At 46.7% G+C, this 71,219-nt stretch overlaps 2 protein-coding genes across 2 annotated transcripts; both read right to left on the bottom strand.

The window, feature by feature from the left end:
- Positions 1 to 15,453: 15,453 nt before the first annotated feature.
- KLF10 (KLF transcription factor 10) lies at positions 15,454 to 20,695 on the bottom strand. Its single transcript, XM_063389893.1, has 4 exons — positions 20,579 to 20,695; positions 18,793 to 19,029; positions 17,819 to 18,692; positions 15,454 to 16,936 (listed from the first exon to the last, which is right to left on the bottom strand). The coding sequence occupies exons 2-4, from the start codon at positions 19,018 to 19,020 to the stop codon at positions 16,677 to 16,679; spliced, it is 1,362 nt and encodes a 453-aa protein (XP_063245963.1). The 5' UTR covers positions 19,021 to 19,029; positions 20,579 to 20,695; the 3' UTR covers positions 15,454 to 16,676.
- A 24,155-nt stretch (positions 20,696 to 44,850) lies between these two features.
- On the bottom strand, positions 44,851 to 70,801 carry AZIN1 (antizyme inhibitor 1). The gene is made up of 12 exons (XM_063389880.1): positions 70,496 to 70,801; positions 64,767 to 64,904; positions 57,850 to 58,047; positions 55,649 to 55,822; positions 55,215 to 55,387; positions 51,598 to 51,732; positions 50,044 to 50,125; positions 49,160 to 49,234; positions 47,933 to 48,098; positions 47,291 to 47,409; positions 46,900 to 47,114; positions 44,851 to 45,455 (listed from the first exon to the last, which is right to left on the bottom strand). Exons 3-12 carry the CDS (start codon positions 57,949 to 57,951, stop codon positions 45,344 to 45,346), a joined length of 1,353 nt encoding a protein of 450 aa, XP_063245950.1. The 5' UTR covers positions 57,952 to 58,047; positions 64,767 to 64,904; positions 70,496 to 70,801; the 3' UTR covers positions 44,851 to 45,343.
- Between the last annotated feature and the right edge of the window lie 418 nt (positions 70,802 to 71,219).

The following is a 71,219-nucleotide window of genomic DNA, read 5'->3' as shown; positions in this document are numbered from 1 at the left end:
CAATGACAGCAGTACCTTGAATCCCAGCACATTTTGTATTCTATAAGGGAAATTTTGTCTTTCAAATCAGAAATAAATGAAATTACCAGTTAAACACTCACACTCTTGCTCAACAGGTAGCTGCATACAAGAAAGCTTAATCAGTTCTTTATTTGCAAATCACCCCAATACATCTTGTAGTGCTCCAAGAAAGTCCTTGGTTTCTCCAGGACTTGAATTTTGGTCCTCAAGCTCTTTTATTCCAGCAGTATTGGGTCAATCCTGGCCCATCCATGTTTTGAAGAGATGTAAACCTGAGATTTGGGATCTGTGCAGGAGTGTCTCCTGATAGCCCTCCAGAGACCTGACCTCATCTACCCTATTGTGGGGGCTCCCTTGGAAGGGAAACATTCTGCAGCACCCCTCCTTCTCATCCACTTTGTTTCACCTCAGGGAGACCCAGACTTTCCACTTAAACTCAGGTGCCTTTCTAGGCCTCAGCTTATTCTTTCTGACCTAATAACAGCTTTCTACCCATTGGCCTCTTTGAATTCTAATTAGAGGTGAAATTCAGTTTGCTTGCTGATTCATGTGGGAAGGCCCATGAGATCTGGCAGAAACAGCAGCTCATCACTTACATTTATTATGCCAGAGCAGAGTATCACAGATCACAAGTAGGGAGATGAGCTGACCTCTAATAATCTAATGTTTTTAGAATATTCCTTTTGTTTTTACAGAAGGAAAGGTAACAATGTGTTTGAAGAGCCAGAGGCTCTGTCCCTTGCTTAGCATTAGCATCAATCTCTCTGACATTATTTGTGCTCATTTTCTCCTGGGTATAGAGGTCTAACTGGATTTCAAACATTATCAAGGAGACTCAAAAGGTAAAGGCCAGATATTTTTATGTTTGCTTGCTGAAACAGTTTTTGCTCCATCTTCTTGACTGTGATTATAGATGCACTTCTTGCTCCTTGAAAACAGTGTTAAATTCACAACTACTTACAAAGCCATATAAAAGCAATTTATTGCACATGACTGAACACCCTCAAGAGGCCTGAGGCAGCATTAACATTGTAGAGGAAGTGCTGGTATATCCTTTTGCACATCCCCCACCTGTTCTTTTGTTCCTACATGATGTCTGTGGAAGGTACAGAAATGTTTGCCAAGGTGTGCCCAGCCCCACACAAAGGAACCAACCAGAAGAGCCTCTGGGGATGCAGTGGGCCACTCCAACCTCCGCAGGCATTTTAACTCCACGAAGGGCTGAGGATGGAGAGCACTTGATTACAAATCCATCCATGCTATCCACATAAGCCTGGTTTCTTCTGACCAGATATGCCCTGACTCGTGTCACCTCCAGGTGGGATAGGGACACCAGGCTGGGGCAGGTGGCAATCAGAGGACCCAAGAGGACAAGTGACTCAGGCTGCCAAACAGGCTCTCCAGCAGGTTTTAAGACACATTTCAGCTGAAATAAAAGTGACCATCACCAGTGTCATTGATTGGGAAAAGAAATAAAATTTCCAAATAAAGAAAAATAAAGAACAAAAGCAAGCCACACAGGCTCCTGTTTTCCACCAGCCACAGTAATTCACTGTGTTTTCCACAAGTAAATGCCACAGTAATTCAAATTTAAAACACCAAGATAGTTGGGCTTTAAAGTCAACAAAGCAGTAGCAAAAAAAGTTTCATATGAGCTAATATAGGTAGTAGATTCAAGGCCACTTGGCACTAGAGAGAAGTAAGAGAATTGCTCAATTTTTGGCCTCAGTTCTAAGGGGTTGTAAAAGTTACATAAGCAAATGGATTTGTTACTTTATCAACTGACATTCCTTTTGATCAAACTTTTTCTCTTCCCCTCTTTTTTGCTTGTTTATTTTAGGACATTCACTCCTGGTACACAAGGGCAGCAGGTGCTGGTTGTGGACTGCTCTTGGCACAGAGAAACTGCAGTTTGGATCCTGGATGCAGGTATATTTACAGAAAAGAAGCATTCAAAAACATCTGCAGCACAAAATTATTTTCTGTTTAGTTTACAGGCCTAAAAGGGGAAAAAATGTGGTTTTTTTCCTGGGCCACTGCTGCACCTGGCTCCAATTCCTGCAGTGCAGAGAGCCAGATTTGCAGCGGGCTGGAGGCAGCTGCCCACGCAGCAGCGACGTGCTCGCTCAGCACTGAGGGCATCCAGGAGTCAGGGAGCACCAGGTTCACCACAGCCTCAGCACCAGCTCCAGGGTTTGCTCAGAGGCACCACAGTTTGTGACACTCTGCTCCCAGCTCAGCTCTCCCAGGATTTGGAGATGTCTTGGGCAGGGCTGGAATTCTTGGAGAGGCTATTTCAGCCTCTGCTGAGCACTGACCCCAGCCAGCTAAAGCCATTTTCTCTCCAAAGCTCTGCTGCAGGTGCTGGCAGGGCTCTTTCTGCAGCAACATCTCAATATCACACAAGAGGAGGCTGCAGATTTGGTCCTAGGCCACCTCCTGCCCCAAAAGGACCACTTCTCAGGGAAGCCCAGCAGGCAACTGCTGACAGTGGGCAAGCCTAGATCAATTCTCCATGGCAGGAAAGGCAGAGCTGGGCAAGAAAAGCCCACAGCAGGGAATGGGTGCAGCCTTCCTGACTGCAGCCTTGGGTAAGCATCTCCCCTGTTTGCCATTTAGGAGCATCTACATCAGATGCTCAGGAGGGTGTTGTGGCTGAGGAGCTGGGTTCACTGCCACCATCCAAAGCTGGCCTTTCCAGGGATGCAATGACCATTGTCAGGAGACAGCAAGCTTGTCCTCCTCACTGCTCCTCCAGCAGCTCTGGCATTTACCTGGGCAATGCAATCCACGGGCTGGGGTCCAAGCAGGCACAGAGGAATGTCCCAGGCTCTCTCCCTGGGCAGGATGTGACTGTTCCCCATGCTGCTCACCACTGACCTAGACCAGCCAGCTCAGATCCCAAATGCCTGACACTGAGGCCAGCATGTCTCCACACCAGTTCTGCTGAAAAATCATGGAATGCTCTGGGGAAGAGGGAACTTTAAGTTCCTCTGGTTCCAACCTTACTGCCGTGGGCAGTAATGCCATCCTGGATCAGGCTGCTCAGGGCCCTGTCCTTCATGGCCTTGAACACTTCCAGTATTGGAGCATCCACAGTGTCTCTGGGCAACCTGTGCTCCTGCCTCACCATCGTCAGGCTCAGCATCAGGAGCTGCAAGCAGCAGGTGGAGTGACCTGGCTGTACACCGGGAGAGGGGCAGCCCTCGCTGTGGGGTTGCCCTGGAGGTACCCACGTCCCCACAGGTGGCACCACCTGCTGAACGCCCTCCTGCTGTTTATGTGTTGGCTTAAATTTGTTCCAACAATGCAATTGCAGGGAAAACGGTGTCATTGTGTGAGGTTCTATGTTTCCAGCTTTTACTAGTGCAGACTCTACTAGAGAATTAACTTCCTAAAATCAGGTTTCCATATAGTAACCAGTGCTCTTCATACCTCTAGGGGTCAACCCTAACTTAGAAACTTCCTTTGTTACAAACTTTCCTAAAGGCTCTTATTGTATTTATGATTCCCTAAATGCCCTTGGAAACACCAGGAGAATGATAAGAATCAGGCTGGAGGCTTTTTGTCCGCTTTGACTAATGAAAAACCCATTTCATGAAATATAGTGACCTTCTTTCTAAAATGCTGTGTCCGTGTCCCAGCCACCAAGGTCTTGGGATGGAGGACTTCATAGTTTATGGCTTCATTTCCAAATCATTATTTAGATTTAGAAAAGGAAGGTGGGGTTTTTATTTCTTTGGTTTGGTTGGTTGGCTGGTTTGTTTCTTTAAAAAAAAAAAATCTTAGAGCAGCTATAGGGACAGAAAAATAAACTCCCACATTTGTCAGTAAAGCAGTATTTTTTTTTGTTTGCTACTGAATTACCTGAAGCACTGCCATCAGCATAGGAACCACTTCAGATTTAATCAGATCTGTCCAATCTGCTGAGAACTGCAATTTGCCTTTCTAATGCCAAAATAAAAATTAATAGATGCAGGTTTTCTCTGTTTTCCTCCTGAATTGCAGAACAGGCTGCCACATGGCAAGCAGAAGGGGAGGGTGGCCGCCTTCATCCCGGCTCAGTCTCTGGAGGGAGGAGGCCCTTTCTGAGCAGGACGTGCCAAACTCTGCTCTGTCTCACCACGGTGGCTCCTGGGGACTAACACACACGTGCAGTTCCAGCCTTGGCAGCACAGGCTGTAACCTGCTTCACATGGATGTTGTGTGTTACAAAACGCCTCTCAGCCCCTTTTGGATTAACTTTAGGACTGCCTGGAAGAAGGGGAAATAAATTACCTCAGGACGGGAAGAAAGAAAAATAATATGGAAGACATTGCCAAGATGAAACTCCCAGCTGCAGGTTCTGCAGGTCCTGCAGGTCTTGCCTCAGGGGAGGTTGCAGTGATGTTACAGGAGCCACAGGCAGCAGCTTTCCCAGCTCAGCGACAGCAGAAAAGAAACTTCCTCTTCTTTTGCTGGACTCCTCTTCCTTCTTGACAGGCATATTCAGCCCTTCTTCCCCATCGTTCCCTGTGCCAAGGACATGCAGTGTTCCCGTCAAAGGGTCTTAGATCCCTGCTGGAAGAGTCCATGTCCTTGATTTCATAACCCTGGAAAGGGAAAAGGGAAGAGCAGCTACGATAGAACAGCCTCTAGCACGGGCTGCTCCCTGCCCGTCGTTCGGGGTGTGACAGCAGAGCCGCGCTGGGCTGGGCTGCCCCGGCCCCGCAGGAGCGGACGCGGCCCCGGCGCTGCCAGGCCGGAGGCGCTGCAGCCCTGCCCGGCCTGGCCCTCCCCGGCTGTGACTCACCCGCAGGAATGTGCGCGGAATGCGACACACTGCACTGCAGAATGGGAAGAAAACAGCAAAAGGAAAACATTACTTGGGCTTAGTTTTTTGTGGGAAGCTCAAAAAAAAAAAAAAAAAAAAAGGCCTATTTAGAAAGGGAAGCTGAGCTACACCTCCGTTTTTCATTTCTATAGTTTTTACGCTTTGCATAGTCCTAGGGTAGCATATTTTTGGACCCCGTGAGCCACAGCTCCAAACTATCAGCATTCCTGGAGATGCCCTGCCCTACCCATACCCTGAGCTCCCTCAGGGACCCATTACAATTCCCAGCACAGCCTCTCACTCTTCAGTCTTCCTCAGTCCCTCTCCTTGGGACAGCAAACCTCCTGCACCACAGGCAGACCCCTGGCACCCCCAGCAGCTCCCTGTGACCTCCTCCTCCTCCTGGAACTCCATTTGCTGTACCTCAGTGGCCAGAACAGCTGTGGACCTGGGGCTGCTGTGTCCAGCCACCACCACCCAGCATCAGCTACTCAGGGCAGAGGTGCTGCCCAGTGGAACTCATTGTCAAAGAGGTCCCTCTGCAACAGCCTTTCCCTGGCTGCTGCCTCCTTCCAGGAGGCCTCCGCTGTTGCTCAAGCCTTGGCAGTCCCTGTGACATGCTCCCCCTGCTCAGGTAGGTTTATGAGGCCTTAGAAGACCCATGATGTGTCCTACACTGTCATGTAGGAAAACTGTACCTTCCAGGAACCTCTCATCAAGCAGCAGTGCAAGTGCTGGTTCAGAACAAAATATCAGGAATAAATAATTTTGGACATTCTTAAAAAAAAAAAAAAAAGTGGGTATGCACACACACACTGCTGTATGTTTCTCCCTGAAACCTTGAAACACAAGGTAGTTCAGTCCTGGCTCTGGTGTGCTGGGAGTACAAAAAGGGACAGCTTAAAGGAACTCCACCATGGATTTAATTTTCTTCCTGTGGCCTCAGGATCAGGAGGGTTTTCCTAGATGTCCTTGGAAATCTGATGCAAAGTAAATAGCATGGCATAGCTGAACTTCCAAGCCTGGCCAGCCAGGAGGCAAACCAAGGCCAGAGAGCCAGGGAGCAGCAGGGTGAGCCCAGCTGGGTGCATGGTGGCACATCCTGGGCTGCCTTGTCACATGAGTGCTCAGTTTAATACGTCCACTTGTCGGGCAGCAGGTGCCCGGGTCTGGAACACACTGGCATGTGCTTTGGGGCAGCAGTGCCTGCTGTCTGGGGGACTCAGAAGGGTGTCAGAGCAAGGGGGATCTTCTGGAAGAGGTTTTTGCACCAGCTACTGTCCTAGCAAAAGCCACAGACTCTTCCTCTTGCAGAGTTTCAGGTCGCATTCAGTAAATTTGTGTGGTTAATTTTTTGTATCCACCACACCCCTGGGGCTCCCCCATCCTACCCGAGCACAGAGCCCGCTTTCATATCTCATCTGGAATTAAACAGCAGTTGACACTGCAGAACTGCTTTTTTTTCTGCAAGAGCAAGGTTTGTGCTGAGTATCATATGGAGCTTGTTGCCATGGGAAATATCGGTGTTTGTCAAAACTTTAAAATCCAGCCCAGCGTATCAAAGCATCCCACTTCCACTTGTGCACCCACAAAGCTGGGGACAAATTAAAATGGTAGTAAATCAGCTGTGGAGAGGATAGGAAATTAAATTTGCTCAATACACATTAAAGAGAGAAAAAAGTAGGCAGCAGCAAGGAAAACAGAAAGGAGAACATCAGCGTGTAAACAAAAAGTACCAGGGGAAAAAACAGGCCAAAAGGCAATAGGGTTAATTAACAGCACAATTTATTTGACTTTGGTGACACTTAGAGAGAGCCTTGTGATGTCAAACCCAGCCCTGAAACGACACTGCAATCAGGACTCAGGGTTGCAAAGTGTTCCTGTTACAGGAGCATTAATTACACCCACCAGTGGCAAGGCCTCAGCGGTGGTTCCTGGTGCAGGTGGGTTCCAGGGTGGCCCCAAACCTCTGCTCTTCCTGCCTGGTTTTCTGCTCCTCCCCAAACCCCACATCTGAGGAACCAACACCATCTGTACGAAACAGAGGCTCAGAATGGGGAGGGCAAAGTGCAGCTCCCTGTCCCCAGTCAATCAACACCCAGCAGAGGAGAAAAGAAGGGAAAGGAAAACCACCCTTTGCCCTTGAGCCCTCCTGACTCCAACTCAGCACAAGCAATCACCTCTGCCAAGCAGAGTGGTGATTGCCTTATCCAGTGTAAATGCCAATAAGACAATATCTGAAGTTTTCACAGAGCAACAACCAAAGGCTCAGAGCTCCAGACAGGAAGGCAAGAGTCCAGGAGAAAGACACCCAGAACCAGATACAGCCATCCAAACAGTGACACTGAGAGGTGTCTCCAGCCTGCAGACACAACCATGCAGGCTGTCCCACCTGGCACTGAACTGAAGCAGCAGATATTGTAACATCTAAAACTTGCTTTGAAGCTGCCAGACCCTGCAAACCCTGCGGAGCCTCTGTGGAATAAGGCAGTGCCTTCCCAAGAGCTCCAAGCCAACACAGATTGCATGCTGCAACTATGCAAGAAAAAGAAATTGTTTATTTACAGCCCATGTGAGCCAACCAACATTAGCAACATGCATAAATAAAGCAGATCAGCTCCTTACTGTGGGAATAAGTAATAAAAACTAATTTTTATTTAAGTGATTTGAGAAAACAACATCTTTCAGGTCAATTAAAAGTTTGCTTTAGTGTTGGAATGGCCTCCTTCAGGAGGCAGGGTCTGTATTTTTTGGACATGATGTGATGAACCCAAGACAGCACTGTCATACTGCTGAGGAATTCTCCTCCTCCCCAGCAGCAGCACTGAAAAATTAATTCTGTTAATCCTTTGCTGCAAAGCTTCTATTGATGGTGGTAGTAAAAGCCACTGCAAAAGCCTCAGAGGAACATATTTCTTTGTTTTTTCTTCCTACCTACTAACACCAAATTACTGTAAGTACATCAAATTGGGTTCCTCTTTTTGTTCCTTAAAGGCTGTGGCTAACAAAGGCAGCCCACTTTCTTAACTGCAGCAAACAAAACTATCTTTCCCCAGCAAGGCATCCCTTTGATTTCCCCTTAGAAGTATGCTGATTTGGGTGGTTTCTTTAAAGATGCACTAGGTGAGCAGCTCATGCTACTCATTCACTGGACTGCTGCTGCCCATCCAAAGCCTGAAGTGGTGTGCAAATAGTACTGACCATATTTTCACCTTGTGTACACTCAGTCAAGAGACATTGTCATCTAAACATTTACAATCTGTCCTCTTTCTTCCCCAGATCCAGTGCTTTATGAAACTACAGCCTAAATAAACTCCTAGAGATATTCATCTCATTAGGTGTGCAGGTGTCCCACAAACTGGGACGGGCTGATCACCAGCACTAAGCCATGTCTTGACCAGAACTGTGAATACTGGATCAGGCCACCAGCACATAATCCATGTCTAAAGCCATAAAGAAGGCTCATCACCTTCTAGTCCCCCTGTCCTGTTTAAGTACCTGTTTGACCGTGCCACGACACGGTTTTGTGGCAGGCTTTTGGATTCTGACACAGTGCCAGAAGTAGGGATGACATGAACAAAGGATTTGAGGACAAAGCTGTGTCAGCCACCTGACTGACCCGTGCTGAGGAGCCCTCTGCACCCAAAGCATGAGGTATTGGTGCAGTCCAGCCCCTTCCCACAGGTACTGATCCTGTTCTGCAAGTGGGACTTCCAAGCACTCAGATGCTCTTTGCCTCCTGGCAATGGGTCCTTCCCTCGGACCCGGCCCAGCTGTATTCCAGAGCAGCTACAATTACCCAGAATTTAAGTGTCAAAACGCTGGGAATGTGTATATTATACACAAATATCCTCTGGATGAGGAGGCTGTGCCACGTTGCTGGCCTGTGCCCTTGGTGACAGCTCGGGCAGCGCTCGGCGGAGGCGCAGCCCTCGCTGCTCTCCGCTGCTGCAGCCGCCTGCCAGGCAGGGCTACCTCCAGCCTGTGGGACCCCTGGGCCGGTTTGCACACGCCGTAATGCCCTTGCCAGCCGTGCCAACACTGCACAATTATTGCCAAAGAGCTCTTCTGTTTGGTTTTTCTTCCCGTGGCACCTCCGCATCCCTCCCTGTGGTACGGTGGTGGGAGCTGATGAGCCGAGCTGCAGCGGCTGAACTAGAGAGGTTTCCTGCTGAGGGCTCTCCCGGCAGAGGAGGTGGTGGCAGTGCAAGAGGAGGAGGAGGAGAAGAAGGTGGAGGAGGAGAAGGAGGAGGGAAGAGCAAGGATCCCCTCCAGCCTCCTCCGCCACCGCTCCAGCGGAGCGCGGCGCCTGCGCGGCCGCGGCGGTGACTCACAGGGACTGACAGGGACTGGCACGGACTCATTCACACGGACTCACTCGGAGTCACTCACACGGACTCACTCGGACTCACTCACACGGTCTCTCATGGTCTCTCATGGTCTCTCATGGTCTCTCACGGACTCCCACGGGGGTCCCCGGCCGCGTTCACCCGCAGCCCCTCGGCACACGCAGCCCGCCCTTGTGCCGCGGCGGGCCAGAGCCGGGCTGCCCGGCCTCCCCTCCGATGGATGAGGGGCACCCTGGCTCAGGCCGTGCCCCTCGGAGGAGACTGCGGAGCTCTCCCGCCTGGCTCCCTGCAGCTGCAGGGAATCCTGTCTGAAAATCTGTGTCCGCCCTGCCAGCGCTGCCCCTCCCTCCGGGGAGATTTGCCGTCTGGCGCCTGGGATATGCTGTCCAGCAAGTCACGGTCCAGATCTAACTGCATCTAGAATATATTTCCTTTCTTTCTTTTACATTTTATAAATAGTCCAGCCTTCTTACAGCTTTTTTCCTGGCCTGGTGACTCATCATCGAGTCATCATACTTGTTGCTTCACTTAAACAGGGGACTGAAAAGTCGCTTGCTTAAATGGGAAAAAAGAAAAAAACAAATAAAAAGATCCCCCCCAGCTGCAGATAAACCACTGACCACTTCATGTGGAAACACCTGAAATAATTCCTGCTGTCCCGTGGCTGGGAGGTTCTTGTTAAGATCAATCAGTGCAAGGCAGAGCAATGCTATCTAGACCAGCCAGTCTGTAAGTGCTCCTCTCTGCCCGCCTGACTTCCCTCTGGGTACTTCAAGACTGTAACAATTTCTTTCTCGTCCTTAGTTCAGTGACTGGCATTTTTGACTCGTGTACTGAATTGAGAATCTCACAGGGATGCCACAGTTTTCGTTTTATTTCAAAAAATTGCAGGACTCTTTTGTCAGCATGGTTTCCTAGCAAAAGGGCATGGAGGTGATCACAGCATCCTCCTGAGCAGCTGCCAACTTTGCTGGCAGCGTGGGAAGCTCCTGGGTCACCTCAGCTGCAGCCAAGTGAGGAGGCGAGGACCCAGACACTAACATCTCCCAGGCTTCAGGAGGAGAAGAGCCCCCAGTTTTGGACCCAGACACTAACATCTCCCAGGCTTCAGGAGGAGAAGAGCCCCCAGTTTTGGACCCAGACACTAACATCTCCCAGGCTTCAGGAGGAGAAGAGCCCCCAGTTTTGGACCCAGACACTAACATCTCCCAGGCTTCAGGAGGAGAAGAGCCCCCAGTTTTGTACTGCTGCCAAGCCAGGCTGGGAGTTTGGTGAGTGCCAGTGCTGGAAGGGAAGGTGAGCCCATGAGTCAGGGCCGGTGAGGGATGCAGCCAGCAGCATCAATGCCAGGTTCAAGCTGCTCCAGTGCCCCCAGCAAAGGCTGCCATGCAACAGGGCTGCTCCTGGCTTCTCATTCCTCAAGCTCTGCTCTGGGCAGCAGAAGCTGGTGAAGAACAGGAGGTGGGTGACAGGGTGACTGTCACCTGCAGATGGAAGGGATGTGGTACCAGTGGAAAACTTCATCCCTGTGGTAGGAGTTCCTGGTAAGGTGCTGCACAGCCCAGGGGTGGGAGAAGCCCCTCTTCCTCAGACAGCATGCAGCCACTTGCAGGTGGGAACAGCTGCTCTCATCTCCAGGAAAGCAGGAAGCCTGACATCTCAGAGCACCTGCATGTCACCGTGAGGGCAGGTAATGGTGGGGAAAAGGAAAGGAAATAAAACTACTTACGCTCAACCAAGGACATTAGAGGCAATTACTCCCTAAACCTGCATAGCAACCAGACATCAGCAGCAGCACAACACACTCAGCTGCAAACAGTGGAATCCCCTTGGTTTTCCTAGCCCTCACTTCAGCATTTGCAGTCTCTACTGCCTCAGTTAGGATTACCAGAAGAATACTGATTGCAGCTGATCAAGGATTCTGTCTTCATTGAGCTGATTGCATAGCTTGTTTGAAGATGGCTGCTCTGTCCTCTTGTTATGCTCCTAAATGCCTTTTTATTTATCAGCTGCTCCTCTGGTGTGCAGAGACTGGCAATGTTACAGGATGGCTGACGGGTGGTCAGGGGACTTGTTTTATTGTTTGCTGGATGGGAGTTTCATTAATGTTTTGATTATCCTTCATTTTAGGCCATTAAGGTACTCTTTGTATCCTGTATTTCTTTAATTTCACTCTCTCTTTGTCATTTAGGGGAGGTGAGAGTTGCTCTTTCCAAGTGGCTGCCAGGCAATTAAACATTACAGGATCTGTTTCCCAAGCAGAAGGGTTTAAACTGCCTGAGGTTGTTGCTCACAGTAAGTACCCCATGCCAGTTTCCTGGCTATCCCTGAGAACATCCCACTTTCACCATTAAACAGCAACTGTACGGAATTCAGCCCCGATGACAATAAAGAGAAGCTTGCAGAGGGTTTTGGTTTTTTGGGGGGTTTTTGTTTGTTTGTTTGTTTTGTTTTGTTTCTTGTTTTGTTTTTTTAAAGGTAGACTTGACTAAAGTCAGATCCTCTTGCATGTGTTGGAAGCAGTCAGGAGATAAGCTGGGCAGAGAGGAGACTCTATATGTCCTAGCTATTCAAAGCCAGTTGAGTTTTGCTGAGGCTCTGGGCAATATTTAGCTGAGGCAGGGTGTGCTTGTGCCTCTCCACAGATGTTCATGCATGGGCAGTCCCCACCACCGCTGCCTGAGTTTTTTTGGGAAGTTGTTGCCATGTAAGTACCTTGACATCTACCAAAACCTTCTGAGTAGCTGAAATGAAGTCATGGTAACAGCAGATTTTTTTTTGTCCTCGGACAACTACTTTGACTTTTAGAGCAGACTATACAACCAAGTATGAAGTTTCATCAAAACTGTGTTATCCTAAAAAAGCTTCGGAATTATTTAATGCATTTTATATGATGATTACCTGATTTATATCACAGCACAGAAAGTGAGTTAGCAAGTTTATCTCCTGTCTTCTCATGAACACAACGAGAAAGCTAAAGATGTGTTTTGTTCTTGTTCTCTTACTGCCAAAGTATCACATTTTCTTTTGGGCACAACAGAAAGCATTCCAGAACCCCATATTCCTACACACGGAAGTTCTATGGGACATGCTAAATTACATTGCAAGACCCAAACCCAGTTTTTCTAGCTGAATATTACCCTCCCTGACCACATGTTCCAGGAGAAGCAAAGTTTCCTGTAGAAAATATGTGATACAGAACTAGAAGCTTGAGACCATAATGCATATATTCATTCATCGTTTCTCTTGACCTGATTTTGTGCTCCAGCTTTTCTGACAGATTGTTTCCTTGGTTATCCAAGTTTGTTGCCAAAGCAGACAAATGAATCATCCATTTACAGTAAAAGTGGGGAGCTGCCAAGGGAATACCTGATGTCGCTGCATGTGGTGTGCAAGTCTCAGGCCAGCTGATGATAAAGTCCTTCCTCTCAGCTTTTTGGGCACAGGCTGCATCTGCACTGTGCCACCCAACCTGGCACAGAGGCTGAGGACACCCTGTGCCAGGATGACAGGACTGGTTGGTTAAGGGTGTCTTGAAATAGCACTGCTGAATGGTAAAGTTCAGGAAGACAAACCTCAGAAAGCTGCACTCACCAGGCAGGATGGGTAGACAGGCTGCCCTGGTTCTTGTCTCAGCTGCATCTGGGGGTCCAGACAAGCTGACCCAGCTCAGGACCCTTCTTCTTTTAAAATACATATTAGTTCACTCACAGAGCATCTAAGGCTCCCACAAATACTCCTGCTGTAATGGAAATCATGCTTTTCCAAACCACAAGGAAAAATGCTTGCTTTTTCCAGCCTTCTCTCCACCCTCTCTGGGGATTAAAATCCCTGAACACGCGCAGAGTGCTCAGGACATATGCAGTGTGCCCTGGCACCGCAGTTCCCTACTGCTGCTCCGTTTAGGTGGGACACCCAGACCTCAAGCCCCCTAACCTATCCTGCTGATGCTGGTCCTGTGGCCAGAATGAGCTGCCTGTGCTACACCCAGGGCAGGCAGACACCCTCAGCCTCCCTCTCCTGCTCTGCCCCAGTGCCAAGGGAGGTACACCAAGCATGATGCTGTATTGCTTTGCTTTGGACACAGGGGCTAGCTCCCTCCTTTCCCGGAACAATTTTTTGTGACACCGCCGCTGCTCTTCCCTACTGCAAGCCGAGACATGGAATGTGTCTCACTCCAGCTCCTATAATCGATGTCAGCACCGCAGCATCAACTTTTATGTGTGTGCATCACTGCAGAGTGCAGTGCTAAGAATCAAGCTGGAGGGTTTGTAGATGCTTCCAAAATCTTCTGCCTACAATGTAAGCTATCTCTTGGATCCCTTTGGATTAACTCCCCAGAGCCAGGTGTCTGCACAGCAAATGACAGCCGTGGCCACCCTGGCAAGCCCTGCCACAGCCAGCACCAGCCTGTGTTGGCCTCCAAGTACTAATTGAGGAGGTTGCTGAGAGTGTCTTGGTCTGCATTTCTGCTTGGCTTCATCATTGAACCCAAACAGGAGGAAAAAATACAAGGTGTGCCTTTGTTTTACATAGAGGAATAAGGAGGTTCTAATTATTTACAGCAATCTGTAGAAAACTCATAGAAATCAAGCTTCCTACTATGCAGCCAAAATTGATTGCACAATAAAGTTAGCATTGAAAAGGTGTCTAGTAATGCCCTTTCAACTACACTTTTCAGATTAGCCTTGGATTAAACCCCAAAATAGCTGATGTACTTTCCAGCTGGCTTTCACGGTTGAGCTTTAGAAATGGCATGAGGTAAATTCATGACTATGACTCTGCCTTCAGCTGGAACCAGCCAGAAGTGTACCTCTTGCTGTTAAGTTCTGTATTTAGAGGGAGAAGCTGTATTTTATTTAGCTCACAGCATGCCAGAGACAAGCTTCCCTCAGCAGCCTCCCAGCAGTGCAGTCAGTGGGTGGTCCCAGGGCACAGCCTGTGCATACCTCCAGAGTGGGTTGCTACGCGAAAAGCACCAGCAGCAGCTTGTACTGCAGAAAACACAGGCAGTGAAGATGGTCACAGCATGGAAACCCACTTTTTTCCTCTGTTATTGCATGGCAGCTTGAGAGTGCTTGCCTGGAAAGTCAGATTTAAGCTCAGCTCTATGCTGAGGTAGATGGGCTTCAAAGCCCTCTGCATGCTGAGGAGAGGGACAGGGCCATTGCATGGGCAGGATACTGATGGGGAGGTGGCACATTCTTTATGCTCTTCTGCAGGGCTGCAGCACAAAATGGCATTCAAGGATCAGAGTCCAGGCAGAGCTGCTTGAGGGGACCTCATTCCTAGTCCAGTGGCTATTTGCAGATGTGGAAAGGTCTCAGAGCTGTTACAGTATTTTATCTCATGGCCATGAAATGAGAAATACATTGAAGCAAGATGGTGGAATGGGACTCATATCTCACACTGCTGGGGAAGAAGCATCTCTTTTGCATTGGGCTAAATGACATATCCCATAAATGACTTGGAACAAGAAGGGCAGTGACTCAGGTGCTCCCTACGCAGGGCCCTGTGTCACACAGGATAAGTTAAGGAGTGCCTCTGCCCCAAACCCAGAGCAGGGAAGGGCAGTGAGTCAGCATCCGTCCTATTGTGAAATCTGGGGATCCCTGCAGGCAGGGGAGTCGGAGCAGGAGGCAGAAGAGCCCCCAAGAGCAGCACCAATGGCCACCGCTGGCACGCCGGGGCAGCGGACAGGGAAGGCTGCCCAGCCTCTGCCCTGAGACAGGAGAACCCCAATTCCCCGCTCTCCTCCTGGCACGGGACTCTGCAGCAACAGCTTTAACAGGGCAGGCAAACCCTCAGCTTGGAGCCCCCCTCCAGCCCATCCCGGTGCCTGCACCACATGCAGGCCCTGGGGAGGCCACAGGGGACCTGGATCCCACTGTGGGGACAGCAGCCACCACCTCTGCCCCACAGCCAGGCCATCAGGAACACGAGCAGGTTCCTTCCTGGGGAAGGCAGCGCAATCACCGACCAAAAGGAAATACTTTTCATCAGCATCAGAACGGCCCACACAGGAATGATTAGCTTTGGGTGCTGAAGAAAAGCAGGGGGATGAAGAACTGGGACAAAAAACCCAAAACCCAACCAAAATAGAGTAGTAAGCACAGACTTGAAATTCCACTCCGCTGGGTTTTATAGGGCTTATAAAATATTAAAAACTTAAGAAACAGTGTTCCACTAGTCAGGACAATTTTATTTCGAGGTCATTTTCCTTACAAAGGGATAAGTTCCACTATGAATTTAAAAAAAAAGAGGTCGATAGTAAAGAAAATTGGTTTATTGTAAACAAAGTATAAAGTACAACATAAGAAATGTGCAAATCTTTAAAGTAGTCACAAAAAGCAGGTCTAATACACTATTTTCAAACCATTCACTTTCTGATATGTGTCCTCAACATAATATGATAAAATACAAATAGTGAAGATTGATGCATTGTCACAAAAGCTGGTTTAAATTCTAGGCCGGTGTCTTTGCTGCCTTGTTTTCCTCTTTGAATCACAACTTTCTAATTTAATACAATACATAATATATCCATTTCAATTTTAGCATAAACCGCCTTTCAAAGAGTAACACAATCGAGAAGCCTAAGATCCTTGGTTTTCTTCTTTAATCAGCCAGAGTAGTTTGCAGTTACCAAGTTTGTCTGCAAGATGCCCCGTTATCCACTCATGACAAGTGCAGTGAGAAGGTGGAAAGGAAACCATAAGCAACACAAAAGCAGAAACATCATGCGATGCCCAGGCATAACCAGCTGTAACAATCACAAAGCTTGCCAAAGCAGCTGGGAAAACATTACAAAGCTGATAAGGATTCAGAAACGTTCCTGCCCTTTGACTGCCCATGCAGTGCCCCTGCATGCCCATCCCACGCCCCTCTGGACACAGCAGTGTAGAGCTGGGTGTGTTAACCACCCCATGCAGAAGGAGATGCCTAAAATCTCCAGGAGTCTGGCACCAAATCATCGATTATGATGGGCTGGAGAACGGTTAGGAGAAAAAATTCCTACCAAAGGTGGCAGAAGTAGCAAAACTGACTTAGATTATCTTACGCAGGTGGGTTCTGAGCTTTCAAGCCTGTGCCTGTCTATTGCTGCTGTCTTTGTCTGCACCTACTGAAGGACAACTGACCACTAAAATTGGAGTTGGTCTCAGGCGTGAGCAACAACCCTTCAGGAACACTTGCATGGACTGGACCTAGAGCATACACAAGTGATTTGCAAAATTCAAAACTGGCACAGTGTGGCTGCTCTGCTCTAGAGCCTTCCCTTTCTTTCTCTCCTCACCAGTGCAAAAGACACCTGCTACTCCAGTCAGCCACTGGTTCTCCCAGCAACGTCTTTTGTGACTGAGTGCAGGCTGCCTTTGCCTCTCTGTACTGCTGTCAGCAGCCAGTGCAGGAGAACCACAGACCCGGAGAAAAAGCCTTTTTCAGCCGGCCTATCCCAGCAACAACAGTTAATTCCACTGTCTTCAGAGCGAGTCCCCTCACTGGGCGGTGGCAGACGCTGGCGGCACGGCAACATCATTGAGCTTGCTCACTTCCATCTGCCAGTTCGGTAACTTCTTTGCCGACAAGTGGCGCCGCGCGTGCTTTGTGAGGTGGTCGCTGCGCATGAAGCGCCGCTCGCACATCGGGCAGGCAAACTTCTTCTCGCCGGTGTGCGTTCTGCGGTGGCGGGACAGTTCATCGGACCGGGCAAACCTCCTCTCACAGCCCTTCCAGCTGCAGCTGAACGGCTTCTCTCCTACACAGGAAGAAACCACAAAGGGAAAAACCCAGTGAGTCCTGAGCAAGAAACACTGCTGCCTTAACTGGACGGATTTGACTTCATTGGCAGGAAAGTTTCTATTATGGCACCTGAGCCAAAAATCTATGTAAGCATTATACACACAGAATGTGGAAAATTTTATATATACTAATATTTAAACATGAAGACTCACTATCCCCAAGGCTAAATAGTATGGGAAAGGGTTAAAGGTTAAAAATTCTCTGGAACCAAATTGTTTGAAATGCTCTTCACATCTCAAGACAGCTGATTTTAACACTCAGCTCCGTGTAAACTGCAGATAATGATGACTCAGCATGCCCAAAACTCCCCTCTGAAGTGCAGCCTGCAATGGTGTTTTATGTAACCGAGCTCTAGTACTGCACTGTGAGCCTGGGTGAAAATACATGGAACTCTTTCTGCTACTGCAGTTAAGGGCTGAGGCTAGAGAAGATACTCTAGAATAACCAAGGCAGGAATAGTTTGGAGTGGATTCTCACATCCTCTCATAAAACAATCTCCAAGTTTTCCCACTACCTGAGGAGAAGTCTAATATGGCATCTTTAACTCTGGAAAGCGTGGCTCCTTGCTGGGCAAGGCCTTGCTTCCACAGATGCATTACCGAACACCTTCTGCCACAAAGTGAGTCCAGCACAAACAAACTGCTGAGTCAACTTCCCCTCGGGGAGACTTCCTGTCAGAGATTAGGCAGCATTATAATGCATGCTGGCAAAGTAAAGTATTTCACTGCTGGCCCACAATTTGTTCCATGAACAGATCCGGTAATTGCTACAACTATAACAAGCTGTACATACAACCACAGTTTTCTACATTAGATTTTAACATGTAGCAGCAACCAACCTGTGTGTGTTCTGACATGAGCCTTCAAATGGGAGCTCTTGAAGTACGTTTTCCCACATCCTGGGTAGCCGCAAATGTGACTTCTTATTCTTGAAGAATCAGCCTGAGGAGTGGTTTTTGCTGTAGAAGGTACAAAACCAGGAGCGGGGGCAATGGGAGAGAGTCTCGTGCCATTTGGACTAACAATGGGAGCCTTTGTGCCCTGCACAACCGGCTGGGGCACAACAAACATGACAGCACCCTTGGGAACCTGGGTGCCCATGAAGACCATGGGCTGGCAGAGAGCTGGCTGCTGGCTTGGCGTGGTGCTGGGCACCACAGCTGTCACAACGTTGTTTGTGGGCAGTGGGACCATCTGGCAAATCACTGGCACAGAGGGGGCTCCGCTGCCTTGGGCAGGGGACAGCGGTGCTGCCACTGCTGGCTGCCCTGCTGGTTCAGGGACAGGCTCCTCCTTAGTCACCAAGGGCTTTGTCAAGGGCACAGGACCAACAGCTGGTTCTGCAGTTCTTCCTTCTGGCATGGACAGTTCACTGGTATCAGCACTGGCTCCACTCAGTGCCACGGCAGAGCACACAGAGTGCTCTTCTTTGGCGTTCCGTTTCCTATTTGTTTCCTTTGAAGCGCTGTCCTGGTATTTGAGCACGCTGGCTGTTCTCACAGGGCAGGTTTTGTGATCGCAGAGCTGCGCGTCAGCCGTGTGGCGGATTACACTGGTCACTCGAGCTTTCAGAGGCCTGGCTGCAGGAGACTTCTCCGCTTCTCTCCGAGCTGTGGCCACAGGAGGCTTGGCAACCTCGGCCAGCGCCTTGCCGAGCGGGTGGATCACCTGCGACATCTCGAAGTCGGAGGGGCTGTAGGGAGGGGTCAGGCACTGTGCAAGAGAGAGCCACAGCAAGTGGGAGTCAGTACCAGGACATCATCACACTAATTGTTAAAAACAAGCACACACACACACGAATTGGAAAACTTACAAATGCTGGTATGGCATTAAAGTCCGCTGCTCCAGGAAGCAAAGCCTCGTCACTTTCTTCTGACATGTCAGACGCAGGAGTTATAGGTCTCATTTCTGCATGTTTCTTGAAGTCCGATTTCCAGTTGCAACTCATAGAAATAAGGGCTTCTACAGCCTCAAAATCACTTTTTTCAGGTGTATTGTTCCAGAAACACCTCGTATCTCTCTGGTTTTCAGTCGTCTCCATTTCTTACTCCTGTTTTTGTCAGAGAAAAAAAAGGAAACTTTAAACCTGATGCTAAGTTTGAGTATTTTGCAGCTGCCTGTAAGAAGGCATCCTTAGAAACAAACAGGGCAACCTGTGCAAGATAAATACACTTGACGTACCTGTATTTTCCTGCCTTCTTTCTTATTTATGTAATATTTTTATGAATTTGTTAGTGAGGAAATCTGGCCATCAGATGAAAATAAGTAATTATACTTGAGACAAAAGAACTACTCTGGATATAAAGTACGTTAAAGTTATTCCACACTGCACGACCTATATCTGAGAACTTAAGAAAAATCTTCACACCCTGCAAAATAAGTGAATCAAAACTTCCTCCGTCATCCCACTCTCCTTCTATTTTTGCTTTGGACACACACAGCCCTCAGCATTGTGCTTATTTTGGCACATGAGAAAGGACCACTTTGGGGCTGATTCACATTTTCTTCGAAAGGTATTAGCAACAAAAAATGTTCTAGAAAATACTCAGACGGTCTCTCTCACACACACGTACATACACGGGAAATCACCTGCTTGGAGAACGGAGATATACACACACACACACCCCTATGTGCCCCGCCACACCTCTGGCTGGGTATTCCCTGCCCGGCCCTCACGCAGGGCTGTGGGCGGGGCTCAGGCGCGGCCCCGCCCCGCCTCTTGGGCGCGCGCCACCCTCACCTCAGCGCACCCCGCCGGCCGCCCCCGCGCGCACCGCCCCCGCCCTCTCCTATTGGTTCGCGGGGAGCCGCGCCGGGCGCCCATTGGCCCGCTCGGGGCAGGGCGCGGCGCGGGGCGGGGCACATGAACAAAGCGTGATCGGGCGCCGCCGCGCGCCGACCTTTCCCCCAGTTCCCCGCGCGGCGCCCCCGCCTCCGGCGCGCGGCGGCGGCCGGCTGTGAGGGCGGGCGGGGGAAGGAGCCCGGGCGGGAGGAGCCGTCACAGCGCGGCGGGGGCCGGGCTGGGGTCAGCGCCGCCACACCCGACGCCTACCGCCGCGGGGGAAGGGAAGAGAAGCGAAGCGGCGACCCTGCGGGAAGCGCGTTACGGGGGCGGCGGCCGGCTCTTCGTGCAGCGCCGCTCCGCTTCCCTGCCGCCGCGCCGCCCACCCCGCGTGGCGCCGGGATCCCCCTGGCTTTCTCCTCCTCCCTCACCGCTGCCACCTGGTACATGCAGCTGCCGAGGCCAGCGCCCGCACCCGGTTAGGCACTCAGGCATGAGAGGCTGCACGGCGCCGGACGGGCGCTGCCAACAGGTTCTCGGCGGCTTCCCTCCCTCTTCCCTCCTTCCTTCCTTTCCTCGCCGGCTTGCCCCGCGGAGGGCTCTCCACGCGGGCGGCTCTCCTACACCCCACTCCAGCAGCTCCAGTCCCCCACCGCGACTCATTCCTCCAGCCGCCGCCCCAGCCCGATCTCCTGCCCGCGGTCCCTCCTATCGTGGGTCGCGCCCGCACGTGCCCTGGGGATCCCCGTGCCGCACCACCCCCGGGGACTCCCTCGGTCCCAGCCGTCCCGACCCCCGGGATGTGCGGGTCGCTCACCGGAGGAGCCGAGCCTGCCTCGAGGTGCCGCCGCCGCTCTCCCGGTTTTCCTCTTTTTGTTCGCCGCTCCCCACTCGGGCGGCGGCGCCCCCGGGCCCGCGCGCGGGGGGGTGGGCGGGGCCCCGGCCGCCCGCCGGCCAATCGCCGGCAAAGGTGTGTGGGGCGGCGGCCAATGGGCGCCGGGCCGCCGCGCGTGATCGGCGGCCGCGCGGCGGCGTGGCCGGAGTGTCAGCGCGGCGTGTCCCCGCCGGCGGCTGAGTCAGGGCGGCCGCCCCCGCCCCCCCTGCCGTGCCCTTCCCTTCCCTCCCCGGCATCCGTGTGGGAGCGGCGGGGGCGGCCCGGCGCTTCCTCCTGCATGAGATCACACGGCGGCGGGGGAGGGAGCAGCCTCCCCGGCGCGGCCCCCGCTCCCCTCCGGGCTGAGGTGAAGCGGGCCCGCGGGCGGGGGGAATGATAGAGAGCAGCGCGGTCTTTCCGACTTCCTCGGGCCTTTCTGGCCCATCCCCGTGGCTGGGCGCGCCCGGGGACCCGCTGCTGTGTCCTGGCAGCACCCTCGGGTGGGGGAGGTCGCTGCGGCGCGTTGGGACCACCCCAGTGTGCACCGGGGCGCCCGGCGCTGTCCGTCAGCGGGAGAGCCGAGGCAGACCGCAGTCTGAGCAGACCCCAGACAGGTCGGCCCCGCGGGGCTCGGCCGTGTCTGCCCGCGGCTGCCTCGCCCGCTCCCCGGCTGCTGCCGCCCGGCCGGCTCGGGAACAGCTGCGGCTTAGCCGGGTCACCGCTGATCGCGTTACCCCGCAGGCTGCGGCGCGCCGGGAGGGCGAGCGCCGTGCGATCCCTTCTGCTCCATGCAGGGTTCAAGGGTTCTTTTTCCCGTCAGAAAGTTGTAATGAAAGCAGAAAGAGCGGCTGTGTGTCAGGACGTGAGAAGCCCGATCCAGGCCTGGCTGCAGCTGTGACTGGTGTTGGGCTCTAGAAATGGTATTTAGGCTTCGTTATAGTTCAGTTTCTTTCCTCCTGCTTATTCAGCCTCACTTAAGAGACCTCCCTTCTTCCTTCTCCTCCTATGCTGTCTACTGTCATTTGGTCAGAGCATTTCCCCCCCCCCTTTTTTTTTTTAAACACCTTTGCCTCAGTCTTCAACAGTCAGATCAGTTATCCTCAGGTCTCCTGAGCGGGTAGACAGGGACAGGGAGCAGAATGGATGCCCTATAATGTCGGAGGAAGCAGTGACCTGCTGTGCTACATAGATGCTTATAAGTCTATGGGACTGAATTGAACTCATAGAGTGATGAGGGAGTTGGCAGAAGAACTCACCAAGCCTCTCTTCATAATTTATCATCAGTCCTGGCTAACCAGGCAGGTCCCACATGACTGGAAGCTGGCCAGTGTGACACCCATACACAAGAATGGCCAGAAGGTGGATCCAGGGAACTACAGGCCTGTCAGGCTAACCTTGGTGCCCAGCAAGGTTATGAAACAGATTGTCTTGAGTGCAATCACATGATACATACAAGACAACCAAGGGATCAGTCCCAGCCAGGATGGTTTAGGAAGGCAGCAGGTTGCTTGACCAACCTAATCTCATTTTATGACCAGACGATCTGCCTAGTAGATGACAGGAAGGTTGTGCATGTTGTCTACCTGGACTTCAGGAAAGTCTTTGACTCCACTATTCTCCTGGAAAAGCTGGCAGCCCATGGCTTGGAGAGTCAAACTCTTCACTGCGTTGAAAACTGGCTGGATGGCCGGGCCCAGAGAGTGGTGGTGAATGGTGCTACATCCAGTTATCTTCACTGATGGTCTGGATGAGGGGATCCAGTAAATTTGTGGACAACATCAAGTTGGATGTGAGTGTCAGTCTGCTGTGGGGTAAGAAATCTCTGCAGAGGGATCTGGACAGGCTGACTCAATGGCCCAAAGCTAGTGGTATGAGGTTCAATAAGAAGAATTTCTGGGTCCTACATTTTGTCCACAAAGCCCCATGCAGCACTACTTGCTGTGCGTAGAGTGTCTGGAAAGCTGCTCAGAAGAAAAGAAGCTGGGGGTGCTGGTCAACAGCCACTGAACATGAGCCAGTGAGTGCCCAGGTGGCCAAGATGGCAAGTGGCATCCTGGCTTGTATCAGCAATAATTTGGCCAGCAGGAGCAGGGCAGGGATTGTCCCCAGTGCTGGGCACTGGTGAGGCCACACCTTGAGTGCTGTGTCCAGTTCAAGGCCCCTCAATTCAAGAAGAACGTGGAGGTGCTGGAGAGAGTCCAAAGAAGGACAACTGAGGTGATGTAGGGTCTGGAGCACCAGTCTTGTGAGGAGCATCTGAGGAAGCTTGGGGTGTTTAACCTGGAGAAAAGGAGGCTCAGGGGTGACCTTATTGCTCTCTATAACTCCCTGGGAAAGGTTGTAGCCAGGTGGGAGTTAAGCTCTTTTGCCAGGCAACAAGTAACAGGATCAGAAGACAGCCTGAAGCTGCCTCAGGGGCAGTTTAGGTTGGACATTGGAAGGAATTCCTTCACATGAAGGGTGATCAGGCACTGAAATGCCCTGCCCAGAGAGGTGGTGGAGTCATCATCCCTGGGTGTGCTTAAGGAAGGAGGTGGCACTGGTGATGTTCAGTCAAAGGTCTCAGATGCATTTTCAAACCTAATTGGTTTGTGATTGTCATTCTTCTTGTCCTTCCCCTTTTCAATGGTGACATGGTCCTATTCTTTCATTCTGCTTAATTCTTCCCCATGTCAGCCAATCCCAATTGGCAGAAGGGGTCTGGCAACACGTGATGTGTTCCTGTAACTTTCTGGAAAGCAAGGAAACAAGAAACACCTGTTCCAGAGAGTTTAGTTATACCTGAGAGAGTAAAAAAAAAAGGCAAACCTCTCCCCCCAAAAACCCTAAACCAAAAAAAACCCAACCTGCAAGAAATGAGCAGTTTGTTCAGCCTGAAGACAGAAAAAGAATATAAATATTTCAAAACATAACCATACAGGTATGTAATTTAAAGTAATACTTAATCATTTCAAAGACATGTATTGACAAAAGTGTGGTAATTTTATTCCCAGGAAGACAATTTTTTAAAAATTATTGCTTTAATTTCAGTATTTCAGCTGATACATTGTACAGATGGAATCCCTGTTATTTGGCTTCACAGTGGTACCCCAGACACATCTGATGGAATGTGCTCTCCTGCTATGACCCTTGCACCAGGCTGCCAGTGGTGAGATCCCTTTCTCCTTGCTCCTACAGCTGCCACAATTGGCACCTGTAGGAAAACATGCCACTAGAGAGAAATCTGCATCTCCCATCTTCTGTTTCTGTTGTGCAGCTTGGGTATCTGCCTGACTTTCTGACAGATTCTGTAAGATCTCCACAGTGCCTGCAGGGAAATGGATTGGTTTGACTGCCTTATCTAGAAGGAATTCCCAAAAGAGAATTCACTTCAGGATCATCCAAACTCCTTTCACTACTAGTAGCAAACAGTTGTTTACAAATTACTCTATGGCTCCCAAGTCTCTGGGTGGAGAAACAGGAGAAAGTGTGTTTACTGTGTGTTTCACACTGAAATCAACAGGGAAAAAATGTTGATAAAATGGTTGGTTGGCTCCCAGAACACGCTGTCCTTTGCCAGAAGGTGCTACTGTCACACAAGGCACAGCTGGGGAAAGAGCTCCTGTTCACAAGTGCATCTGCCCTGGCTGAAATAAAGCTTGTGGAACAAAAACTCAGTAGTTCTTGGTGAAATTCTGTGTTTTCTGTTTATGGCAAGTTCTGTCATAGCTTTTGTGATTGTAAGTCATTTTATTTAAAACATCTGAAATCTCATCTCAAACATATTGCCACTAAAACAATCTGTAAAAGTTGCACCAGCCTACACGATAAGTTCACTTATGAAACTAATAATTTCTCTACATTCAGCAAAAAGTTGTCACTTCTCCACCCTTATTTATATGTAGTGCATATATACAAATGTTTTACTGATACAGTAAGAACTTTAGTGTTAAAAATCCAGTTTCTAACATAAACAGAAGATCTGTAACATGAACTACTGTCACCATTTTTAGTTTGCTTGCTATGGCAACGTGTTGAAGGTGTGTGCTGCACTATTGGAAGAAGTTATGGTGATTTGCAGTAATTTTCTATAAGTAAAGTGTTCTTTGGAGGGAATACAATTATTTTCCTATAAAATGGAAAAGTGAAATTAGCATAGCGATGTTTAAGCTTGATCATGTGTCTTTTAGATTTGTCATAAGGGTGGTTTTCAGGGGACACTGAGCAAAGCTGTTGTAAATACTTTGGAGTTTTGGCCATGTCTCTTTTCATTTATGTGTCATGAAGCAAGTTGTGATCCAACACTGACAGGTACTTCTTGACTCTGCTGTGGTGTGACTATGAGAAGGTAAAGGGCTGACTTGCAATGGCAGCTCATGCTTCAGGTGGCCTGTTCTGATTTGTTCTCTTTCCACTCTTCTCTCTCCCCTGTCCTTGGTTTCCGTCCTTGCCCATCCTCCTCTTGGCTTCGCAGTAACCCTTTCAGCTCTTTGTTGCTGTGGGTGCTGCAGGATCACCCTTGCTGCTCTTGGCACCCCTTCCAGCAGTGATTCTCCACAGCCCTCCCAGCTTGCCTGTTCCAGCTGCCAATCTCATCACACACAGTGTTTCTTAGTACCTCTCAATGCACCTTCCTTCCCATGATGTCTGTACTGCTTTTGCTCCGTGAAAGTGTCTCCCTGTGGCCATTCCCAATAACCTGCACTTGCCAGAGCCTGCTCTACATCACTTACAGCCATTCAGATCCTGCTGCCTCCTCCACCATTTCTGGATCCTCCCTAATGTCTTCCTCCTCCACTGACACCTCCAGCCAGTGATGTTTCCAGCCCTGCCTCCTCAACTGCCCTCTTTCTTTGTTTCTTTAAACCAGCTTGTTTCAACTTTAATTTCCAGAGCAACCCTCTGCAGCCACGCCTCTCTTCAGTCTGCTTGTCTCGTTACTCAGGAGGCCTCCTGCTCATTCTGCTGTGTGAGAGTCTCCTCTCACCCTTGGGCTTTGTTCCCACCATGTCAATGCTTGTCTGCTGCTGCTGCCATCCAGGTGCAGGGCCCTGCAAGTTTTGTGTTGTGCACTGACCAGCTGCAGTCAAAGTACACAGAGACTGAGGTTGGACTGGTAGGTCAAAAATCTGTTACACTTCCCCTCCTTTAGGCCAGGTCTTCAGATGAGTTCTGGGTTTGGCAGGGAGTATGGGCTCTGTAAGAGACTGCCTGGTGATGTGGGGGATTGGGGTGCAGGTGGGGTGAAGGACTTTGTGAGAGGGTGGAGAGGGGGTTTGCTGTGCTGTCCTCCACGAGCAGGCTCAACTGTTAATCTCAGTGGCATGTCCTGTAGCTGTGTTGGTAGCAGCTGGCTCTGGCTCAGGAAAGAGCAGTCCTCGGAAGTGAGGAGAGGTATCTGTTCCATGACTCCCACAGTCCACAGGAGCTTTGTGTCCCCCTAGAGACCTCTGGTCCCTTCTAAATGCACAGCCCTGCATGTGTGTTCATCTCTTGTATCTTCTCCCCCTGCCCTGTGCTCTGCCTTTGAATTACAGAGCAGAACTGTCAAAACCGCCTCTCCCAAAAATAATCTCTTGCTTCAGAAGCTGGAAAATGTGACAGCTCATTTTCATATGTAGAGCGATGCAGTGGGTGTCTGAAAGCAGCTGAGGCTGAGGGGGTGGCCAGGGAAAGGCAGCTCTGAAATGGCAGCTGGGGAACATGAGAGGAAGGACGGAAGGAAGGGAGCAAATGAAGAATGGGGAGGGGGTGGAAGGAGGGCCAGAGGCAGCAGACGGCAAGTCCAGGCCATGTACAGTGTGGGACTGTTCTTTTTTTCCTGTCCTTCTACTGCTCCCATTCAGTTATTGAATTAGAAAAGTATCTCTGCTGCTACTGACAGCAATTGCCAAGCTTGATATATCAGATAACTGGGGAGAGGGAGCATAAAGTCAACAACAAGGCAGCTTGGTGCTTTCTTCATCTCCTTTTTCCTTCTTCTCCATGCCCTGTTTTCCTCACATATCCTAACCTTAAGAAAAATCTGCTTCATCCTGGTTCTGCAATTGCTTATTGGAGTACCAAATGAAAAACAACTTACTTGTCATTAAGATTTCAGTTTATGGGTTTTACTTTGTTTTACCAGTCTGCCAGATGGAGCAAATCCTGCTGGCCTGACAGTGCCACGTTCCACCCCAGCCCTATATGATACTCATCCTGGTTCCTGTGTACGTGCATTTTGCAGAGTATTGCTCGTGGCCCTTTGTCTCTGGAGCATTTGTGGCTGTGCCTGAGTCACTGCAGTTCCAGCCCTGCTGTGCCTGCTCAGTGGAAAGCTTCAGAGGCTGTCAGCAGTGTTGATGTTTGCACTGCTGCCATAGGAGACAGCCTCGTGGGTCAGGGGAAACCTCAAACATCCCTAGTGAAGCCAAAGGGCAGGTGAGAGAAAGTTCTTTTTGGCAAGTGAGCTGTTTCCAGAAGCTGATCTTCTCTGGCAGCACTGGAAGCAGCCAAAGGATCACTGTCAATTCACAAGTATTTTCCATTCAGTTTCCCAGAGAAGCTGGGGATGTGGTTTTATGCCACCCAGGAGGAAATGGGTGTTTCTTTAGGAAGATGTTTAGGATTTTGACTGTTCAGCACTTGTTGGTTATTTATGTATGCCTATTACACTATATCTTGAGTTTAAGTTCCAAAAAACCCCACTTGTCTATCCTGCAGGTCATAGAATGATTTGATTTGAAAGAGACTTTAAAGATCATCTGGTTCCAACTTCTCTGCCATGGGCAGGGACACCTTCCACTAGACCAGGTTGTTCAAAGCCCAATCCAGCCTGGCTATGAACACTTCCAGGGACAGAGCACCTTATTTTTCTGATTGAAAAGCTAAATTTTCATGGGACTGGGACAATAAATTACAGAAGAGAATTGGGAACACAGCTGGTAATTTACTGGCCAGCTTTGTAACTGGTCTAGGGGCTTGAGGCTAAGTCAGGTGAAACTACAGTCTCTTAAGAAAAACAGCTTTGTTATCTGTGGCTTATCTTGGCTTTGGCATGCAGAATTAAGAAGGTGTTTTAAGTTGTTCCTTTATCCTAAACTCCTTGATTTCTACCTACAAATCAGCAAGAGACATTTTCCATTTCTCATGACAGGACATCAAAGGGTATTTTTTACTTCTGATGAATACATGTTTCACATAAGACTGTAGGATAGATGGCTATTTTAGTCAGCACAGAAAGAACCCAGGTAAGTAAATGATCACTTCAATACTTACTAAAATTGTGAGAGGTTTTATACTCAACTGTTTCAGTGCAGGATTAGATTGTATGCCAACTAGAACTTTCCTTGGGTCCTGTGACTGTTTCTTCTGAGGTTGGTTCCATACAGCTACAGCACTGCTTCCATCTGTCTTTTTGGAAGGTCAACCAAAACAGGTGTCTGGTCAGCTCAAACCAGCCAAGTCACATACTCACTGACTGTCTTGACCCAAGAAATCCTGGGAATCTAGTGGTAATCAGGAATTAATATTGGAATGATTAGTTGATTCCTTCAGTTCTTCCTATTTCACTTCCCATGGTGTGACCATGTGTTTATTTTTGTTTAGCATCTTGTGTGGTCTTTCTTCACTTGTGCAATGCTGGTGGGTTTATTGATAACTCCAGTAAAGTGCAACATTGCCATGTCACGTGGAGTTTGTCATTTCACAACAACATGGGTACCTTTGGAGAGCTGTGGAAGAATGTGGCAAAGGAACATTGCTTTTTTTGCAGACAGAGCTTGGAAAATATCAGAAAACACAACAGAGAATGTTTTCTGCTTGAGAGGATAACATACAGTCTGTGCATTGCACCACTTGGAAAGGTATATTTAATATATTTTGAGTTTTCTCAGTGTCACGATTGGTTTAACTATTAAGTATAAAACTTAATTGATCAATTTGAATTTCTGCTGTCAAAATCAGATACTTAGATGCTGAACTGTCAGCCAATAAAATGAGAAGCAGACAGCCTGTAAACATTGTAGAATGAGCTTGTATAGCTAACAAAGCCACCTGTTCCTGCTATTATCAAATAAATGTTTTTCCCAATGGAAATGTTAGAAACACATTTGTGTCCTTCTGCTGCCAAAACAGAATTTGCTTGTTACACTGTGACCTAAAGGCTGCTGCATTTTAAAAATTCCTCTGATGGGCTAAATCCTGGAGGTGTGAAGGAGATGAGGTGGTGGTGGTATGGGACATAGCAATATAAAAGTCAGCAGGGACGCTTTGCATTTCCTCCTAACACAGGTAACAGCATTTCCATACCTCCCACTGTAGGTATTGTCCTGGTTTTGGCTGGTATAGAGTTAAATTTCTTCCCAGTAGCTGGTACAGTGCTGTGTTATGGAGTCAGTATGAGAATAACATTGATAAAATGCTGATGTTTTAGTTGTTGCTAAGTAGTGCCTCCCCTAAGTCAAGGACTTTTGAGTTTCCCATGCTCTGCCTGTGAGGAGCTGCACAGAAGACTGGAGGGAGCACAGCCAGGACAGCTGGCCCAAACTGGCCAAAGGGATATTCCAGGCCACAGAACGTCATGCTCAGGTTCCCACATAGTGTGAGACCTGAGCATGACATAAATGGTATGGAATAAGGGGTGGAGAAGGTGCTGGCTGGCATTGGCTGCAATAGAGTTAATTTTATTCATAGTAGCAGGTTTGGGCCTGTGTTTGGGATTTGTCCTGAAAACAGTGTTGATAACAGAGGAATGTTTTCATTATCACTGAGCAGCACTAATACAGAGTCAAAGGCTTTTCTGCACAAGGAGCTGGGATAGCTGAGCCCAGCTGACCAGAGGGATATCCCATACCATATGGCATCATGCTCAGCATGTAAACCTGGGAGAAGAAGGAAGGATGAGGAAGGAACCTGGAAGGAGAGGATGTTTGGAGTGATGGCGTTGGTTTTCTGAAGTCACCATTACATGTGATGGAGCCCTGCTTTCCTGAGGATGGCTGAACACCTGGCTGAGGGGTGAATTAATTCCAAATTCCTTAGTTTGCTTTGCTTGTGTTCCTATTAGACTGTCTTTATCTCAGTCCCTGAGTTTTCTCACTTTTCTGATTATCTTCCCATCCCATTGCCAGGGAATAAGCAAGTGGCTGTGTGGTGCTTAGGTTTTAGCCATGACATGTATTTTGATAGAAGTCATGGGATCTAAGGTTCTTCTTTCCTTTAAATCTACCTTTATTTATTTTTGAACTATTGACTAATTTAATCTCCTCCATATGACAAATGAGATAAAGATGTTAATAGCTCCAGAGTGTTAATTTATTAATATAATACCTGAACCCACTGTGTACCTCTTAGTTTATATTCAAACAAACAAAGAATCTCTAGATAGGAAATTAAAGTGAAAAATGGCAGGTAGTGTATCCTTCATCTGATACAGACTAAACTGCATCCAGCTTGGCCCCCTGCAGCCAATACAGTCCTTCTGTATGTGTCAGCAGGTCTTGAGTTCTCTCATGTCCTGCTGCTGTCTCTTGCCAAATTCCTGGCTCACATACCACACCCTTGGCATCATGGTACAAAACACATCATGGATGAGCTGTTAAGCCACCCACTTGCTAATAGTAATTGATTTCCTTATTTTTCTTAAGATTTCACAGGAATTAAGGGCAAGGGGCACACTTGTGAGACCTGTGGAGATCAAGGCCTTGTGTTTCATTTGGAGACATCATAAGAGCCACAGCTTTGCTGCTCACATAGTCTCTTAGCAGCAATATAAGGATTAAGCAATTCTACTTCAAATCTTTAAAACAAGAGCCTTTGTGGAAGCCAGCTTTGGTGTTCCTCAGTGCAAATATCTCCACCGTGAACTCGGACTGCCGTGTGGGGCTGCAAGGAGATAGATCTCTCTATTCTCCAAATGCACAATGTGCAGGGACAGTGTGGGTTTTGTCAGAGGGAGGGAATCCCTGTCAGTGAAGTCGCCCTCATGACCAGAAAATCTTGCCCAAAGATTTTCATCAGTCTTTGCAAGATCCCAAGTGTAGCTGGAGATTGTGCAGGTTATGCAGTGTGCCCGCCTACCAAACCCTGTGTGGCAGCAGGCTGCCAGCACCCATCTGCTCCCTGAATTCTCCTCTGTGTGTCTTACTTTGTTCTTGCAGCTCAATAGCTCAATTTTGGGGACACACACTTAATTCTTGCAGTTCTGCATGGGACATACACACTTTGGTCTTGCTCACTGTTGGAGAGTCACCTCTGTCCCAGAGCTCATCCTTGGTCCTACAGACATTCACTCTGTGGGAACACAGTATCCTGGTTTGGGCTGGTACAGAATTAATTTTCTTCCCGGGAGCTGATATAGTCCTATGCTTTCAATTTAGGATAAGAATAATGTTGATAATACACTGATGGTTTAGTTGTTGCTAGTAGGGCTTGCCAAAAATCAAGGGTTTTTCGGTTTTCTGTGTTCTGTTAGTGAGGAGCTAAACAAGAAGCAGTAGGGAGCACAGCCAGGACAGCTGACCTGAACTGGCCAAAGGGATATTCCATACCACAGAACACCATGTTTGGTACATAAACTGTGGGGAATTGTCTGCAAGCTGCCAGACTCTGCCTGGGGATGGGTATTGGACAGGCATGGTAAGCAGATGCACTATGCATCACTTGTCTCTATTGGGTTTATTTATAGCTCTCTTCTTTCCCTCCCTTTTCATTATATTCATATATTATTATTATTATCTTTTATTTTATTTCAATTATTAAACAGTTGTTATCTCAACTAATGGGTTTTACCTTTTTTTTTCTGGTTCTCTTCCTCATCCTAGGGGATGGTGGGAGCAGTGAGCAAACAGCTGCATGGTCTTTAGTTGCCAGCTGAGGTTAAACCACAACAAAGAGTAAGAACAAGAGGGACAGTATGAGCCTTGTTTGAGGTGACATGCAAAGTGGTATCCTGATCTAATGGAAGCTTTTCTAGAAGAGGGCACTGTCTTGTCTGTGGCAGAGAGGATATATTTTTCCAGCGGGATCTGTGGTGGAGACTGAGCCCGTGTAGTGATTATGGTACCCACAACTCTGCAGGACCTGTGAGTGACGTGTTTGCATTAAAGGGCTGCCAGCTGCCTTCTAAAGACCTCATCAATCTGAGCCTGCCTGTGACTGCTTTTCCCTGGTGCAAAGTCTCCTCTCCACGAGGGGAAGAAGGGATGGTGGCCAAGGTCAGTGTCTGAAAGGGTATAGATACATCAGCACATGTCTGCTGCAAAACAGCCATGGAAGGCTTTTGAGCATGGAGAGTACACAGGCATAGGAAGCCAAAGAGGCCTGGGCAGGTGGGCCCTGTGCTGATATGCTCCTTTCATCTTCTCTGTAGGTGCAAATCATCTACTCCAAGGGATTCTTGTTGTCAGCAGCAGGGAACTGAGCCAGTTTGCAGTGTTTGACCCTGGGCCCAAGGTTGCTCTTGCGTTTCAGCAAAGTGTATATAAACGTACCAGAGTCACTATGGGTGGAGTTCATTTAAGATTAGGTGCTTATAACACAGGCATCTGGTTTTATAGCTCTTTTTATGGTCAGTGAAGTGCTAATAAATATAAATCACCAGGTTCAAGCATATTATGTTTTTCTCTGATGTGGAATGAATTACATTCTGAGCTCTGTTGACTCCTTTTCCCTGATGATAATGGAAGCCTCAGCTTTCATTGGGTGACTCTACAAAGCAGGTGGGGTGAGGTGGATGCCACCACAAGTGCCCACAAGAGCCATCATCTGGGCAGAGCAGAGGCTCGTGGAGGTGCAGCGAGAGCGGGTTCAGGCTCTTTGCTGGCTGTTGGCATGCAGGTGCTCACACACACATCTGCAGCTCGAACACAGCACACACTGCCCTTTGCTGCCAGGAGACCTGGGAAAAAATTGAGGGGAGAGAAGAGACACTGTGATGGGGACTCAAATTTAGAGAAGGTGAAAAGGCTGAGGCCCTTTGTGCAAGGGCACAAAGGAAGTGGAGAAGAAAGTATGGTGTAGCTATTGAGATGGGCCACATTTAGGACAATTTCAGACCCTGTAGTGAACCAGGCTCTCAGGGAGTAGCTGCCTCAGGGCTAACAGCTTGCCTACCTTTATCCTGCACCAGAAGCCTGAATTTTCCCCCATTCCCCCTGGATGTGGTGCACAGCATGGCAGCTGACTGTCATTGTCTCTTGGAGGTTTGCTGTGCTGAGGGGCAGTGGCTCTGTTCCTCCAGGTTTTTCAGGAACATGTTAGTCCATCATAAATCTTCCTTATCCCCTGGCTCTGTCTCTTTGGGTGAAGCTGAAGGACTGATGTCAAAGGCTTTGTGATGCCTTTGGCTTTCCATTTAGTTTTGACAAGTATATCTTGTATTGAAAAATAATTTTAAAAGTCAGAAGACAGCCTGTGTATAACTAGCTCCATTCTCCCAGGAGAGAATTTACAATAATTTTTCACTACTTCCAGGAATGTTTGATTTTGTGAAATGTTTTTTTTTCTTTCAACATTTTTCTAGTATCTTCCTGTTTCTGAGTTAGCTTAAGGTAGATTTTGCAGGAAAGCTCTATTTCTACATGAAGAAGATCATCTGAAAATGGACTGATGTGTTAATTTCCATCACGAACTCCATCATGAAGGAAGCCATTTCACAGGTGCTGTTGAAAATTTACTGGTTTGCAGTAGTGGAAGGACAAAATAATTCTTGCAAAATATCATTTCATCTCCCTTTGTTTAGGGACTGAAAATGAAGATATTGGGCAGAAATAAAGAGGGGGTGATTCTGCAGCTCTTAATGCCAGTGCAGTGAACTGCTTAGAGCAAGAACTAAAAGGCAATGGGAAAGAGATGTCTACCAGAATAAAGCTTGCATCTAGTTGTTAGTTTCAAGAAGCTAGCAAGATGCTTTGGTTAGTTTAAAGATACCTTTAGTTTTGAGAAGTTTTCAAGATGGTCCTGAAGACCGTCTTCATATATTTGATGGCACCAGATGTCCAAAACCCCACTGATGCCATAATGTCTGTGTGTGTCCATGTTTTTGTCTTGCAGGTAGAACAGTTTTAACTCTCAGAAAACTGTTACATCCCACTCTGTGCAGTCAGGATCATGCACTTACCAGGAACCATATTCAGAGCTCCCACCAAAAAGGGCATTTCCAGCATCAGTGTGGGTGTGGGTGGAAGAGAAAGCAGCAAGTGAGGATCAGGGGGTTCCTGTGCCTGCAGAAGGCTTTGTCGGATAAAGTGGGTCACATTTTCCTCACTTTATTCTGCCCGTGTGTACAGCCTTCAGCTGCACAAACCTGGATGCACTGGTGGTGGATGCCATTCTCACAATCAATGAGCACTGTTTGGGACCAGTGCTGGAACATAAGTACAGAAAATAGGAGGAGGATGGAAGCCCTCTGGGTTCCTTTGTCCTCGGAAAGCTTTGATGTTAACCTCAAATCCAGTCTCATGAGACAGTGAATTATCTAAACGTAATTTATGTGGAACATGTAATATCCATAACAATTCTCCAGAAAGCTTTGCCTGCTGTTTGGGCTTCAGGTTTGCAAGACTCCCTGCTTCTGGTGAAGTCCTGGGAACTCCTAAAGCTGGTGTGACGCCTCCTTCTCCTCCACCCCAGGATTTTTTTTGAGTGTTGTCCTATGTGAGCTGCATTGTCACATATTGTTAACCTGTCACAGTTTGGGTCTGTGTCCTTGAGCTCAGTGAATTAACGGCTCAGATTTCACTTAAGAGCAGCTGGAGGAGTTGCTGTCATAGAGAAATTGGTGCTCTACCATCCTGGTCAGCACACCCGTGGAAGGCAAAGCTGAGACACTAAAGTACATGTATGTGAAATAAAACCAGGTCTGGAAAGCATTTCCTAAATTAAAGAAACATAGCATAGCAACCCATGCTGAAGGGAGCTTTTTGGATCCAAATTAAGATGACACAGATGATACAGCAAAGACGTTTTTTAGGTGCAGATCTATGAGTGGCCCTGCATGCACAGGCCCCTCTCCTCTCTTTGGGATGACTATTATTGGCACAGTACCTGACCAGCCCAAATTCAAGTGGTGTGTGGCTCTGTTTGGTTACTGAAGAGCTATTTGGCAACTCTGGGTGAATGCCCTTGAATAATCCTGCTGGCACTGGGTATTGGAGAGCTTGTGGCTTCAGAAACTTTTGGATCAAATTTCTCTTGTTAAATAAACAATGAATATTGATTAGATCATATGACAACCCAGCAGAGCACTCTTTCAAATACCACAGCTCTCCAGAGTTCATTTTTATGTATTGATATTCTCAGAATGCCTTGAAATGGTTGCTTTGGTAAAAGACATGCTAGATCTTTTACTCATGAAGTTCCATATACTTTTATATGCATGGACCTGTGCACACAGATAAGAGTATTTTCAAGGCTGCTTAAAGGATTTGGATACTCACTAAAGGATTTGGATACTCACGTTGTTTGTTTTACTTGGAGACTTGAATACCTTAGGCAGATTTGAAAATCTTAGCATAATTCTTTGCTTATCTTAGTATATTGGGGTAAGATTTTTCCATATTAAAATAATTTCTAAGTGCTCTTTTCCTGCTGTCATGAAATAAAAAATATGTTTAAATAGATTTCTAAGAACCATTTGTTTTTCTAGACATATTAGTTTCACTCATTTGCTGTTTTGTTTACTGAGGAAGCTCTTAAATCACAATCTGTTTATATTTTGTACTGAGCAGAGTAGCAAAGGGTTTGTCTGGACTAAGCCTACACAGCTATAAAAGCCTTTTATTATCATTATTTGTACAGCTTAAATGTCGTGGAGAGGTTTTCTCATCTCAGCTCTCCCGGCAGCACAGTTACGTATCCGGCCTCGGATGTGTGTCAGGAGAACACCCCGCGGCCCTGCCAAGCGCACAGCCGCGCACGCAGGAGCGGGGAGAGGAGCGGGGGGAGCGCTGTAAGCAGAGCGCAGTAGGGGAAAGGCTGCGGCCGCTCTGTTTACAGGCGTGCCGAGCGGGAAGCTCTCGTGTTGCACAGGCAGTGCTGTCCGGGCAGGAAGGGGAAAGCACAGCCTGTCTCGGGGTTGCTTCCCAAGGCGGCTTGTTGCGCCACTCTCCGTGTCTGGCAAGGTGCAGCTTGAAGCCCGCAGGAGCCGCGGGGTTCCAGCCACGCCAGTGCCCTCGCAGCTGCTCTGCTGCAGGTGAACCCCGGCCCGAAGCCCGGTGCGGGCAGGGGCAGCGGCCGTGGGCAGCGGACACCGGCCCCTCGCAGTGCCGGCGGGGCTGTCAGCGCGGCTCCGGGCTGCACAGGGTGAGTGAGTGCTGCCTGCTGGGCTGCCTGCATGGTGGGGACGAGCCGCTGCACTGCGGACTGCTGGAGCAAGGCCAAGCGTGGCGAAAACCAGCCCATCCCCACACCTGACCTGGATCGCGTTGCCAGTCTTTTGGGTGGCACTCTGTTGGTTTGACTTCTAGTTAAGGGCAACGTTTTCCTGTTTCACTCCCACCAAGGACAGGATTTCCTTAGGAGTGACATGTTGAAATAAACATAACTTAGGAACTTGCTTATTCTCAGAGTGAGCAAGGGACTGGCTGTGCTTCAGCAACACACAAAAGAAGATGCAACTCAATAGTTTTAGACTGGTTTTTAAACATTACTTTGCCTTACCTGTCCACCTTGAAATGCCATGGACCTCAGATTTTGGGTTGCTTGTAAATGCTGGAAATGATGCAGGTGTTTTGTTAAAAAAAAATACTCATTCACCCCCAGCAATTTATTGAAGGTGCTTTCTCCCCCATTTCCTCTCCAGCTCCAGGAACGAGGGCTGACAGTCAGGACACTGAGCCCTGGCAGGACTATATGTCCTGCAGCTGTTCCTGTGACCAAAAGAGCTGAGAACTCCCATAGAAGGAGCTCCAGCAGGAGCATCAGCACCTTCTGCACTCCATTTTAACACAGTTTTTCTAATTGTAGCCTGGCACATGGCCCTGGTGACACTCAGGAGGGGAGCCTGTGGCTATCCCCAATGTCTGTGGTCCCTGCCATGAGTGTAATCCCCTCTGCAGGGCTTGCTCTGCCAGGTTCAGGGTGTGCCCCCTTTGCACACTTGCACACACATTCTGGTTTGACTGTGGTTGAACAAGAGTGGCCACAGAGCAGGCTGGAGGCGTCAGCCCCATCCCCAGGGCCCTGCTCCCTCCGTGCCTGCAGCAAGAGCAGCCCCATGTTCTGCCAGGGGCATGAGGATGGCCAGCAGCTCCTCTGCTCCGGGTGAGAGGGCTGGAAGCACCTACAGCACATGCAGGGAGTGACAGCTCGTGGCTGCATCCATCATCCTTTGGTTACTCATCTACAGCTCATGGCAGCTGGGGAGAGGCCTGAGAGATGTTGAGAAACACACCGAGTGCCAGTAGCTGGGTGTGCAAGCTGCACATCACGTCTTGGGTGGGGATAAGTTGCTTGCAGGCAACGAGCCCTGAATGGACACCGACCCTTTGCTGCACGGGGACCCAGCCAGAGGGTGGACGGTCACTGGGACTGCAGAGGGCTGATGAACAGCACAGCCCAAGACCAAATATCATTGTTGGACCAAGACGTGTGCAAGGCATGTGAAGAACAGCTGCATAGGCTCTGAAGGTGTAAATGCTCAGGGAGCTCTTTCTTGGGGGTCCCTTGCTAGAGGCACCTGCTCAAGCTGTCATTGCTGTACCACAATTAAAATACTTAAAAGAACCAGATGTTTGAAATTCTGCTATGGGAAAGCCAGGGTGGGGATGGCGACTGAGTGGTGTGTGTATGGAGTCAAGTGGAGCACCTGTCATTTCACTGGAGCTGCCCGCTTTGGGATGATGTGAGTGAGGCTCCCAGAGTGGCTCCCAAATAGACAGAGGAGCTTCCGTAACAGTGAGACAGGCATACTACCTTGTCATCCTTCTCCTTTACTGTTTTTCCATGGGCACAGGACAGCCTGTGAACCATCCAAAAGGATCTTTTGGAGACTGTTGTGAAATCCCATGATCACTGAATTTAAAACACCCGACAGAAGCTACAATCTTCTAATAAGCTGTCTCTGCTGATCCAGTCCTGCCATTTGTAGACAGCATAGATACTCTGTGTGAATTAGACTAGATACCAAGCCAAACACTGTGCTTCCATCTGGAGCATTACAGTTCTTGCATTTATCAGTTTGCTCAACTGGGGAAAGCAGCCTAATGCAGAAACTGTTTTTCTTTGGGAAAAAACCCCAGCAATCTACTTAATGCTGAAACAATGCCTTCGGACCAGCTGTCAGGGCCTTCAGCTGGTTTGAGTGTAGCTTATTCCAGACCATGATGCTTTATATGTTATGGTGCATGTCTCAGCTTCACCTTTCCATTGTGCACCTGTTCTGAAACCCTGCTTCTGGGACTTGCAATCATTCATTTGGAATTAAAAATGAAACAAAACACCTTAGATCTCATTTATGTGTGAAGCTGGGAACTGTACAGAAAGCCCAGCATGCTGTGTCTGTAAAATATGCACAGTGTGTAAATAAAAATTTACAAGACAACATATTTTAAGGCAAAATTGCTGCAGTATGAGACAAACCCCAGAAGTGTGAAGGGACAATGTCAGTCTGAGTTTGGGGGATTCTTAGTAGTCTCTGGAGAGGCAAAAAAGGTCAAAGAAAGAGAATGTGATCACATGGAAACAGGCAGGTGGAGCGAGCCCAGCTGCACCCTCTCCAAGCCCAGAGCAGCATGTTGGGCAGACAGACTCAGTCTGTGGCACAGGGAGCCTGCGCCAGCTCCTAGGAAACCCAGTGTTGCTGGGGGACAGGGGGCTGTAATGAACTGCAGGGGGCTGTGGTGTGACAGGATGTGACAGTGGCACCATATCCTCTTTCCTCTACCCGCTAGCCATGTTACATCCAGAGTGGTCTCCTGTCCCGTCCTGGCAGGCACAAGGCTCTGGCTGGCAGGTGTGGAGGATGCCATTGCCTTGGCACGCTGCTGTGTGCCCCTGGCGTGGCAGGTGGGCTGTCTGCATTCCTGCATCGGGGGCTGGCGGCCACCATCTCAACCTGAGTGCTTTAGTCCTGAGGTTGGGTGCATGAGAGAGCACTTGGCACGTGAGACAGAGGTCTCTCCTCTGAAATGTCTCTGATTCCAGTGTCCTCCAGGGTTTTGCACTGTGGCAGGACTCACCCTGCTCAGGATACATCCAACATAACCAGTCTGCCAGTTTAACAGGTTTGGTGCCAAAGAAACTCCCTGCTCTGAGCTGCAGGGGTTACCTCGTGGTTGCCAGAGACTGCTTGGGCCAGGAGCAGCTTTGTGTGCTGTGCCAAGCTAGTGCCTGGAGCCACAGCCCAACGTGCCTGCAGCCAGGTGAGAGGCACCAGAAAGTCGTCCAGAGCACCAAGATCTGGAGCCAGATCTGTGTGTGAGCCATGGGCTGCAAGGCTGCTGTGTGCTGCCGTTTCATTGTCAGGCTGTGGGTGACTCCCCTTGTCTTGACTTGGCAACTTTGGGGTTTGAGATGGCTGAACCTCGCAGAAATGCCCAAGCAGGTGGCATCCTCCAAGGCCTTAGGGGACAGCAGCTGCACACCAGCCATGCAGGCAGAGCAGCAGTGGCCCGTGGAGGTGGGTGTGGGTCGGTGCATGCCACGGGTACAGTGGGGCTGTGGGTGGCCTGCTGCTGCTGGAGCAGGGCTCCAGCCCTTTTGGCAGCGCAGGCAATGGGAGAGACCCTACTCCAGGGAGATTGCAAAATGGATTTGGCAGAAGCAGAAACACAGCATGCTAAATGTGCTAAGCTAAACCAGCTTTGCTTTGTGGATTGTTTTTCTTTTCCCACAAGCCACCAAACAAAAACCACTTTGGGGCCTGAGCAGAAGCTGGGAATCCCTCTTCTGTTTCTGCCTTTCCCCTGCTTGTCCATCCCCCACTTGTGCAGCCCCTTGCAGGATCCCCCAGGGCTCCCACAGCCACTGCAGCAGCCCTGAAGAAAAATGCATTGTGGCTCTGTGGGACTCGGCTCGATGGTCCCAAGGGATGAAGGGCTGGGACTGCCAGGGGAGCAGTGGCTGAGCCAGTGGCCGCAGCCTGGCACGCAGGAACCTGAGTTCTCTCTGCAGGGCTGCCCATGCAGTGGAGACCTCCTAAAGCCATCTAGAGGGTGTTTTAAGAGCAAACACTGCAAAGCATTGCCTGGCCTTCATCTAGCTAGCAGGGGAAAAAAAACACCATGGAAAATGATTCTGGTCTCGCATGAGTATCAAGTGGAAAATTTCAGCTGAACTGATTTCGGCTGGCCGGGTTAAGGGAGGTGAGGCCCAGCTGCTGCTGGCTCTGCAGCACGGACGGACGGGCGGACGGACAGATGGACGGCTCTGCAGGAGCCCGTGCCTGCCACGCGGGCAGGGGTGGGTCTGGCAGCGGCTCCGGTGGGGAGAAAGGAAACCTGAGCCCAGGGGAGGCAGGGGCTGGGGTGCAGCCTTCGAACGGCGTGGCCGCTGCCGCCGCTGTCACCCTTCCCCGCCCTCCGGGGGCTGAGGGCTGCCTTTCCCCCGTCTCCCGGCTGCAGTCCCTCCCCTCGGTGCAGCCCGTGGAGGGGGTGCAGCGGCAGGGACCGGTGCCTGTCCTGCAGGAACAACATGGGCCACGCCCCCAGCCCTGCTGAGGGCGCGGGCCTTGTGCACCAGCCTTGAAAGCGGCCAGGGGAGCTCGCCTCGGGCCAGGGACGCGGCTGGAGCTGGCGGGGGCGAGCGCCCCGCGGTCACACAGCTGGAGAAGGGGGTGTCCTCATCCTTCCCCTCTGATATCCCAGGACCATGCACTTTAGCACCTAGAGCGGGCTGGGAACTCGCTGTTCAGGTGTCCGTTGTTGGAAAATATTTTATTGAAATGGCAATTTTTAATGGGAATGTTCGTATGTGCGTGGGAGACCGAGTCCCGTGGTCCTGTGTCCTGGAGTGTCCCTCACCTTTCCCCCCTGTGTGGCACTAGCGTGGGTAGGTCAGTGCCCATCCTCACCCAGAACAAGAAGGTTTTGGATCCTCAGACAGCTCCAAAGAATCGGCTTTCCAGCCACCCCTACCCACAGCACCCCCAGCTCAGCCGTGCGGGCCAGCAGCGCTCAGCCAGGGCGCTGGTACAGCTCAGACTGCAAAGGGGGTTCGTGATCCGGTGTCACAGGCTCACCGGGTAATTCTGTGGGGAAGAGGGCCCGGGAGGTCTTAGGTTCAGCCGCTGGTTCTGGGCGGGTTCAGCCATTAGGCCAGGCCAGGCTGCCCAGGGCTCCGTCCCTTCGGGGCTGGGACAGCCTGCGGGGAAGGATCCCGAGAGCCTGTCTGGGCAGCGCTTGGCACTGCCCAACGCACCCGCGCGGCTTCCCCCGGCCGCAGTTCCCGGGGTATTTAAGGAGCGCGACGTGGCGCTGGCAGCGTGCGGCCGTGACTGCGCGGCGCGCCCAGCGCGGCGCCCACGGCCCGGCCTGCGGCGGGGCAGGGCCGCGGCGGGGCTGAGGCGGGGCAGGGCTTTCCCCCGCCGCCGCAGCGGCTCCGAGCGGGCGCTGGAGCTCCCTGCTGGCCGCAGCAACCGCGCAGCCGGGACCGGCCCCACTGCCGCAGCCCCAGCGGCCGCCGGGGAAAGCGAGAGGGGCTGGAGCGGCTCCGCCGCGGTGCCCCAAGGCCGCTGCTCCAGGGGCTGCTTCCGAAGGGCGATGCGCGCACTGGGGCTCGCTGGGCATCGCCGGTGCTCCAAAGAGGAGTTACTGGGAGGAGGGCATCCACCCTGGAGCCCACCCACCACTCCTGCCCAGAACAGCCCTCGGCCATCCCCGGCTGCAGCAGGTGACTGACAAGTGACCTGTAGGGCACAAGCTCCTCTCTGCCTCATCATCCCGGGAATTGCCACTGGAAAGGTGCAATAAACTTCTGACACACGGAGCCGAGTGGCTTAAGGGTACTAAGAAGGGAATTCACAGACCGAGTAGTTGAGCAAAACACACCTGCAGGATCTAAATACAAATTCTTAGGCCCAAATTCTCTCTCCTGTTTGACTGATATGAAGGAGTTGCCCCATACTGACACAGGGGCACAGTAGTACAGGTGGTGTTACACGATGCACATTTGACAGATTGAGCTGCACTACTGCCCACTGCAGTACTCAAGCATTTAAGAGAACATTAAAATAAAGGATTATATTTAACAGAACTTAGAGGAAGCAGCCAGTTGAAGACAGGGGGGACCAGTCCCTGCTACCACATCCAAACTTAGGCTGACAAACACAATTACCTTTGTCCTGTGAGCCAAGAGGGCAATCCTGTTAATACTCTAATTCAACTCAAAGACAGGGCAGTCGCAAAAAAATGAAAATATAAAAGGAAAAAAGCTTGCAAATAATGTGAATAAAGTTTGCTACTCCTAGCATAAAGGACTGCTATAGGAAGGGTCCCCACCTTTCCCACTTCTGTGAAAGGACCAGCTCTTAGGGAATAGCCCTGCAGTCCTGGTTTCAAGAGCCCCTCACCTGCCTTCCCTTGGCAGCGCCTCTGCCAGCGCCACAGACACCCCCACTCTCCTCAGCAGTGGATCCAACAGATGACGCTTTTCCCCAAAACTCAGGGCAAGTACTTGATGCACCTGACGCTCAGGTCGTAAAGCAGTAACTAGCAGTAAATTAGTGAATTACATGCTACTACTTACTTCAAATTTTAATAAAGGGATAAGAGCTCAGAGAGCAAGCGAGTCTACAGTCAGTGCAGTACTTCCAGCAAAAGGAAAAATTAGGTGTGTTAACATCTGTCACCCTCCTGCAGTACATGTGACAGTCACAGATATTTTCTCCTGCAGTCATGATTAGGCCAGTTAAGCCATCTTTGGTACATACCCCATTCCTTCTCCTGGCTCTTTGCAGCAGGCAGCTGGGGCTGCCAGCACCCACTGAGCCCCTCCTATGGGCAGCCACTGTCACCCTTGCTGGCATCCAGGCTGCTTTCTCAGGGCTGCATTTGCTTTCCAGCTGTTGCCCAAGGCCTTCACAAACACATGAGAGCATTTCTCCTCCTCTCCTCACAGGAGACTCACAGGTACAGCCCTAGTTCATCAGCAAGATCAGTCTGGACCAGAACAAGGGCAGTTGCCTGGCTATGAAGGATTAAAAGATGCTTTCTAGCCCAAAGTGTTTTTTTTGGTAGAAGGGATTTTTTTTTTTTTTAATTTTAGTTTGGGTTTAGGTTTTTTTGGTTTTTTTTTTACCTCATAAAACCCCAAGGGTTCAAATCTGAGACACAGACACCTCCACACACCCTTCCCCACCCCCACCCTCCCCCCCAAAAAAGCAGAAACAAGAGTACATAGGAAGCAGCAAAATATCCAGTGGTGGATCCAGGGCACCCACTTTTATTCTGATCCAATGTAAGCCAGTTGTGCAGCTGCTTGAGCACACAATGAAAAGTTGGAACCATTTTCTCCTGTTCCTAAGAAGTAACTGGCAACTCCAGTACCACAGCCTTGTCTGGGCCCACAGCCCTGGATCTCCCTCAGGAAATGGAACTCAGGCTGCTGGGCTGTGCCAGGGAAGCGCTCAGGCCAAAGCAGGCGGGGCTGTTTGCCATGCACCACCATCACATCACCGTGAAGCACCGGCTGCAGGTCTGTCACACAGCCCTGCTCCTGCCAAAGCCGCAGCAAGCACGAGGGGCTGCAGGTGCCTCGTGAGCACTACAGGGGTACATCACTTGCCAGTACTCTAAAGAAATCATCCAGCTTTCATATTTTATAAAAATTCTGAACTGCAGTTACAACATAAACAGTAGCACATCAAATCAAACTGAAATACACACTGTGTTCAGAATCCAGGTTGGCTTTAAGGGCACACTGTCTTTAAGCAGTGCAAGTGTTTCTGCTCTGACCACTGCTGCACTTATAGAGAAATTGTTTTCTGCTCATCTGTAAGTTAACATAAAACAACTTTTACAGGCTGTATGACAGAATGCTGTTGGATTATCTAACCTTAGGCAACTGTAGCTGCATTTAGTCAAAAACCACACAGCAACCTGTCTTGTCTAGAAAGACCTCAACAGGTAAACTGAAGAGCTTATATCTGCTTGACATGGGTCAGTTAGTAACTTCAGGTTAAAAAAAAAAAATCAAAACAGAAAACCTACACCAAACCAAACCACAGGTTTCCCCTTATCATTTACTCCCTTTTCCACATCCACATTTAATTACAGTAATAAGTATTTCTGAGACTGCATCTCCAAAGTATAAGCCATTTTGTATCTCCTAACTGGCTTGTAAAGCTGTTCTGACAACTTCAAACTGAGAATTTACTTTCAAGTAAAACTTCATTAAATTTCTTAAAATTTTTGCTTTACAGAGTCAGAAAATAAAATTTCCTACCAGCTGGCACTCATGTAAAATACACTTGCAGCCAAAGGATAGAAATTTTACCTCTGACTAAAGGTTTAAAAAGTCCCTTTTGTCTGTAGGATCCAGACTCCAGTGCATCATTTCAAAACCCTAAAAACCTCCTTCTCCTCCTTTCCCCCAGGTTTCAAGAGTAGGGAAAGTTAAACTGAGAAAGTAATAAGCAAAGGACCTTGAAGAAATCAAGAGGCAGCAATAACACAATGAAGAAATGCTCTGACCAGTTCAGGCAGTTCATTGCTCAGTGCACAAGTACTCGCAGCAGTCTGATTTACCTTTATATTATGGATACAGCTAAATGAAGTCCAGTGCAAGAGAGCATCTGAGGTTTCTGTAGTCTTGTGCAGCCCTGTCCTAGAGTCAGCACTACACAGAACTAACTGAAGTTGAAAGTTAAGACTTTTCAAATAAACACTATTTAAAAAAAGAGGCAAAGGTTCTGTGACAACATGCAGATTTGGACTAACTCATGCTGCCTCAGGGCACTGCATGCACACGAGCTGGGACAACCTCTCCGTGCACACCCATGCCTAGTGCAGGTTAGCTGGTTGGTGTGAAGAACTGAATCTAAGGTCATGCTCTAAAAACACGCCACAAATTGCCTTTTAGCCTTCAAGGAACTTACATGACTTCTTACAAATTGATCAATCTTAAAATTTTTACTGTTTAACACAAAGCTAAACCAATGGGCTGGAGAAAAGAAAGCTTCTCAAATCAATCACATATACATCTTTTTTATAGCTATCTGCCTAGCTCCTCCCAAATTTAGCCTGAAAAACAGTAAAATCTACACAAAGTTTTATTGCAATCATACAAGGGATACATCACGGGTCAAATACAACAAATACTATGATGCAATTTTACATTTATTAAACTACAGTTCAAAGCACAAATTTACACATCCTAAATACACTAAAACATCTAATGAAGTCACACTGGTCTCCCACTGACATTTGATATATCTGGGCGAAAGACAATAACTTTACAAGACTTTTCTAACAGGAATCCTTAGTATAAAAACTGTGTACTTGTATGTAAACTGTTGAAGAACCCAAGTGATGGGTTTCCATCTCCACTAAGTCATCCATTTTGTTGCATATTTAACGCTCAGGGGTTGAATGAACTTGATTTTAAATTTGGACACCATTATCTAACCCTCCCACCCCCCACTGAATTGTAGCTGTAGCTTGTTTTGCCTGGTCCCCATTACTATTACTATTTTTTCAAGTTTTGAAGAGAATGAATTGAATTCAAGATTGTTCCATTTCTTCCACATTGGAATGTTGACCAGACAAACTACAGACTTGCAACTGCAGGTCTAAATGAAGCGTTAATGCCTGTTTAAGCTGCAGTGGAAAAGCGTTCTTCCGGGCTCAGCTGAATGCACGAAGGCACAAAGAAGAAGTTCTTCATCAATGTGTCCGAAGCAATTCCAGCATCTTGCATCTCATCCCTGCAGCAGAAAAGGTCAAGAGATGTAACAGCAGTTTTCAGGTTCAATTTCCCTTCAGAAGCCAGCCTCCACAAGCATTTGAAGGCTATTTCCCCCTCATGGCTCGGCCCCTGTGTTGGGGGTTAGATTTCCGTTTTTTTTACACTTACAGAATTTTTTCCCATAAGTTTCCAAGACGCCTTAATGACTACTTAATCAGAACAAAAGGGAGTACTTGAAGGACATGGCAACACAAGACTACACCTATTGTTTTTAAGTCTCTGGGAGTGTCCCTCAGAGGGGAGAGATGACGAGCTTTGGGAAAGGCAAGAAGACAGATCTGGGGGAGGGGAGCTCACTCTTGCTCTCAGCATCCAGAACGGTCAAGCTGCCCCCCGTTGCAGGAGGAGTTCACGGCCATCACTCTGCCTCTGTCTCGTCCTGGGAAATCTACCGTCATCTGCTCCTGTACCCGGGAATCCTGAGCTCGTTTTCTCCAGCCTCTCCCCCCCACCGCCGCTGCTTCTTCGGAGCTTTGAGGCTCTCCTGCTGCTCTGTAGCCCTGCACTGCCCAGCCCTGCCGGGACACCCCTGCTGCTCCAGCTGCCAGCGCAGAGCTCCTCATCTCATCCACCAGCCTGGGACTTTCCTCCCTTCCAGCTCGGCCTCTCGGAGTCCTGCAGGGGCACCGAGATCAAACTGCCCCGGGCCTTTTTTTTTTTGGGGAAAAAAGCCCTCAAGGTTCTTGGTTCTGTTTATTATTAATCCTGTAGTTGTTGTTTGTTTGTTGTTTTGTCATATATACTAGTAAAGAACTGTTATTCCTATCCCCATACTTCTGTCTGAAAGCTCCTTTAATTTTTTAAATTAGAATAATTTGGAGGGAGGGGATTTGAATTCTCCATCTCTAGGGAGGTCCTGCCCTCTTCCTAGCAGACACCTGTCTTTCAAACCAAGACACCCTGGCTCAGCAGAGGGGAGCCCAGCTGTGCCAGTGCGTGGCACACAGAGAAATGCTGCCACTCTCAGGGGTGGGAGCACAAGGCCCTGCCTGCCCCAGTGCAGGAATGGGTCACCACACTCTCCATCACCACAAGAGCATGGCTGCCCTTCCTGCCTACCATGGTGCCAACACTATGCAAGCTGTGGTTACTTGTGTGAGGAAAGCTCAAAGGGTGACATTAAACAGCTTTTGTTAAGCCAGTAAAAGACTCTACCACTGCCACTGAACTCACAGGTGAGATCAGTCAGGTGTTCTGCTTTCCTTTGTCACCCCTAAAGCAAAGTAGGCATTTTATCACAGATCTCAGTTTAGTCTCAGCAGTCTAAAAAAAAAATCCACAAACTAAAAAGACACATTCTTACACTCAGCATTTTCCTGTATTTGCCATCGAACGTAATTTATAAGTGTACACTCCTGAAGGAAGCGAAAGCACCCTTGCCACTATCACGCTAGTTTTCTTACCAGTCACTGAAAGACATCATGTAGTAAATCAGTGGCCTCTGATAGTCATTAAAGGCAGACTGTTCACCCAAGGTACCAGAACCCATGTTGTCAAAGATCAGCCAATCTCCAACGCTCAGCTCGGGAAGAAGACACTTTTCCACAATTTGATCAAGCTCATCACAGGATGGACCCCAAAGGCTGCTTGCAAACAGAGGCTCATCTTCCTTGTATTTCTATATGGAAATGATTGAGGCAATTCAGGTTTCAGTTTATTGAATAAGAAAATTTTCAAATATACACAAGGTTAATTTAATAAGTAATATGCAATCATATATGTATGAATTGTTAAATATATATTCAATAGACAAGGCTAGTAATGACTACATCTGAAGAATATAGGAAGACTCACCTTGTGAACCTCTGGGATAGTATTCAGTTTCTCAGACAATTTACTTGCAAAAGAACCATAAACACCATCATTTATGTAATATGTAAATACTGGTTCATCATCATTCCTGGTTTGCTCCACTGGAAGTAAAAAAAGAAGTTGTCTTGCATGCATGTTTTGTCATAAGTAGTCCTTTTGCAATCTAACTTAAGTCAGCTGCTTTCTCCTGACAAGGGGGTTCCATATATACTGGAATGGGAGAATTACAAGCAGAGTAATCTGTATGAGACCAAATTATAAATTCAGTTATAACATTAAGTGTGAGGCTTAATAAAATTAATACTTTCAGTAATAACCACTGCTAAGAATATAAATCAAGAGAAGTAGCTTACTCTGTGATGTAATTTTTTATGTTCTAATACAGAACCTTCTAACACACCATCTGTGACACACCCAATATAGGTTTAACCTAATAAGGACACAAGAAGTGCCACATAAAGAACAGTAAGATAGACAGATAACATATGGTCAGAACCCAAAAGGCATATTACAGTGCAAGAACCAGGGGATGCAATAAATACATAAACCAATTAGTCTATCCCACCTAATAGTGGGCAATTACCTGTACTGATTCATAACACAGAAAACAAATCCAACCCTTACCTCCAGAAGGAAGAAGTTTATCATACTCAACAGTCTTCTTTGCAATGACATTCACTGCCAGTGTAAATGCAGATGAAACATAATAGCATCCAGGCTCTGCAATCACATTAACACCAGATTCCTTAGGAAAGTAGACATCCAGCAATGGCCTGATGACACGATTAACCTAGGAAATGGAAGTCAGAGGTAAGACCAAAGAACTCAGCATGTGGATGTATCAGATACACACACACTTCCAGTCAGCACACCAAATGCTTGACTCTGGTCCTCTGTTCTCTGAGACATGCCTTTACCAGAGGTCCACAATTCACAAAAACTGTAAGAAAACTGGTCATTCTGCTAAACACTCAAGACTGAGAACCATCAGTCTGAATATCACACAGTCTCTCTTCACAACCAAAGTTCAAGCTATGGTATGCTCAAGACTACACCAGTAATTTCAATGCCCATTCAGCACAACAGATAATGTAAAGTTACATATGAACCCACAAGAACCGGCAAAGGGCCTTTTTGTGATCAGGTCTGAATAGTATCATATTAGAAACAGAATTATTTAATACTAATGTTCATATCTTGAGATAGGTATTTGAAGATTAACAGTTATTTTAGATAAGTAACAGAACTATTCGAATTGAGACAAAAGCACTGACTGCTGTTATTAACTCCTCACTGTATCACTTTCACTGTCCTGAATTCCTGGAGTCTGTGTTTAAGACAACAGTGTAAACTGGGTATCCTGTTTTACATGCCACTACATACTAAAGATGGCATTTAGGCCAAATCAGAGGCCAGACATATCAAGACCTTTAGCTTTCAGTTCTAAAGCAAAACACCAGAAGTTTCCATCCAGTAGCAATAGGGTTTATGATCCAAAGACTGCTATGGCACCCTGGCCCAAACCAACTAAGAGTCAGCAGCTGAACAATACCAGTCAAAAAACCTTTGAATTACTACTGCTAGCATTGCTCCAGATAGTAATTTAATCTCTAACACACTTAAATCACCAGTCACCCAGGATGAACAGGATTAAAAAGTAGTAATGATCACCTCCAAGAACTGACTACACTATCCATAATCAAGAATACAAATCCAACTAGTGGGATCTCAAGTTACAGTCTAACATGGAGCTTAAACTATGTTTCAGCTGTCAAGTTAAATTGCAGTTTGAAGGTTAAACACTTCAGTTTCTTCAAATGTAAGAGTTTCAACTTCCAACACATGGCATACCTCTTCCAGCTGAAGTTCTGAACCTGTGAAGCCCCCACCGATATCCAGCATGTTCATCTTAAAGCCAAATTCTTCCTAAAATGCAAGGGCAGAAGGTAAGTACATGAACAACTGTAAATGCAAAAATATTTTGTTGCTCCTTACTGTTTTCTGGGTATTTAGGCTTTTGGAAATATTTAGCTGAGTCCATCTAATGAGGGAGTAAGGGCACAGTACAGCTCCATTAAATCCAGTAGCAAAGCACTCAGGTATCAATAGAAGCTGGTTACACAATTCTCTGCAAGTCTCACAGCAATATCAACTCCCATCTTGTGACTTTTGTTGTATTCAGACAGTATTTGCTGAACAGGTGGTGCATTCTGACAAAAGACAGTTTTAGGATTTCACAAATTTTGTGACAAGATAACTGCAATGAATTTGCACAAAGATCAGCAAGATCCTCAATTTTATTGCTCCATGTGTTATCAGCACAGCTACAACACTGCAGTAATAAGAGTAAAAAAGACTTGCAGTCTCATCTGTTTAGCTGACAAACTTCTCATACCACAATAAATGCCAGCAGACAATTGTTCAATTTCAATGTAACCTAAAAGCATCAGTTGTGTATCTACAGCACTGAAGTTTGAATATCAAAAATCCTTGACTCAAAGTGGGAAACTAATTTAAATAGCATGCAAAGCTACTGCCTGTCAACAGTATTCATTACCATAATTAGGACAAAGTCAGTTTTACCTCTACCACACATCACAAAGGAGTATTTAGTCCCTGACTAAAAGTTCCATCTCCAATGATTTATTTTAGAAAGAATGTAGTTGGTTTGTTAGTACCATTGGACTAGAATGGATGCTCTACTGCAGCAATTGCACGAGTAGAGATCTACTTACAGCCATGTCAAACACACACCGAGCATCAGATATAGCATGAATGTACGTTTGCAGATCCTTGCAAGAGCCTGAAACATGAAACCTGAAAGAAATAAAAACCCAGTAAATACACTGAACCATGCAGCTTTCAGACCAAGCAAATTGTTTCACCATATAAAACAGCAACAGAAGCAATTCATTCCCAAGCATCTCAAAACAACCTTAAATGATAATATAGCAACTGTGCAAAGAATAAGCTCAGACACCACTGCCTTCCATTTTATTGGATTTGTACTTGAGAATTGTCTTCCTCTTAATCCTAAGAATATCCCACAATAGTCTCATCTTTGAGAAACAACAGATGTACTGAATTTTTCAGTCTTTACTATCAAAGTGGTTAAATGTTGTTCTTCAGGAAGCGCCAAAGCTGCAGAGAAGTACTAATGCGTACCACAAGCTCCTGAATTCCCTCTTGCTCCTTGTTCAAAAGATTCAAGTGCTGCCATATCCAATTAGTCACTGAGGTGCTAAGCAAGCCTTCCCATGGGCTTCCTCAAGAGGAGTATGGTCTACTGGTTCTACACAGACCATACACACACCCGAGCAACAGTGTTCTCTACTCCAAGTCTACTCCTTTAGGGAATACCATTTTGAGGCAAAGGCCACCTTTCAAACTTACTTGCGTGGATCCACATGTGGAGTTTAAAATTATTTAAATAATAATAATGCACAAGAGCCATGTGATTAGTATAAAAGTTGGTCAAGATATTACACAAAGAAGAATGTTTTACGGTTGTATCTAATTTTTTAATACACTGACAGTTCATGCTTTAACATCCATTTCATACAGATATACATCAAAACATCTGTGGTTTAAATCATCAAAATCTGGCTTAGTATTTTTTATTGTCTTGATGACATTTATTTGTTTGGTTGCTTTCCTCAAACAGTCATGAGTATGTGATAGACTTGTAGCTGAAGGTAGAACAGACTTGTGCATGCCTTTTTCTCCCATACAGTAAAGTATCCATCAAGCTTCCAATTAAAATACCACAGATCATTTTTAAGATCTTGGAATTCATTCCTGTCACTCGCAAGTCAAAAACTTATCTGATTATTTTGTCTTGATATGACCAAAGAGTGACATGCAACCTTAACTCTTATAAAGTCTGACCCCATGTTCATCTTGTTCAAACTATCCTACATATTCCATGTTGTACTAGCACTTGTTATGACGTTTATTGCTGGAAAAATACAAATTGAGTCACCATAGAAGTTCAAGAGTACAGTTAGAGAATAGGAGAGTCTTCCAAACTTAGTTTTCATATTGACAGAAGGATTTATGATGCTTCATTTCATATTGTTTTGATGTCTGTAATAGTTACTTTGTTTCATACTAGTTTGTGCTTCCAAGCAAAAGCTCATGATTCTAAATTGATGTGGTATTGTTTGTCTAAGGTTTTTGATTTTTTTCAAACCTGTAAAATAATGTCACCAGGGAAAAATTCAATTTTACATCTGAAGTACATCGTACAAATATCTGCTCAGTCAGCAGAGGACAATGAAGTCACTCACTTGACACCAACTACTTGGACTCCCAGCTCCTTAGCACATTCCATGAGGTGCCTACAGTTCTTCAGGGTGGTGCCAAACTTCATGTTCATCTCCTCACCAGCAGTAATGTCTTCTGTGGCAATGTGCAGTAAGAGCCTAAGAGAAGGGGAAGATGATTGGGGCAGTTGGTTTACATCATCAGCAATGTGAAGCCTGAAGACTGTCAGAAGTGTGTTGATTATGTTGTCAGTACTCCAGCTCCATCGATGGATGAATCAAGGCAACCTAGTAATAACAATCCTGTACAGAGAAAAAACTAGCAATTAGGGGCTAAAACTTGGAGCCAACAAGGACAAGGGATTTCGAAATGCAGCAACTAAGACTCTTGTAGCAGCAAGAGTGTTGGGTGCTGTAATAAAAAGTCATGTTACCTTCTAATAAAGCGTAGTTCCTCATAGAATCTGTAAGACTAATAGGATTTTTCCCATTTCTGTCCTCCTCCCCAGCCCAGAGGTTCCCCTTCAGTCAGACATGTATCAGATTTAGTTAAACTCAGCATCAGGAGGAACAGCAGGCTGAAAGCACAGCATAGCCATATCATATAACCTCCCCTTCTGGCTGAGCACATGGACTCAGGGTGAGGGTGGTCAGTCCTTTCCCTGCCCCTTCTGTCAGGACACACTGGAGAGCAGAGAGGCAGCAAGTACTCTCTCTTACACTCTTAGGCAGTGAGACATCCTCCTCTCTCTGGTCAAAGCCTCATTTTGGGTAGGTCTGGCAAACTGCTGTGCCAATGCTGACCTTTTTCTATGTTAAAGTAACTCTTGAGGGGCAAAGGCATGGCCACATCTAAACCTCTACAGACATACCCCCAAACCTCCCAAATTCAAACTACTGAACACCACAAAAGTCACATCCCCACAAGGCCAATTAGTCATGCAGTAAACTAAACAGAGGTGGTGTCATGACGTACAGGCAGACTGGACAGAGCACTTCACACTTAACCAGGATGGGGAGTGTAAATGAGTGGAAGAAACTCTGCCCCTAGAGTGAAACAGCTCTTTACAAGACAGGCAACAAAGACAATTCAGCCTAGCCACTACAGTTGGCCTAACATCTACCATGACTTCTACAGGTACTTTCCAAATGTTTCATGGTGCATTTAAAATGCATTTTGTGAAGAGCAAGAAGTCCCAAGTTCTCTCACAGGCTGCCCTGCAATCCCTGTTATTTTATACAATTTCATCCTGAGAAACTGATGAGCATCTCATTTCCTGCTTCTCCACTAGCCCAGAAAATTCTGTTAAAAAAATCTGTAGTCAGATAATTTGTGAAGCATTTGGAAAAATGTGCTGGCTGCAGCAAAAAATTATTACAAGTCAAACTTTTTAAAATGTAATAGAAAAAAATCAAATCCATACTGTGATTTGCAACTTCATGTTAAGATTAGTCAAAACCCCTCCTTAAAGACATTCAACATTAAATCTATTGACAAATTGTTATAGTAGCATTTTAAGTGAATCAAGATATTTTTCAAGCAAAACCCACTAAATCTGACTTCTAGAAATCCAGGAGGATTATTCCTCCTGGGTTTCACCCAGTCAGAGCAGGGCTAGAGGGTGATGTGTGTTTAGAGTTTGGTTTTACATTTATTGTTAAGGAAGCACTGTTATTTACAACACCCTTGCTTCTACCTAAGTTCTTAGGACACCAAGAAGCTCAGCAGTTAAACTTTACATGGAAAAATCTTAAAGATATAATAAAGAAAAGCAATACCTAGGCATGCCTTCCTGACATTTCTCATCTTAAAAAAAAAAATCCCATCATTTGAGTTGTTAAGTCTTCCAAAGGCAGAAACATCAGTTATAAAAACAGACAATTCCCCCCATTACTGAGTTTAGTGCAAAATTCCACAAATTTTTAGAAAATGAGAAGAATCATATCTTCCTAAATATCATTTCCTCAGCCAAAATACACTTGCTTCATCTATGCAAACAATCCAGCTCTAACAACCATACATAGGAAAAACAAGGCCATATAGTGGCTTTGACTTTTTGAAGTTATGCCAAGAAAGAAAAAAACCCTGAGATAGATAAAAAAGCATCAACACTGAAGTGACCTGAATAAGATATTTCTAATAAAACGAGGAAAAAATTCTATAAAGTAAGAGAGATCATATATCTAAAAAATTTAGACCTCAAATTGCAGTTCTTTTGTAGAAATTGAGTTTCTTGCCCTTGGTTAACAGGAACTTCTGTAAATATTACACAATGGGATCCTTGAAAAGAAGAGTTTATATTTTTTCTCTAGCTCATGATACTCCCTTCATCCTGCCTCCCCGATTTAAAATTTCTCTGATCCAAAAAAAATCTGCATCTTGCTGTGGATGTTATCACAGACAGGATCTTCTTAAAGAGGTTGTTAGAATCTATGGAAATAAAGCAACAAAAACTAACAACTCTAAAGCCACCAGTGAATAACTGGTAGAACACTAAAGATTTAACAGTCAGCTTTAGCATTGCCAAGGCTTTCAAGTCCACTAAGTATACCAGGGCCAGCAGTTTCAGAAAAGTTTATTTATCATACATGGCATTTTTGCACAGAAATTTCTCTCCAGTATGCAAAGCACAGACAGACTCCCATGAGGATGAAGTGTAATCACCAGCAACAGCAACATTATATCTTGTAGTCTTGAACAAACAAAAAAATTCTCTCAAATAAATACCATCATCACCCCCTAAAAAAGCCCACCCAAACCAAAAAGCGACAGTTTTGGGGGAAGGCACAATACTTTAATAATGACTGTTCAGAACCAAGGAATTTGTAAGGGATGTCAGCAATTCAGTTTCTCCAATGACATTTATGGAAAGCTATACCACTAATCACTGCAAAACACTGGAACATTCACTGAGGCTCTGACTCTGCATTTCTTAAAGGCATGGCCCAAAGCTAAAGCATTCATCTGTGAGGGACGTGATGTTAAATGCCATGAGTGCCTGTCAATTCAAGAGACCATTACACATTGGCAGCAATAAAACTGCCATATTTAACAGCCATATTATCAACTTTGATCACTTTTCTACAGAAAGCAGCTGAGCTAATACCAGAGTGACTGAACACAGAACCGGAGTCAAATTTCTCTCTGTTTTCATCATGTGGAAATACCTGTTGGTGTATTTAATAGATGTGCAGAGTGTGCCCAAAGCCCAGATGGGATCCAGTGCACACAGTCACTCATTGATAGCTCAGGCCTGACTTCAGCCAGAGCCACTAATATCCAAACAGAACTCCCCCAAAGTTAACACTGAAGCCACATGAGAGCAGGAGGAAGATGTATTTGCAGATGATGAAATGCCAGACTTCTGAACTTTAATCACTGAAATCTTGACATGAAGATTGCCCTAAAATAATCACTTTCTACCAGGATTTCTCCCAAACCAAGGGCCGTTGTATTAGGAAGGCAAGACTCAGTAGGAAAAGGTGCAAAAATGCCACCTTCAAAGGAGACAGAAGAAAAACAGATACAAGTGATTTCTCCTAAAGAAGCCATGTACTTTGCTTGCAACTCAAATCACCCAGAATACAGGCAAATTAACTTTCCCCCACATTAAAAGCAAAACCAGAATTTTGACACTTACTTGGCATTTGGATGGTTACGTGAGATTTTCTTCAGCTCAATATCATTGTCACAAGTCATGATGTTTATCCCAGCTTTCGCTGCATACTTGATCTGAGAGGCTTGCTTGCAAGGATTTGTGTATATGATGTTTTCAGGAGAAATGCCCAGGTCTTGCACCAATGCCATTTCAGACTGAAAAACAGGAGCATACCAGAGTTTGACCAAGTGCATTGCACCTTCTTTCCTGAATTTTTATTAGATGTGCTCTACTACCACACTAAAGAAAAAACTATCTACTGCTTCAAGGGCAGAAGTACAGATTTTTAACAGCCAGTTACAAATGAGTTCACAGTTCAAATGTTATTTATAACCACAGCATTTAACACCGAAGAAATGAATTTAAACCAGCAGACATATGAAAGAAAATAAAGCACACAGGCAAGAAAAACTTACTTTACTGGAACATGCAAAACCAACACCAAGAGTACCCAGAATTTCGAGTACACCTGGAGTAGAATTGCATTTTACAGGATAAAATGGCTTTATGGGTGCCATCACATTCTGCCATTGTATGTTATTCCTTACAAGCTTTCCAAGATCACCAACATAAAATGCCTTTTTTCCAGTCTGCAAAAGGAAGAATAGGAAAATTAAGTGTCTGAAATTGTAGGTTTGCTGTCAAAACAAACAACCCAAAGTCTTAATGAATGATGTACCTTTTTTTACCCTGCTCTTAACTTTTAGACTTGACCTTGAACAATGTTTTTCTGTTCACCTAGCAATTTGAACTAGTTTAAAAAAACCAAAGGGAATACCTACCACTTCAGAGATATTATGAATGCTATTGACAACATTCTGAGATTCCTGAATAAAAAATTCTATTGAAATGCCAAATGCTGATTTTATCCAAAAATACAGATTAAGCTACACATTTCTTTCAACTTTTTGTTTTCAGACATCTGCAGCTATTTATAGGAAGAAAATCCACTGGGATGAAAGCTTCCACAGTCTCAATGTAATCTATATCTTATGACACAAGGAATAAAATCTAATGCACTAACATTATTTTAACATCCAGCTAAGAGCTTGTTCTAGTGAAAATTTGTCTGATGGTATTTTAGTTCAGGAAGTCAAGTTTGAGACTGTTGTTCACATCTTGTGAAGAATGAAGTTCAAAAGGAATTTTAAGAACTAGACTCCATGTTAAAGCTGACAGAATCAAGTACACAATCTTTAAGAAAATGCACAGACTTCTCTGGAACTAAGTTCCCTCTGCACCTCTGTTACATAGTCTTTCTCAATATCAGGTCATGATGTGGGTGTAGTGGAATGAAATGCAAATAGATCATTCCAGATTTGTTCATAATGTGCACTCAGTAAAACTACTGTGAATGCCCTACTGTAAATCCATTAAAGATCACCACAAAATAGATTATGGATCTGAATTGAGACTGTACATCAACTGTTAATTCTAGCCCTTGACTTTCACAGCTGTGAAACTCTATACGTTGTGGCTTATTTTATACAAAGTCTTTATTTCTGTTTAAAAAACACAAATAGAAATTCCATCGGGTGGAAGCATACTGACCCCCTGTACGGGTCACCAGCAGGAATGGGATCTGGAGCTTTAGATCCATGGCACAGGCCTCTGCCCCTTGAGCTAAAGGAGTAAATGAAAGCAGCAGGAGGCAGCTATCCTCTGTGAGCCAGCCAGTGGTTGGAGACATGACATGTTGCCAGCAGTTTACCTATTTATTTGCTAGACAGAAAAAGAATATTAGGAATCAGGATTTGGGAATCCTACACCTGAGTTCAGAAGGCCATGGAATTTAGCTATTTGCTGTACTATACTTGACCACTTGCACATGAATATTAGTTCTGATAAACCACGGGAAAAGTGAGCAACTCACAGGTATGGCACATGAATACAGCATTTGCTTAATGAATTTTTTTTTTAAACTTTGCTCTTTCTACAACTACAGAACAAAAGCTACATCTTCCTGCCTCCTCTTAAGAAATGAGTGAAGCCTTATTCAAAAAATGACTATTGTACACACGGAATTATTCAAGTTTCTTTCCATTGGCTGCCAAACTTCAGTAGCTTTTACACCAGTTTGTCTTGAAAGACAGCATCTCATAATGTCCTTGTACCAGAGTTTCCAGGGGGAGAAGGGTAACAGGAAGATGTACAAATATAAACCACAATGGCCCAAAGAAAATTTAAACATGGCTTTACACTGGCTCAGCATACACATTTGTCAGAACTCTGCCGTATTTTCAGGGAAAGAACAACAACAAAGTTCTAACTGAATATATCCACTTGCACAATTTCAGGTGCTTGATCTAAACCCCAATGTTAATAAAATCTCTTAAAACAATGAGATGGGAACCTGTATTTAATTACATCAGCCAGATTACTTTCCTGCTAGCCACATGCAGGAAGGTAGGAGCTGATATCTAAATTTTCCTAACAGAATTCTGCCCAAAGCAAGAAAACAGCAAAGAAGCAGAATTAGAAGAGGAAATTACTTTAGAAGGTGAGTGAGGCTTAACTGACTGTTCCTCTGTTGCTGTCAGCTCATCAGTTCTAAAACACTCTGACCTAGTTTGAAGACTTAGGGAACTAAATCAAAAGATCTGCAAAGCAAACTTACATGAGTATGTTCATAAATACAGTTGTCAATAACATCTGCAAGAGTTGCTCCTTCATCCAACAGACCAATGGAGTAATTTGCATCCTCAAGAAATCCTTTCATCTCAGCCGTATTCCACAAAGCCGACAGTCATAAACCAAGAAACACAAGGGATGGGCTTCCAAGCCTTATATCCGGGTCCTTAAATTATGCAACAAACTGCACAAAGAAAACATGTGTCAGTGCAAAAAGAGGAACAAAGTATCCTATGCTGCTGTTTAAAAATCAGCTTTCTACACCTGATGTCCTTCAAACAGTAATACCGGTATAAAAACCACAGATGTTTTTACTCTGCTCACCCTACATTTGCCAGAGATATGGATAGAACAATTCTACTGAAGCCAAGAATAAAACAGAAGCTGAGTACTTTAAATCTGATACTAACTCCCAGAAACAACTGATGCAAGGCTGTTCTTGAGAATTCCAGACTGCACACTGATCTGCACTGAGTTTATGCAAACTCTGAAAACACTGCAAGTGCAGCATAATTGTACAAATGCCTCAGCTCAGTTCTTCTCAAGTACAGCAGCTTAAGCAATGCTAGCATTCAAGTGTGCAACTGGAAGACTGCCTGTAATAGAACATTTCTGAACTTGTTATTGAAAACTTGTAGCTTATTGATTAAATTGTGTTAATATTCTAGGGGTTTTGATGCTAATTTATAACCATTGCATTTACACATTGTATCTATTAGACATTTATTTTGTTGTTCTGTTGTTCATAGCATTATCACCTTAATTACAAAAGAGGTTAACAAAAAGAAGCCATTAGGCTAGAAGTAATTTTAAAAGTGATAATCTTAGTACGTAGCATTGTTATTAAAATAAAGTAACAGTTACAGTCTAACTTTATTTGCATCTTGCTTATCCTCAGATCTTCACTACAAATTAGCTTAGTAGTTAGTAGCTTATACAGTGTTTTCCAAAAGATGACCTGAATCACAGTCCAAACACTGAAAACAGTTAAATATACAGTCCTGGAATTCAGATTGACTATTTAATCACAAGTAGAAATCATCAGACAGTAGATTACCAATAGCTGACTATATATCTTCATTTGCTTTACTTGATGAATAGAACAATCTGCCGTGTACATTCCATTAGAGTTGTGGGTCTTGTTTAAAAGCAGCTTATCAGCTTACATCAACCCACTGACCACATTTTTGTTTCAACTGTCACCTTTATGACTAACAAGATTGATCAAAACCAGCTAAGTAACTTGATTCCTTCTCTAAATGAAGACCTAAGGCTTTTTTAAATCTCTCACCAGAAGTTGCATAGTACTTGTAAAAAAAGTGATGGTTGTTTTCTAAAGCCACTTGCACTTAGATTTACAATAGCAGAATTATTTTTCTAATTTAAAGTGTTTATAGAAACCACAAACACTACAGCTGAAAGCCAAAAATACTTCATTAGGACTATAAAAATTAAGATAATTTTCGCTTCAAATCAAAACAGGCCCATGGTATTAATTCTGTCTCATGTTTCATCCACCACCTCCATATAGTAAAAAAAATACACAATTTGCAACATAGGCTTGGTTAATGTTGTCAACAATATGAACAAAGATTCTTTGCTGTAGTTTAATATTACCACAACTAAGCAGCAGTTGCTCCTGCTTGTCATTATGCCAAATAATGGGAAAGCAGCCAGCAGGGCTTTTTATATGCATTCTGCAGAACTCACACATGCCCCCTATGTTTGTGACAAGAGGAATTTACTGCCAGGTGAACTAACTCAGTGGAAGCAAGAATATTCAGTTCTGTTCAGAAGCTGAAGGATAAAGACCAGTACACTGGGTGAGAAACACTTGTTTCACACATACATAGTGAGTCCTATGATTACTTAAGGGAATCCTGAAGATCCAAAACAATCACAGAAGACCAAGATAATTATCACACTGATGTAAGGATTTAGTTTTAAAAACAATGACTAGGTGGTAGACTGTAATAACCAGAAGTCTTTAGTCAGTCATATCTCAGTATAAGACTAACAGCTAAACTCCTTAAAAAATTACCACCACTGAACAAAAAAAGCTTGTGAACTAAGTTTGCCTTAGAATCAGTCCAACAAACACGAACACCACAGTCATCTTCATAAAATATCCATGGTTTTCAGAGGCAGAGGACCAAAAAGGTTGAGTTATCTTTTTCCCCCCAGGAAAGAAATGCATCAGCATTTTCCTGAAGATCTTTTTAAGGAATTACTGTATATACAAGGTTACTACTTAGCTGGATTTTAAAATTTGGTTGAGGGTTTGTTTTTTTTTTTCATGCTACAAGCCACTTCCTACATTCTAAAGCATGCAGACAGTCAAGACTCCCTTCCACCCCAGATCTACCCTACTGGAGGGTCTCAGCACAACCACTGGAACCAGTCACAGCCCTGAACAGGTTTGTAGACTCACCAGACACACAGAGCTAATGGCTTGTACCCTGTATTTCAAATGAAGCAGCTCAATCTAACCAATTGCACACTTCTCCTCTTTGAGTGTGGGTGTTCATCTGAGTTACAGTGGAGTAGATTTAAACTAGTTGTTAAGTACTCTTAAAAGAAAGGCTTTCTTTCATAGTTAATGACTGTGGTGTCTGTAGCTTTCAGATAGATGGTGTAGAAGAACACTTTCCTCCAAAAGCTGCCCCTTTAATTTTGGAGAGACTCAGTTTAAGTAAAACATGGGGGGAGGACTCTTTACCACCAAATCCTCATAGCCACCACCAATAAAAAGAACAATTAACTAGTAGTTCGATGAAGATTATTTCCTAAACAAAACTTGTCTCCTGTTTATTCATCAAAAAGCATCTTATGGTCAAGAGGCAGGGACAAAAACAAAGATATACCAGTACAGACTCAATGACAAATTGCAACAAACCATAAACAATCTCATATAACCTCTCCCAAGCTGCTAAACAGTGATTGCTTTTTCTAAGCACACCCAACACATGGAAGCTTTTCCATTTAATGTAATTAATCTAGTAGGGGAAAAAAGCTAACATTTGTTTAACTACTGTCCAGTTTCCCCTTTTTTGAATAAATGACATCTCTTCAGTCTTGATAGGAAGAGTACACTACAAAGAAAAGACAAATTCATAGAAGCATTGTTACAGCACCACTACAAGATAGTGGCTAGAGAAACAGTTCTTTAAGGGGTTAATACCTTACAGTAGGATTTGGGACTCCTGCTGTCACCTTATTCTGTCCTGACTGGGTCTCTCCTGAGGAGGGAGGAGAATCAGTGATAAAATTTGAAGAAGGAAATCTAAAGGACGGTTTAGGACTTTTTTTAACGTGTGTAAGATGAGTCAGAAATCATTAGAGTACAGAGTTCACTCCTTGCTGGAAATGCTGACTTGCTGCAAGTCATTATTTGACAGACTTGGTGTGGTAACACCACCCATTTTCACACCTGAAATGTTAGTCTGCACAATGCTCCAGGACATGTATTTTAAGTCAAACAAAAGCTGTCAAGTGGTATGAGACTTCTACATAGGCATGTAATTGCTTCCTTTGAAGTAAGCATTACATCCTCAGGCTCTTTAACACAATGACTTCCCAGATGAAGAACTCTTAGATATAAGTGTACATATTTAAACACTGCAATTACTGCAGACAACTGGAATAAAAGAAAATTAAAATTCTCTGAACAGAGCCTAAACACTTGCTTGTCACATGTAAGCATCCATAACACACAATTTTCATTCTTTTCTTTACATTATTCAAATTATGTATTGTTTGGCCTAAGAAAAGAACTTTAAAAAGCCCAAACAACATCTATATATTTGGTCTTTTCATTAAAAACTTCCTCTGCAAAAAAGAAGTCTCTGCAAACTAAAGAGGCTCCAAATAATGTCTTTCAAGCACATCTTATTAAATAAAAGTATTTATGACATAATAATTATACTGATGCAAAAAATGTGAAGGGCTAAAAACACATTCTCTCATTCCCTGCAATACTAGTTCCTCAGGGGTAACAAATCAAAAAAAAAACAACATTTTGTCACTGACACTGGCAATTCAGTACAGAACAGGTATAGTAGGAAAGTAGGAACATGAGCCCTCTGTTTTCAGTGCAGGAAATACCTATTTATAATGGGAGTATCTTAAAAAAAAATATTCCAAGGCACCATTTCACCAACTTGAATCACTAATTCAGTTACCTGAATGCAGCCACTAACTAGCTGATGGAAATGCTGAAACAGGTGTCTTTTTTTGTGTTATTCATGTTACCTCTCAGTACAAACCACTGAGGGTCATAAATAGGTACCTGTATGGCTTAGGTCAGTTGCATCCTACTCTGTTCTCTCAGCAGCATTCCACACAGCTAAGAGAGCAATGTATGAAGAACAATTCTGCTGAAGCAAGCAAAGGGGGTAGATACTGAAAAAAACAATGCCCCATCAAACATCTTCTACAGGAACAAGAACCCCCTTTTGTGTTCTCGAAGTCTGAATACATTATTCAGACCAAATAAGCTCACAAAGCAAACAAAAGAATGATTACTCTTCTAAGTGCACATATACTTAATGGTACCAGACCAGCACTTCTTCTACAACAGTGCAAACTGTCCCTATCCTATCTTCTCACTTACTCAGTGTTAGTATTTGACCTCCCCAGTGCTTCCTAAGACTCCCAGCCCTCCTGCTCCTCCCAAGTGGCACCAGTTCCATTTACACAAAGTCAAGAGAGCTTTCAAAGTTAGCCAGTCCAGACAGCCACTGCTTCCACTTGGCATAGACAGGGCTTGTTCATACACCAGACTTTCATTGCTAATTCCCATCATTTCTGATCAACCAGGTGTGGCAAGAAATAGAAGAGATTTTAAAGGAGCAAGACTTCAGGCCAAGTTGTAAGACTGCTCAAAGAGTGAGAGCTTGAAAAGCAGACAGAACTAAACCCTAAGTCCTTCCCTGGCTAGTGTAACACAAGGCAAAAGTGAGATGGAGGAAACTATAAAAACGAATTGAGTTTAATGGAAATGTAAGTACATCTTCAGACAGAAGATTTTTATTTTAGTAGCACTGGAACATTAACACCTAGTATTACAGCTATATTTAAAAGCTCACTTGACCTTTTTCCCATTAAATCACTTTGCAAGTTGAACAAGACCCAAAGTACCAATTAGCTCTCTAACTTGCGTCTGAGCTGCGTTTGAGGCAATGACCCGTGCTTCAGCACACCAGAACAGGTACAGACTTCCTGGCAAACACTACTGCTACCTACATCACCACTACATTCAACACTGAATGACTTCTATTGTGTACAGTACATTACTGCTGAACACGTAATAGAGCCAACCTCAAAATAAACACACATTATCTGAACATTCAGCTGCAAATAAAGCAAATCCAGTGGCATTTCCATTCTAGGGTAACCTATACCTTTCACCATTTGTCACAGCACAGGAGTCTACCAATTAGAGAAGGAATATGTCAAAGAAGGTGCAAGAACAGCCTTCACCTCAAGAGTAAGGCCTTCTGTCACAGGCAAAATTCTCTTCAGAACAGTTTCAGAAATTAAGATGCATGTATAGTACCTTAAGATTGTAGACTTTATTTGCTCCTTTCTAACAATTCTTCTGCCTTTCCTACCTTTTTACTACTTACTTTATTCCTGTTCAAGTGCAAAATGTCATGAAAGAGTTCTAGCCACATACAACAGTGAACCAAAATTTTAAACTGAACAAGAGAAGCAATTTTCTCAGCTATTTTGCTTATAAAAACCATATCTAAAACATAACAGTGATTCCAGAAAATTCTCAGTGTTAACTGAATTCACTTGTATAGAGTATGCAACTACAAAGAACCAGATATATGCAGTTAATTCAGTAAGTTTCAAACAAAAAGAACATAACCTCTGGAGATAAAGCCAGAAGTCATGATAAACCAAGCTCATCCTGTTCCTCAGCAATTGCGGTATTTTCAAAGACCAAGTTTATCTACATTAAGTACCTTATTAGGAGGCATACAAACACAACTGGCATTTGGAATCTTCGTGGTCTTTAAGAAGTACCTGGCTCAGTAAGATGTACTTTACCATTTGCAAGTTCTACATTAAAAAGCATTCTATAATTTATAGGTATTAAGCTAAACAAAAACGCCTTCAGCTAGACAGGAAAAAAGTAATACTATACAAATACTGTATAAAGTCAGCTTAAATGCATTTGTAATATCTGACTTAGGACTATTGTTAAAAACCACATAAAACTATTTTAAGTTAACAAAACATAAGCACACACATCGCAGAGCTTTCTGTGCTCCTTAAGATCAGCTAAGTGCATTTGTTTTCCACTAATACCTATTTGCACTTCAAAATATAAAGGCATTTATAATTGGTACACATTTTCCATCCAACAGCAAATTTCACCTTCTACTTTAACCCCACTATAACTATTTGTGGAAGCGGATAGTAATTAGCAAATAATGGAGACAGGCATTTGGGAAGGCACACCCTTCATGATCAGCCTTAGTTACTGTTTACAATAGCAAATTTTAACTATTTCAGTATAAATTACTCTAAGAAACTACACAGTACTCAGCTAGTCATGAGTTGATGTTAACAGTCATGCAACCCAATTCATGACTTCAGAATTATCACTGAGAGACTCATGTTATAGCATTTTATTTCAGGATTTCTGCAGCCAACAACCCTAATTCAGAAAAGTAGCTTTATTTACCAAGTTCACAGCAGAACTTCATCAGATAATTGTACTGAGAAAGGTGTTAGGTGAGTAAAATTTTTAGTCGCCCCCACCATCCTGAATGAAAGTCCTACATAATTTTGATAATCTGTATCCAGACAGGTATGTTGTTTATTAAAAAGCCAACACAAGCTGTGTTTTTGCAAGTGCATATCCCTCCATACAGATGAAGAGAGACTTACATGGACAAGTCAGGAGATGGAACCCTACTATCATCAGCTAGGTTCCCAAGGTGGCTCAGCGTTGAAGTCGAACTGCTCTCTATAAAGCACTTCTCCTAAGCCCTCTGGATAGTTGTAGACTTGATCAGAGATTTTGCCCTGTAGGGAGAAAAATGCACACAGAAATAAATTTCATACCCAGAACAGAATAAAAGTTTTATCATAAAACATGTAGCAAATGCCTTTTCAGTAGTGCTTTTAAGGAGGCTTGCAACACCCCACCATGAAAGTTTATAATCACATCAAACACCCAGTTTTCAAGAGTTTATATAAACTATGAGCCAGAACAAGTCAGATGTACAAATAACTGCTGAAACACATGAAACTGCTTGTTTGTACTTATCTTTCACAGTCCAAATGGGAAGATTTTCAAAACTAATGGCAAAGAGCTCTACATGATCCTGTTGTAGGGTAATATGCCTTAATACTGGAATACTCTCCATGAAGTGTTTTTAACCCTGTAACCACTGCATTCTTCCCCTACCCACTTTCTATTTTAGAATTCCCTTGCCACGTTCCTTCTCCCTCTGCTGTGAATGAATACAGCATGTGGGTGAAAAAGCTATGTGGGTGAAAAATAGTGCTTTATATAGTGAAACTGAACACCACACAGACAAATCCAGAAATGAGCAAGACAGGAAAAACAAAGAAACTTATGCTTGCCCTCAGGAATGAGGAAACATTTCAGCTGGCCCTTAAAGGCTATTATATACATCACCAAAGCAGCATTTTAAAATATAAGGCTAGCTTAGTCAGGGTAAAGCAATCACATAAACCAGTACAATGAACATAAAAGCAGTCAAGGAAGCATTTATCAGCCCTGTTGAGAAGTTATTCCTCCTAAAAGCAACAATAATTTTCATGAAATTAAATACACTACCAAACTGGTCACGTGTAAACCCAAAATACAACTAAGTTTCTACAAATTCACTGTGATATATGGTATGAAACATAGAATGTACCAATCTATTGTAAAAATAATCCTTTGCTACTTCATTATTTAAGTAATACTACATGGGCTGCCTGCAAAAGCCTGACTTCTGGGAATCACCCAACAGAAAAGATCATCTTCACAGCCATGTTTGTTAAACTCCTGAAATGTTCTTTTCCACCTATTCTTGCTATTAGAAAACTAAACTAGTACACTCTACAAAGTGCTGCATAACACACAGAGGTTGTGCAACTTCAGGGTAACTGTTTCACAGCAACTCCCATACAGCAATCCCTGCAGCCTCACCACATAAATTAGCATTTACTAGCATGCGACACTAAAAACAAATCTCAGTGCTTCAAATTTGAGGTATTACAGCATTTTGCCGGTTAGAATTAATGCATATTTATTAAATCTCACCTTATCCTTTTCTTTCACTAAAGCAAGAAGTCAGTAACATTTAGTTCTGCACACAATAGTTTTACAAAAGGAAGGCGCTGCCATCTTTTAAAATTAACTAGCAGTTACACCTTTTCCTACTGCTGTTCTGATTATGCTCAAGAATTCATACAAATTTTCCAGTGATAGGAATTACATTTACCTTCCCAGCCAAACAAGTCATTAAACACAAGTGCTTCTAGGGAGAGCACATGGCCTTCAATGCAAAACAAAATGTAATGCTTCAGCCAAACACCACCTGCAGTATTATGCCAATAAATATTCTCACATGTCCCAAGGAGAAAAGTTTACAGTGAAAGTTCCTGTGGAGCAGGAATGAAATCTGACATTTTTCTGTAGCAACAGTCAACTTTGAGCTCTGCTGAGTTCTGACTGTCTTTAAGAACTTCTTTTAAATGAGAATTATCTATCCAAAGGATCTATATGAACATATATAAAATAGTCTGACTGCTGTCTTTTGTGCAGCTTTGCCACTTCTAAACATTCAGAGGAAAACGGTACAATTTGAGCCTTTCCAACCACAGTCATTTTGGTCTACTTTAACCAGCAGAAAAAGGGATTTTGCTGTAGAGTGGCAGAGCTGGGCTACCATTTTAAGTAGAAGTGCATTAGATGTCCATAACCTATATGGGCAAACCCAGTTTTCCAAAATTTGAACATATTATCAACCACAATGAAGCATTCCTTGTTTAAGGGTTTTAAAGTAGGTATAAAAGTATTCTTTGCTAAGCAGCAAGCTTTGAGTTGTGGCAATAGTCAGCAAGGTAGCTCTGCCTTTTAATATTCAAGTGACATCTACATACATGTGTTTATCTATCTTCTGTTGGCATACTCTACTAGCAGGTTCCTGAAGTTTGACTACAGCTCAAGCAACATCAGTCAACTCACCTGAGGACCCACATCACCCCACAGCTGTCCACAGCACAGTTTTGTCACCTGCATCCCTGCAGCAAGCCCTAGAAGTGCCCAGCAGGGCTGGGCTTTTTCCAGTTTACTGGCCCCCCTCACCTACCCATGTATAATGCCAACAGGCCTACAAAACCAGGCATCAATTCATTTTCTCAAAAAAAAAAAACCAAACCAAAAAAACCACTGTATCTGTTTCTGAGAAGAGACCCTTTAGTGGCCTGAGCTAAAATATTCATTAACCAAACCCTAAAATTCTAGAATTATAAATGACCTTGCACATTTACACCAAGTGACAGACTCAGAGGCACAAAAGTTACTCTGCTTAACAGTAAAACCCAGGTATTTTTGAGTTACAGTAAACCTCTTCCAGATCAGAGAGAGGACACTGTGGCAAAGGGGACCTCTGTGGGGGAGCAGGTCCTGAAGGAAGAGCAAGTCTCTGAGGAGTCCTCCCATGAACAATACGCTCTTGGCTCCTGTGCTACAACAGTATTTAGAGCTGAAATTCACCATTATATCCAAATTAGCGCACTACATGATTACACCTTACTTTCAGGAAGGGACAGTCTTAATTCTCTTCCACAGCACTCTGTCTCCCGTTTAATTTGGAGAGATGGAATCATTTCCAGCAGCACTGCTGCAATCACACCTGCACCAGCCTTCCAGGAAACAGTGAGAGGCACAAGCTGCGGGTCCAGGGGCGGGCTGCAGTGCTGAAAGGCAGTAATCCTGCCTCCAGTAAAACTGTGCCCACAGGAGAAACATTCCCACAGCTGTTCACCGCCAAACAACACCCTCCCCCCTCCCAAAGACCCTCCTTTCTCTGGGGTTTAACAGCCTTCCCCAGAGCTCAATGCCCAGCGGGAGGGATGGGGGAGAGCAGGCCGGCTGGCTGCCTGCCGGGGAGGCAGAGAAGGGAGCTCACCACAGCTAGAGGCACACGGGGAAGGGGCTGCCTTGTCACAGGCATCAGCCACAGCGGCAGCAGCATTGTTCACACGGTGACAGGAAGGAAAGAACTAGACTGGACCAGTCCAGACTGGAACAAACCCCTCCTACCATCACCATTATTCACAACCCCCACCTCCCCCCCCAGCACCACTGCCTCCTACGTTTATCCAAGGAAGAATAGTGGGCAAGTGCAGTGTCTTCAGAGACAAAAATCTGGCAGCCAAAGAGGCCAGAAGAAGTGGGGCAGGACTACCCCCCAACCCACTCGCACACAAGAGACCCAATCACGTATCTGACAAGATGGTAGGTAGATCCACACTCTTTTATTGGACTTCACATCATGTTTTCATTCAGGGTGGCTATAACCGACTGGGACTACACAATGGTATCCCGGTTAGCCACTGGAGACTGCTGCAGAGGTCTGAAACGCAGTGCTTCTCCTGCCTACGGGCACAAAGCAGCTGTGCAGGATTCTGTACTGCAGAAGATGCACTTCAGAAAAGCTCAAAAGGTTTAAGCTCACTTTCTTCCCCCTTCACCACAAGCAGGTAACCCCCAGCACACACAGGCAACTTCATGGGCTCAGACTGATGACTAGGAAAGACCCGCAGTGCTGTCTAGTACCCAGCCATAACAGCATCCTCTTCAGCCTCACCATGATCCTGCACTTGCACCGTGCCATGCATGGGCCCACTCACTCACCATGCTTTCAGCTCCCTACCACCAGGAACAGGCACCTCTGCTGACCTCCTACCAAACAGGGAACGGCACTGCAGCCAACACACACACACTCCGGACACCCCAACATTCAGGTGCACGCACCTTATACACACAAATTCAGCTGGCGGCTGAGCAGGAGCCACTCTCTTCTCCATACTTTCCAAAAGCCACTAGTACACCAGTGGCCAGATAGATGGACCACAACACGTTGGCAGAGGCAGCCAAGCCAAGAAGGTTGAGCTCAACCAAGAGATCGCCCAAAGGTGCCTCCGGCGGCACCAAACCTGATACTGCTACACTAAGGGTCTGACCAAGGGGAGCGGTAAAGGGTGCGCCGTGAGATGACCAGCGAACTGCTCCCGGGCAAAGGGAGGGACTGCTAACGGGAGGGAAGGGCTCCTCTCCACACGCCGGGTGACCGCACGGCCCTTCTGCGTGAAGGCAGTCCCGGAAAGCGTCACTTGTGCAATGCTCTTACAGCTCCTGCGTTGCTCTGACAGCCCGCGCTACCACCCTGCTCCTCGGCGTGGCCCGTGCTCGCCATGCCGAGGGGGACAGGTGAGGAAGCCTCGGGCAGGCGCAGCTCAGGTGAGGGGAAAAGTGGAGCATGGCAGCGGGAGCCCGGATGGATAATCACGCTCACAGAAGCACAACATGGCCCCTGAGAAGCAGGCGAGGAGACGCCGCGGCCATGCCACCAGCACTTCTCCACTTCCCCAGCCTCTGCCCCCGTCAGGCTGCCCAGCGCCGAAGCCTGTCACACGCGGCTGCCCCCGGGGGCTCGGGGAGCCTACAGCGGGTGGGTCATACGTGGAAAGGGACCCCGCAGCACCCGCACCGCAGCCCGTGCTCCCAGCCCAGGCAGCTGCCACAGGGCACTGGGCACCCCCTCTCCCTGCGGGATCCAGGCGAGGACGCCCCTCGCCCCCCGCTCTCAGGCAGGGGCACCCTGCGAGAGGCGGCAGCGCCCGGTGGGCGCGGGTCTCCAGCCGCAGGCACTGCCCCGGCTGTGAGGGGGAAGACACCGTACAGCCCCCCTCCGTAGGAATCCGCCATGTTAGGGCGGCCGCCGAGCCCCCACTGCCCGCGGAGCCGGCGGCCCCGCCGCCCTTCCGCGTCTCGGGGACTGCGGGAGAAGGGGACCGGCGGCACCGCCGCAGCGTTCACGCCGATGCCCGGCCTCTGCTCCCGCCCCGTCACCGCTCGCACGCAGCGCTGTCCGCCATGTTAGCGCGGCGGCCGTTGACCCTCCGCCCGCCGCCGGCGCCAGCCGCCCGGGTGCGGGGGTCCCGCTGCCCGCCCGCTCGGGCCCCGCACTGCGGCCCCGCACCGCCCGCCGCGCCGGGGGACAGGGGGAGCTCCAGCCCTGACTCATTCCGCCGCTCTCCATCTGCCGCCGCCGGTGGCAGCCGGTCTCGCCCCACGCCGCCGGGCAGAGAAAGGGCAGCTGGAGGAAAAGGCCCCATCCCCAAACCTCCCCGGCAGTCACCGCCACGGTACTGCCCGCCGGGTGCCCCTCCGCCCTTTCCGGGCACCACGACCACTGCTCCCCGTCCCTCCCCGCACTGCCCCGCGCAGGGGGAAGCCCCTATCGCTCTCGCCCGCCGCCGGTGACCACGGACGCTCCGGCCCGGTTCGGAGCTTGGGGTGGGCGTCGCCACTGCTTCCCTCTCGCCACCTCCCCCACGGGCAGCCCCAGGACCCCCGCTCCGGTACTCACGTGAGATAACGGCCCGAAAGATTTGGTAAATCGTCTTCTCTTTTTAGGCGGAATTTTTAAAGAGGGATGTGGGAACCTACAGCAGAAATACAGGCGGCGGCAGCGGCGCCTTCCAGGGCCATAGGCTGCGGGGGCGGCCGGCGGGGAAAGCGCAGCGCAGCGCTGGGACCAGAGGGCACAGGCGGAGAGAGACAGAGCCGGAGCGGGCCGGGGGCTGCGGCAGCGGCGAGCGGAGGCGGGAGCGTGGCCGGTGAGCTGCGAGCGAGCGAGCGGAGACACGGGACGAGAAGAAGGGGCTGTCGCCGGCAGCGCTTTTATTGGGCGGGCGGGCGGGGCGGGACCCGGGCCGGCGTCACCGCACCGGGGCGGGACCCGCCGCCTTCCCCGCCGCCTTCCCCGCCGCGGCAGCCGGGGCGCGCTGGGCCACGGCAGTGAGGCGGGTGTCCCCGGCGGGCTGGGGTGTGTCCCCACCGGGCTGGGGTATGTCCCCGGCGGGCTGGGGTGTGTCCCCGGCGGGCCCCCCGCCCTGCAGCACCAAGGGTGCAGGAGCGGCCAAATCTTTGGTTAGTTCCTGACACAAGCCAGGGCAGGGACACCGTCACCATCCCCCCGGGATCCCGGGCAGGTGGTTACGGTACGTGTCTTCACACGGTATCTGGGATCTGTGCTTCTGTCATGGCTTCCACTAACCCGAGATCTATTCTGTGTCAGTAGGGCTTTGAGC

This window comes from Prinia subflava, chromosome 1 (genome assembly GCF_021018805.1).
Source record: "Prinia subflava isolate CZ2003 ecotype Zambia chromosome 1, Cam_Psub_1.2, whole genome shotgun sequence".
Classification (NCBI taxonomy): Eukaryota; Metazoa; Chordata; class Aves; order Passeriformes; family Cisticolidae; genus Prinia; species Prinia subflava.
The sequence above is the reverse complement of the archived record's forward strand: the minus strand, read 5'-3'. Positions and strand labels throughout refer to the sequence as shown.

Bases quoted from the DNA above. Each gene is read 5' to 3' on its own strand.
- KLF10 (XM_063389893.1), bottom strand. From the start codon at position 19,020: ATGGAGACGACTGAAAACCAGAGAGATACGAGGTGTTTCTGGAACAAT. The intron at 18,693-18,792 runs GTAAGTTTTCCA...TCTCTTGCACAG, and splicing joins TTAATGCCATACCAGCATTT to TGCCTGACCCCTCCCTACAG. The intron at 16,937-17,818 runs GTTGGTTGCTGC...CTTCCTGTGTAG, and splicing joins TCATGTCAGAACACACACAG to GAGAGAAGCCGTTCAGCTGC.
- AZIN1 (XM_063389880.1), bottom strand. From the start codon at position 57,951: ATGAAAGGATTTCTTGAGGATGCAAATTACTCCATTGGTCTGTTGGAT. The intron at 55,388-55,648 runs GTAAGTTTTTCT...CCTGTTTTTCAG, and splicing joins GTTTTGCATGTTCCAGTAAA to TCTGAAATGGCATTGGTGCA. The intron at 47,115-47,290 runs GTGAGTCTTCCT...ATTTCCATATAG, and splicing joins CTATCCCAGAGGTTCACAAG to AAATACAAGGAAGATGAGCC.